The sequence below is a fragment of the Pezoporus wallicus genome, unplaced genomic scaffold, assembly GCF_028554395.1.
Source record: "Pezoporus wallicus isolate ANWC-B61680 ecotype Strahan unplaced genomic scaffold, APGP_CSIRO_Pwel_v1 contig_4131, whole genome shotgun sequence".
NCBI lineage: Eukaryota > Metazoa > Chordata > Aves > Psittaciformes > Psittacidae > Pezoporus > Pezoporus wallicus.
This window is the reverse complement of record NW_026641950.1, coordinates 8,824,200-8,896,288: the sequence shown is the minus strand read 5'-3', so window position 1 is coordinate 8,896,288 and position 72,089 is coordinate 8,824,200. Positions and strand designations below refer to the sequence as shown.

Sequence of the window (72,089 nt, the reverse complement as noted above, 5' to 3'; positions counted from 1 at the left end):
GGCAGGGCTTTGGGTTTGTCAGCTTCTGCATCTCCCATAGACATGACTACTTCTGTCAGTGGGGGCCCTGCCCAGGAGGGTTGGGCAGAGGTGGCTGTAGGGATGCTCAGACTGGTCCAGGAGGCTCTCTGGAGCTGACACATCTCTGGTACCAGGATGCACCAGAAACAATATAACAACAGCAACAGAAAGACACTTTCCATTTCTCTGCAACTGCCCAGTGTGCTCAGTGTAGCTCCAGCTGCAGTCCTTCAAATCAAAGCTTGGACTGCAACTGCCAGTTCTCTGCTGTCCCTTCCTATCACAAGGTTAACTTTCTAAAATAAGAGGGAGCTTCCAACTCTGGCACTGATGGAAATACTGAATACTTTTAATATATATATATATATTTGGAAAGTATTTGAAAAAAGCATTTTGTCTTTTTTTATACAACTTTTAGCCAAATAGAAGTATTCTGATTATTACTTCTGTGGATACCTGTCCACCTGTAAATAAACTCACATATTCAGATACATGAATCTGAAGAAAAAAGATAAAGACTGTTCAGTGGCTATGCGCTTTGCTAGCTGTTGGTTCCTTTGTACATAGGAGATAACTGTTTAAATGTTGGGTGGGGTTGTTTTTTTTTATTTAATTCTTGTTCCTCTAAAGAAAGAAGAAGAAAACCTTTTGACTTTGTTTTCTCTTTTCTGAGTTAATACAAAGATTTTCTAACTTTTTACTGCAGAAATGGATAAATACCTGGTGCTATGTGAATTTGAGTCAAACTGGCCATAGCAGACACACCAGTTAGAATGCACTTTTCCTGTGGCACATGTTGTATTTTCTCAGAAGGGACTTTCAAAGTACCATGAGATGTTTACATTTCTTCTTGTTACCCCAAATAGTTTTGGTTATTGAAATAACTCCCCAAAATAAAGTCATGATCCATTACCAATGCGCTGAATCCTTACATTTAGGTATCTACAACAGGTTTGTACAAATACCATTTTAGAGATGATAGTTGAAATATTGGGCTTTCATACTTTGTAATGCTTTGATGTGACAATAAATATGCTGTTGCTATCTAGTCTAACCTCATTGTAGACCTGTAACTTCCTGTGTATGGTTATGTCATAATTTGCACTGGCTTGAATTCAGCCAAATACTGACTGTTCAGCTGAAATACTCCGACTGTTATGATGTCCACAAAACATTAATTAAATACACTTGTTTCCGACTACCGCAGAGTATGTCAAATTATTCCTGTAATAAAACCCTTGTGTATAGCTTTTTCTACTTGTTTATGTCAACTTTAGTTCTTCTGTAACCACAAATGTCAGTGCATCAACCAAGGACTAGCTCCAGTCAGTGTTAGCCTTTGCATCGACTTCATTACAAACAACACTGAGCTCCTTTCCTAAGGCATATATTTAGACACCGTAGCCTGAGCTGAGACACACAAGACAGGAACATGGCCCTTGTTTTTTAAGTTTTGGCCCTGTGAATGTGAAGTGCAGCCTTTAGCTAGTGACTGTGGTTTCCCACTCCCAGGTTTATGCTATAGAACTGCATCTTCTGATGCATCAAGCTAACAACGCTTTTCCTGTTCTGCTCCTGCCTGGCAGAGGAGGAACAGCCGCCTTCCTGTGCACGACAAGGAACACTCCCGATAAGCAAAGCTTCATTTGAACTCCATATACCTTTCTCATGGTATGAGTAGCTCATGAAGCTACTGCTTTAAACTTGCAAGCTGGAGAGACATTCCTGAAACAGGGAGTAGTTTCTTAAAAAAAGAATAAAAAGTATAAACTACTACCATTTCTGTCCAAGTTCTCAACTCCCTTTCTAGCTTTGTTAAGTCATATTTAGATTTTCCTTTGGTTAATGCATTCCTACCCACTGCTGCAAAGCCAACTCCAATATAAATAGCAAGGCTATTAAATTTAATGAGTGGTTTAATCACTCTTCTGTTTGCATTTTCCTCCCTTCAGGCAACACCTCCTCACCACACACATGCATACTCTGTCATCCTTCTCTGGTAAGAAAGATCTCTAAACTAATCTGTTCTCTAAGCCAGAAGCAAAACAGTTCAGGCAAAGACCCTGCCTTGCTGCCCACAACATGTATTGTCACCAACAGCCAGGCTTGTCCAAACAGCCCCTTCCTGAACATGCATTGGATGAAGCAGATCCCAGGTGCTGCTGGAGTGGGCAACACTCCTTGTAGCTTCTCTTAGAGGAGTCTGTTGTCTTCATAGCCCCACTCCTGCCAGGCAGGTACCCAGAGCTGTCTGGCTTCATAGGTTAAAATGGACCTCAAGAATCATCTGGTGAAACCATTCTAGGCAAAACATGGCCTAGACTAGATGTCCCAGCTCCCTATCCAGTGAGTCTTAAAAGTGTCGAGTGCTGGGGAACCCACCACTTCCCTAGGCAGATTATTCCAATGGCTGATGACCTGCATCATTGGATTAGGTAATCTTATGGCCAGTTCCTCCAGATCTAAAAAGGAAGCAATCCAAACTCATGTAATTAGCAGGGAAGTGTTTTGTGGTATTTCAGATTAAATTCCACTACTGAAATGCCACTTACAGAGATGATAATCTGTTTAGTTGATCTTTCTGAAGACAGGCAGACAGGCCATTAAAGTTCCCTTTATGCAAACATGTTTTCTACTTTTGTACATTACAGAAAAGAGATTTCATTTTACCTCAACATTCAACCCCTACACTCTGCTCTCCAGGCTTTGTCTTCCTGAGCAAGTTCTAAACAGTTTTAAGAGTGACTACCTTAGGCACATTTGGTTTAGAAACATTTGTCACCTTCACGTCCTTCCATTAGAAAATGCTGGGACAGAATTATTCCTTCCCTGCCTGCATCAGTAACTTCCTCTACCTCATTTCTTTCATCTAAAATAATTCACTAAATTCAAATTTGGGTTTCAAATACTCTTAGCTGCAAGAAAACATATTTTGTTGAAATGTCTTGTGCATTTTTTATTTCAGATGCTGCCATTGTCTTGTTTTATGCCACCACCTTTGAAAGCTGTTCTCCAAGTGTGGGGTTAAAAAATCATTTTGTTACAATCTTACTTCTTCTGTGAGGTCCTAGTGGAAACCTGGGACACCAAAAGCAACTTTTTAGCAATGAAAATACCACTTAGAGAACAATAGCAGTATATTAGCGCCTTTAATTGAACGCATTATTTTCTAATTTATTTGCTTAAACTGCCATTTTTTTTCTCACTTTCCCACCCACTCTTTATTGTGCCAAGACAAATATTTAGGTTATAAAAATTGCCACACTGGTTTGAAGACTGTGCTACAGTTCTCTTTTTGGCTAACAAAATACAAAGCAAACATTTTGCTAAGATTTGTGTTCTAAATTTAGCTTTGGAGAAGAGAGAGAAAGAACTTGTACCTTCCTGAATTATATTTTCCTGCTTTATCCACAGATGATACCACCACGAACAGATGCAGGGTTTTTTTCTCTACAATTTCGTGGGAAGGAGCAGAGTTTTCAAACACTGTCGTTTCAATGCAGGTGTCATGGTTTAAGCCCAGCAAGGCAAATGACAAGCAAATTTCTCCTTACTCTTTTTCTCATCTTTGTGGTCTTCGTGGTCACCTTAGCACAGCAGCTTGCTCTGAAACAAGATTTCATTGCCTTGGGGGACATGGTCTAGTGTGAGGTGTCTCTGCCCATGGCACGGGGCTTGAAAGTAGATAATCTCAAGGTCCTTTCCAACCCAAACTGTTCTATGATTCTTACAATTTTTTGCCAACTTGTAAAAACAAAACAAAACGTATGGATGGGGAGAAAGGAGGCACCATTACCAAGGACGGGCTTAAACAAGGAAGCTTGTTTTTACCCAGCCTTGTGGCATAGCTCCAAGTATCTTAACCTGGCTCTACAGATCACTGGTTGTCATGGTTTAAGCCCACCAAACAGTAACTTCAGTATTTTTCAGTAATACGTGAACACTTCATTTTGGCTAGAAGCAGCTGACTCACCCCCCCACCCAGACTGTTAGCTTTGCAGGCTTTTTAGCTTTCCTTCATAATAATACAAGTAGCATTTTTCATTTATATATATATATAAAATATATATAATACAGGTATAATAATGTGTGTGCATGTGTACATGGTTTAGAGACCCTTTTCACAGAGTTAATTTTCAAAATAAGAACATGCAGCAAAAGGGAAAATAACTAGAAAATCATCCTTTTTAGGAGAGACAAAATAAAAAATGGGTGCAAAATAAAACTGTATTACATACAAGTGTTACTGAAAGGAACTCGGTGCTCAACAGTTTCACTGAAACAGGAACTGCACATTCTCGGGATCTGAAAAAAAATTTCAGACCAGTCACTGGGGGCGCAAACTTATCCAGTGCTGACCTCTTGTGGTACGCAATGAATCTGCAGTGGCTAAAAATCGGTGGCAAAAGTCAACACCAGGACGAGGTAGGAGAAATACCGATAAACTGGTATTCCCATCAGACCCAGGCTGGGTACCAGGAGAACACAGACAGCTCACCCCAGAGAGCGCCCACACACGCGCACACACACATACTCCCTTCAAATCTGACCTGAGGGTCAGGATTAACCACTTACAGCACTCTGAAGGCCAGCTGCCTGCAGGAGGCACCCTTTTGTACTGTTGCACTGTCTCACTAGACCTGATCATTACTCTCCAGCCGATATGGGGCATCCCCCTACCCTGAGAGCAGCAAGGCTTTCACTAACATTCATGTACAAGCATTCAATATAAAGGACACTTTGAGCCTTACCTCACAAGAGAGAACAATTTCATTCCTGCAGCCTTGCCCTTTCAGTGTCATCGGAAGAAGCACTATTCACAAAGCATGCCTTCCTTGTGCACCCTCAGAAATGGGAGTGAAGTGAGGATGCCTTCATCTTCCCACACAGCTGGAGCTGCTACTCAAACACAAACACTGGCGTCCTTCTAGCTGAAGCTCCTGGGCTTTGAAATCTCACCCCCTCAGAGTGAGCTGAGAGCAGCCACCCCAGAAATCACTGCCAGACATGCTTTTCAGTCCTTTTTAGGCCATCAACACACCTTCTAGCCATCTTAGAGCAGAAACTGGCTCTATTTTTCCCCTTTTATATTGCTTGCAGGTTTCTTGCTCTCATGTAAATTAGTATCACCACTGTTACTTCCCATCATGCCTGAGGTAAGAAGTTAGTAAAATGGTGACTCACATAAGCAAGTTTAGCCTGAGCTTTTAGCTTCGATTGGCCAGGCTCTCTGAAGTGCTGTGGTGCAGGGGTTTCTGTTAGGGGACTCACATAATGTCCTCTTTAGAAAGGGCTGTTTCCTTCCTTCTGGTCACAGACCTCTTGACCTGTGAAACCAAACAGGATGCAGAGTAAGGGAAGGAAGGAAGGAGGAAGGAAATATTTTTTTTTTACTTCTGCAGCTTTGGTAAAAATAAGGAATTTCCAAAACTATCTGCAAAATTCCACTCCCAGGCTGCTGCTTCCTTGGGTTCTCTTTCCTTTAAATGTTTACATTTCGTCCCAGAAATGCTCAGGAGTTCTGGCATTTCAGGCTGAACTTGCACCATGTGGCTCACTATGGGGATGGTTCTCAGAGCTCCTCCCTCTGCCAGCTCTGCTGCTTCCCAGAGTCAGCAGCAAAATGAGAAGTACCGTTTCTCATTGAAGATGTTTCATATTTAGAATTGGCACTTGATAAAGATGCATCCTGCACTGCTCCAAGACATGTGGAGGGAGGCAGACACAATATAGTGTCAGGACAGGGGAACTAGAAAGCTGTCAGAGGAAAGCAAGATGAAAGTGGAAGGGAAATTAGGTAAGTGGGTGATAAAATAGTTCTGCTATATAGACAGAAACGCAGAAGGATCAAAGGATCTTTGTATTTGCATTTTATCCTCATTTCTATTCCTTGCAGCTTCCTTCCCCTGCTGTATATTATTATCACCTCTATTATAAAACTTTCTGGTTGTTTGCAATTATCCCCCCTTTAATCTCATGCTAGGCTCTTCCCCTTTGATCCAGTGCAGTACACGCCTCCTTGCCATAGTACTGATTGTGTGACTGCTGCATATATACGTAAAAGCATACTTTTGTTTTTTCTCAACCTGATTTCGCCATTGTGTCCCCAGTATAGTCTAGGTAAAGTTCCGTGTTCTTCACAAAAACTTTTCTGCTTACCTCACTTAGGGTAGCTTCAGCTCCCAGTAAAAATGTTGCAAATCAAAAGCTCCTTCTAGCATTTTTGTTTTATTTTTGCACTTAAGTTACAGTTATAATTGTGTACAATAAAAGAACAACTACAGAAAGGGACACCTAATTATGCCCTTCACTGAGAGGCTGAGCTGAGTTCAGCTGGAAGAGACAAACCTATTACTGGCAGACCGTTGATTCTTTCTCTTCTATTTATTGAAAATAAAAACCAAAAACACAAAACAAGCACCGTCTCCTGCTTCTCCCTCCCTCCTACCAGCCTGCCCTGAGACCACAGCTTACCCTGTCCCATGTCCTTGCAAACTGGGCTTGACGCCAGGACTGGCAGGGCTGAAGAAGGCTGGGAACTGAGGTCCCAAAGAAGAGCTCAGAGAAGACAAGGAACAGAGCAGAGTCTGTCATAAAGTCCATAGGGAAGACACTCCTTCTCCAAAGGAAAAGCCAGTGCTTCCTTCACTGTTGGGAAACAGGAGGCAAAGAAGAACTGCCGAGCAGCCTGGCCCTATCCATCCCTCTGCACAGGGCAGCTCCCTGCTCAGAGGCAGCCATTCTCACACAGGGCTGACACCAGGTGAGACCAGGTAAAGTCCTATTCTGTTTCCTCTCCTCGTCACTGGTTTTAGGACTGTCACACATTTTTAGCTGAGCTGCACCCTTTTGAGTGTATGAAACAAGCTGACCTGGGCTAGCCAGAAAGTCTCATCTTCATTCTTCTTCAAAGGGAACACTGAAGGAACAGTGTTTGGATAGTATGAGGTAGTCAAGTGTATTTGAGAATGCTATAAGGAGTGTCAAAAAAATACCAAACCCCACATAATATTTAAGCAGTGTGTAATATGGAAATTGTTAATTAAACCTTCTGCTTTTATAAGGAACACAGAATCATAGAACATAATGGAAGATTTCTTCCTTACATTGCTCACACAGGCTGAATTCCCCCCAAACAGCTACAATAAGCACTCTGATAGCTCAGGAAAAAAGAACCATTGAAAGGAGCCATAGAAAGAAGGAGAGTACCTGAGCTGTAACTTTTATCCTGGCCTACACAAATCTTTCACAAAGCAACACATCTTCCAGAAAAAGCAAGCTTTTATTCTCCTTGGCTATAAAGAATATCTGCTCTTCATGTCCTCTAGAGTATCAGTTCCCCCTCCAGATTAATTTTCTGTCATTCCTTGACTTCCATATCCACAGTTACAACCTCCTATCCATCATCACCACCATGCTGTCTTCCCTGCCACCTTCCTTGTGAAGATGAGAGCTAGCTGAGATTTCTAAAGAGCAACAAGTGCTTTCATTTTGTTTTCCCTCACGTGAGTTTGGTACTAATAAACATCGAACAAAGGATCTGCAGAGATGAGAATGGCAAAATGTATTTAGATGTTTTTGCCTAAAGCTCTTGCACATGCAGCATTATTTCTCTGAATTAAATGGGAGCACGGCTGTTTCTTACGCTGCTCTGCATTCAAATAAATTCACTAGTAATAAAGCAAGATGCAGCACTTCATTTTCTAGTATTCTCAGATCACAACATGACCTTGATCATCTTTCCACTGCCACCTTCACAGACAGGACTGCAGAAACACAAAGGATTTCCGTATGTTATTGAGTTAAAAAAAGTCCTCAAGATCTTGCTACTCACATCCTTCACATGCTGTACTCTACTTAGATGATGCAAGTACTGCCTTCTATTTCTCCTTTTAAAATCTCAGACAATGGTGAGTTTATTCATGCCCCATGCCCTGGTGATTAATTACGTTCCCCTCTCAGAAAAATACTTTGCTTGATAGATCAGGAGCAAGAAACTGGATCTTGCTAGCAGAACTGAAAAGCCCTGTGCCAAAACACCTTTTGCAGCTGTGAGCATCAACACCCACTCATCACTTTGCCTTTTTCAACCTTCTCTTCAGTAAGGTGCATTAGTCAGGCTCCTGAAATAAGCACCTTCAGGGCATATTTTCCATTCTTGTGGTCCTCCTTTGAACTCAAGCCAGGCTGTGCCTTCCCAGAACATGAACAACTATGGTAATAAATATATCTGATAAGAGTTCAAAGAACATTACCATCAACAAGCCAAAAAACAGCTACTAAGTGTTGGAGAATATTACATGCAGGGGATATATAAGACTGTGGAGGCCCTTTAAGGCTTCCAAAGGGCAGCTGCCCCTTAGGGAGTGTGGATGGGCACAGCTGACATGAATTGACTCATAGGGCTGAATACCCAGCTCAGAGACTTCAAAGATTGTTTGCCTTGGTGTTTCAACTTTCTTATGATGGACTTGATGAAAGAAAATAAGCAAATACTGGAGTCCCTTGGATTAGTTTTGCTGAGTTGCAGTGTTCTGATTTCCTAGGCTTTAGGAGACAAATAATGTAAGTATTGCTGCTGATTTATAGTGGTAGCAGCTCTTTTAGTAGGCTGGTAAGAGGTACGATGTGTGATCTACCTGGTAGCTCACAACACATAATTGTGGGACTGGAGTTAGAATATGTAGATCACCGATGAAATATGTTTGTAAATGTACTCTTTGTCTGGTGTGGTGATGTGTCTGACGTTGACAGAGGGGGGCTAGGGGTAACTTTTGATGTTGCTTCCATGAGAGGTGAGCTCTGGGTTCTCCATTCAGCCTTTCCTGTCTTAGCAGTGCAAAGCAGAAGGGTTCTCACAGGCTATTCTGGCAGCTCAGATTCCCTGGGGTGTCAGAACTTTATAGGTAGCCTTCTGGTGTCAGAACTTTATAGGTAGCCTTCTGCTGTCAGAAGCCCAGAGCTGTGGTGTGCAATGAAATCCTTTAGTGGCCTGTCTCCTAGGCTAAGCTGGAGTCCAACTCCCTAAGTGAGGTATCCCCCATTATAAGGGGAGAGAAATTAATCACTAGATACTGAGGTCTGTCTCAGGTTTTGATGTTTTTTCTTCTGATCTTAAGGTGTGATATTGAGTCTGTGTGATGCATGTTTCATCTGGAATCAGGTTTCAGTAGCATATGTAAGGGTTCTTCTTTTTTCATAGCCTAAAGACTTGAGGCTACGCTCAGTCTGTTCAGGTGCTGTTTTCCGTCAGAGGTCCATAGTCTGTTTCATCCAGAATGACTACAGAACATTTCAGGTGCACAAAGGCTGTTCACCATCTTCTTGCTTAACTGTATCTTAACCACCCAGCAAACCACATGGCAAGATCTGGTGGGAAGTGAACTGTGCCCTGTGCCCCATTTAATCTGCAATGGGGATAGACACAAGCAGGATGTAATTATCCCAAGTGGAAGCTGGCCAGAGCATAGGGCCATAACCCCTCCTTGTTACTCCATGTTACTTGCAAGGGAAGGGGAGAGTGTGCTGGCAACTGCAGTTCCTCAGTTCAGACAGGAGACTGTAGTGTGTATTATTCACCTGCTGACTTCAAACAGAAGAGCACGGATACAAAGGCTGCTGGGGAGAAGGGTGCACATGGACTTCAAAGGAAACACTTGGTTGCCATAGCTCTTCATCCAGACAGACTGGAATAGTTTCTGAATTCTCATTGCAGGGGTCATAACTGCAGGTGTTGCCAGGAAATTTGGTGCAGCAGCCTTAAAGCATACACAAAGACAGTAAATTAGAAAAGCAGTACCTCCAACTGAGGTACAGTCCACAGTAAGGCTGTCTGAACAGGAACTAATATTCCTAATGACTTGCGATAGAAGATGAAAATACTGAGTTTATATTGTTAAAGCTGCAGTACTGAGGACTTCTGCTTCAATTCACGCTAATGCTTCCTTGCCATCAAATTAAACTGGCTTCTTGGAATTGCTCAGTGGTGTTCCCCAACCTCGGCCTTTCTTCTGAGGCTTCAGCTTTATTCTGAGCTGAGGCAGAGCTTGTGGCTGTGCTGATTTCCTTCTTTCACAAGAGAACTGATCTTCTGTTGTGCTGCAGACAGCAAGAAGTTGGTTACTGGAGGAGAAGATCAACATCAGGGAGGAATCAAATTGGAAGAGACATTTCTGTCTAGGAAAATAATGTTAGAGATTAATCCAGTTGATAGTAGTCCTGTTCAGTAAACATTTTAACACTTTTTTTCCTGACCAGAACTTTGAACAGTTGAGTCTTGGTGCCCTTAGTCTGTATTGAGGTCTGTAAATAAGAGGATGATTGTCAAATATATTGCTTTATTGCTTTACAGTTGTTTTAAAACTTGATCTAAAACACTTTTTTTAGGAAAATGCAACTATCAACAAGTTAATATTTTTTTTTTTTCCTAAAAAAAGCCCAAAGTATTTGATCAGTGACTTGTACAGGATTTGGGTTAGGTGTCCAAGGTACCTATCTTGTTTGTTGTTATTACTCTGAAAACACTTCCATTCCATTATTTGTGCCATCCATGTGAGTATAATTCACAGCTTTGTGCAATTCTGTTTGCTTTAGGGAGGCAAAACAGGAGGCAAAACAGGAGGCACCCTTCTGTTGATCCTACTTTTTGAAAGGCTGGTGCTTGTTAGCCTGCTGTAAAGATGAACTTCTGAGCCCTTCTAAGTGTACTTCATTATACCTTGATAGCTGGATCCTACTTTTGGTACAAGCTGAGGTAGAAAATTGAAAAATGGGGGAGTAGGGACAGCAGCCACTGGAAAAGAGCAGACAAAAGATAACACAGTCTGTGCTCATCACAGAGCTGTGCTTACACTGAGTGGAGACATTTTTATCTCAAGCTGGCAATGATTTCTGCTTCTTTGATCCACCAATGTACAGTTGAGGGAACTGTAACAAGAGAGGCTTCAAAACTGGAGGAATATTAATGTGGTATTTTCTAAAGTACCTTAAAGTTATCCGACAAATGTGATTAGACAGTTTGTAGCATGGAAGGGAAAAGGGCTAGAAAGTAGTGGACAGCTAATGAGCACTTTGTGTGGAAAAAAGGGAGGGAGAGGAGGAACTTCCCAAGGAGGGAAAGCCAGTGAAATGTTTGGCTTAGTTGGCAACAAATGAGTGGGGTGGAGGCCAAGACTTTTAAAGGTCTGGCTTATCAGTGTGTAAAGCACAGCCACAAAGCACAGCACCATAATACACACACAAGTGTTTTGCCAAAAGTATCTTAAAATTTTCTTAAAAGAAATTTTTAAGCCTTTCTGTAGTCTCTTACCCATTGCCTATTATCTACACTGTTGTGCACTGCAGTTCATCCCTTTACCGTGTTCAAGTCTTCTCTTCTTGCTTCTCCCTTTTAAATGTCATAGAAGCTCACAGAAAGAGTCTGACAAGTTCAGCTCACCAGCCTTTTAAAAGTGGGATAGGGGAGGTTATTAGTGTCTAAAGTGTGGGCTGTTCCAAGGGGCTGGTGGCATGTGCATGTAATGTTAAGGAGTGTTATTTCTGTAAAGGACAGAAGGCATCAACTCAGGCCTGGAAGGCAAGAAGCAAGCAAATAAACAAGATAAATGAAGGACAAGTTCTATCATTTTGCTTCTTTCAGTTCAGTGCCTAGTACACTAATTTCACCACACAAAATATAAGCAGTGGCAAGTACCCCAGGAACTAAGGAAAAAGAGGAACAGGGATGTTTCCTTTTAGAAGTGGTTTTCATGTGAAATTCCAAGGGTGAAGTGCATTTTTAGCTACTTATTGGCTTTACAAATATGTTGTATGAAAATCCACTTGAATTTTCAGTGAGATTCTGCTGAATTTTCTGTAAGATTCTGCTAAACGAGCTCCATCTGCCTGGATTTGAAGTCAGAGTTGTCCTTCTCCTAGGATGGTTGCCCAAGGCTAGTGAGCCCATCCTGCCCATGGACACACTTTGTCTGACCATTCAGTTGAGACCTGTCTGGCATGGGAGACCCTACCAGAGGCATATGCCACCACCAGCATAGCTCCCAACCTCACAAGGGCACACGAGCTCTTTCCCCATGACAAGGGGATATCTGTGAAAGAGATTTATGTTTACATACAGATTTTTATACTGTTCTCCTATTTAATTAGTGGAATTGTTTGGGGAAATGTAACCTTTTTTCTATACTCCACAGTTTTGGGGAAAGACTGAAATAAAAAAAGGAAATACACAGTTGTGTAGCTGTAGACCTGTGTAGGTCAGAGACTTTCAACACTTACAACATCAAGCACAGAAAGCCTTCCACTTAAGAGTGATGAAAAAGCAGTCACAGCTCATTTCAGAAACACTGCAGACTTCTTCGGGTCAAGCCATGATGCCCCTCCTGTAAGAAGTAGGATCAATAGGCATTTCAAAAGAGGCTTGTCCTCCTCCATATTGATCAGGAAAACCTAGAACCTTTTTAAGCCAATTTACAAAAGTGGAATGGCTGGTGTTGTTCAAGGATGACACTCTCACTGAAATGATGCACACCAATAGCTGCTTCATGGGAGCTGGGAGTACACACTGGCATCACTTTGGGTGAAAAAAATGATTACTCAGTCACTTTGCTCTTCTCTGTGTCTTCACAGTAAGTTTGTACTTACGATTACTGCATTTAAGCACCCTGGTACCACTACAGATTGGATGCCTAAATCCCAAAGGCACCTTTGGAAATTTCAAACTCATAAACCAGAGGACTGTATGAATTCAGCATGTTACCTGCAGAAGTCTGGATCAGCACATCCTGATCCCACGCACATCCAACTTTCTGCTGGAAATAGCTCTCCTCCTCTACTGTATGCATGTGTATAACCTTTTCCTTAACATCTTTCTTTCCTAGATTGAAAAGACCTGTCTTAAAATATGTAGCAGGTGAGCTCGTCACCTGATTTTGAAGGCTCATCAACTTCATAACCCACTTGCTCTTCTGCAGACTGCTCTTTCAGGGTATAAGGGTACTGCTCTGATGAACCTCCAAGTCAGCAAGGCACTCCAGTGAAAGTCTGTCTTAAACTCCTCAGGTATATTCATACAGTGTAACAGGAGGAGAGAGGAGAAAAATCTCAGGGATTTTAAAGCAGAGCTGCTTGAGAAGTGAGAACTTACATTTGTTGTTTTGTTTTTAACAAAGGCAGTTCTTAGGTACACTCTGTTTCCAAGCTTAACTGGACTTCCCTTTTTTCAGGTGTGGCAACCTGTGAGTCAGACAAAATAGAAATGCTTAGAATTACCTGCACAGGCAGCCTTCCTGCCTGAACAAACATCAACCAACCCAAAACATTGTCTTAACCCTGTGAAACTGTCACAACTTGCTTTCAGTCTTCACTGACACAAGAACTCGGGATGAAGGACTGCCTGGCCTTTCCCCCATTCCCTACTCAGGCTATTTGGTAAAAGGACAGTACTAGGCAAAGCCTCTACTTTCCTTTGGTCTTTTTTCCATTCCCTCTTTCTTCCCTTATTATCACAAAGCCATATTCTCTAGCACTGAAGGAACACACTCATTCCTACAAAATTACTGTGGTAAGTGGAAATTTTTGTAAGTAACCTAAATAGGTGACCACAGACATTATTTAGGGAGAAACCTGGGAGTTTGGGGAGGGAGGAGAAGGAAAGCTGGAATTTATTTTGTTTTACTGCTGCTGTATCCCTAAGTTTAGTGTTTGAAAAGCTTAAGTAGTGTGCTGAAGGAAAAGGTTCCTTGTGTCTCTCTTCTTCAAACTCATGCTGGTCTCTCACAGACAAATGCTTAGCAGTAATGTCCTAGGCATAAACACACCCAGGTGACACAACACTTACTGCCAGAGGTTACAGACTTCTTGTAGGAGAAAAAAACCACCAATTTCATCCTGCTTCTTCCTCCCTTTACCTTGTAGTTCACATTTCACATCCTACAGGATACATGCATTTTCCTGATGAAAAGAACACTACTCAGATATATCTGGTGCAGCTGAAATCTGCATTTTGCTGCTTAAATTCACTCTGTAAAGAAACCAGGCAAGCACCTCCATGCACCCCACATGTTCCACCAGCCTGAGACCCTCCTAACAGATTGTGCAGAGGACCAGGACCATTATTCAGGAAAAGGTTAGGGCAGCTAAGCACTGAATGAAGCTGAGATTTGTGGCAGTGCTTCATACTAGTTACGTGATTATAGAAACCTGAAACATCAACATTGTGAATTTACGGCCCTGAAACTTTATAAAAAGATGTGTTGCATCTCAAGCTCTTATTGCTTGCCCTAGCTGCTTCACCTCACTGCTCCTCAGCCTTCCACTTGAAAATGGAGAATTGCCTCCTTCATAAATCATTCAGTTATGTCTGTATTAGCAACCTCACCAGGTTCAGTGCCTGTCCTCTGGCTCCAAGGGCCAGTGATGCTGCCCAGCAGCACTCTCCTTCTCTTGTGAAACAAGTCTCCATGCTCCCTACTGGGAATGGTTTCTGCCTTATGCCTGGGCATTGCCTGAAGAGCACCAGCTGCATGGACCAAAGCCATCTGAAGCTGCATGGACCAAAGCCATCTGAAGCAGCATGCTATCTGCATGAACAGTCACTCATCAGTCACCACTTATGTCCTCTTTAGCTCATTATTTTTCTATCATAGTTATTCCAAAAAAAGGGAAGTGTTCTTCATATTTTCTAATTAAAGAGAATAAAGTTATGAAAGTTATTTCTTTGAATACAGGTATTGAAAGCAGAGTATGGAGTACTGAGGGAATGCAATTAACAAGTCCTTCCAAAAACATGCAACTTCTCCATCTGCATTTTAGGAGATTTTAGACCATGATTTTAGGAACAACTAAAAAAAACTCCAAAGTAGCCATGCCTGGAAGCTTAACTCTTACTTACTGGGGACTGCAAAATAAACTCTGGAGGCAATGTTATGTTCTTAAAGAGTCACTGTCAAAACCAATAGAAAACACACTAGCATTTCAAACCTATTTGTCTCCTGGCGTTGTATGTCATACAAACTGCAAAACAGATGCTATTAGAAATATTTTCTTCTTTTGCCTGGTGCGTTGGCAATCTTCAGGGCTATTTTGGTGAATCTTCCACGCAGCAACAGGAAGGAGAAAACATTTTTGAAAGTGTGATTGTAAAACCACAAAATACTGGCTTGGGAACTTGGTCATTTGTCCTTGAAGCTGCCCTTATTTCAAACCAAAAGTAACCCAACAAACATGCACTAAACTCTCTAGATTCCCTACCCCTACCAGTCACTGTTTCCTCAGCTACAGATAAGCTTAAAACTGTCTTCAAAAACTGTCACTGCTGAATGAGCTGTGCTACTGTGGAAATAAAGAGGTCATTCCCTTCTCTATATCCAGAATCCTTAAACCTATTTCCTCATCTCTTTTTCCCGTAAGACAAGCAGAAGAAAGGAAACTTCTGCCCTTCTAACTTCTGGAAGCAGTGCCTGCTCCCCAGTTTGCTTAAGTGAATTGATGTTTGGTGGGGCAGGCCATCCTCTCACATGGCCCAGCTGATCTATTCTCTCTGTCCTCTGGCAAGAGCCTCCTCCAGCAAGCCAGTAACGTACCCCAAAGCCTGTCTTTCCCTGAGGAACACAGGCTGCCTTTCTCCACCCTTACAGCTCTTGGCTCACGTGCTGCTTTCAGAGGGAGGAAATGAATGCAGCAGCCCCTGTCAGGGCAAGGACTACAGTGGTCTGCCCTGGCAGCACACCCCTGTCAGTTCATTGCTGCTCCCTGGGCACCAGGGTACTGCTCACCACCAGCAGCACCCTCACAGGCATCACAGGCAAGTTGAAATGGAGAAACAGCTGTACTGAACAGATCTAAAGGGGAAGAGAGTGGTATTTTTCTTTTGGTAAACAGAGTATTTCAAAACAAATTAGTGGGGTGGGCTTTTTGCTGTAGGATTCTGGCATCATTTGGTGAGCAGAACAACCAGTGAACACTTGGTGAGAGTCTGGTCAATATTTTGACTTCTTCCTTTTTCTGCCTGTGCTTGTGTGTCCGTATATGCAAGATGCTGCCACAACTCTGCTCTGTGCAGAGAATTACTCGCTGATGTTGCTCAGGGGCTCAGATGGCAAAGTTACTCCCCAGCATTAATGCTGTTATAATGTTGTTATAAGCCATTTGAAGGTGAGGGGCAAGTTTCCACGCCATCATTACTACTCCAGCGATGAGGGACTTGGAGTGTAGTTGTAGGAAAGTTTCCTCCCATGGCAAAGACCGTTGAAGACAATCCAGTGGCGCCATCTTCAGCTGCCCAGTCCCACTCTGGCGGCAAAGCTCACTGCCTCCACAGCAGCGCAGATGCAATCACTTATGAGATTGGCCTGTATATCATCTGCACTGCAGGCCCACAGACAGTTTCATTAGTGCCTCTGGGGAGCCAGTAGCTGCCGCACAGAGGCAGGGAGCAGCATATGAGCAGATGTGACATGAGGAAACAGTGTCTAGCTTTGATATCACAGAAAATGTTAATCTAAATAAACCTTAAGTCTGATAAAGAACATGAACAAGAGACAAGGTACTTTGGATTCTCAGTCCCAGGCACCTCTAACTTTCATTTCACTTACTCTTACAGAGTATTTAGCCTTTTGCTGCACTCACTTTATTGGGACTAGAAGTCTGGTGATCTCAGCTGTAGCTGTGACAGTGCAGATTGGATATATGAGCAATGGAGCACACACCTGCAGTGGCAATCCTGCTGAAGTTTAAGTTGTGGCCCAGCATTCTGTAGTAGCTCTGTTGTGAAGGCAGACTCTGCTAAGTGGTGTTTAAATACCTTGCTCCCAAGGCCATCCCTTGGACCTCCCTCATATTCCTCGCTGTATGTGTTCCAGTTTCTGCAAAACTGAAGCAGGAGCCAGCTGGGTAACATCCCCCTCCAAGTGCCTAGCTACAGTTCATCCCTAGAGCATCATCCACCTCATGTACTTTGGAAGAAAGGCATCCTGGGGAAAAAAAAAAAAATACGATCATGCCATTTAAACCTACAGTGTGATGAATCTGATGAGAAACTTAACACGAGTGGGCAGCATGCTCTTGCAGCCCAGAAAGCCAACTGTATCCTGGGCTGCATCAAAAGGAGCATGACCAGCAGGTCGAAGGAGGTGATCCTGCCCCTCTACTCTGCTCCCATGAGACCTCTTCTGGAGTGAGGTCTATGCAGTTCTGGTGTCCTCAACATAAAAAGGACATGGGACTGTTGGAATAAGACCAGAGAAGGGCCACAAGGATGATCAGGGGACTGGAGCACCTCCTGTATGAAGACAGGCTGAGAAAGTTGGGGCTGTTCAGCCTGGAGAAGAGAAGGCTGCGTGGAGACCTCATAGCAGCCTTCCAGTATCTGAAGGGGGCTTATAAGGATGCTGGGGAGGGACTCTTCATTAGGGACTGTAGTGACAGGACAAGGGGTAACAGGTTAAAACTTAAACAGGGGAAGTTTAGATTGGATATAAGGAAGAAGTTCTTTACTGCAAGGGTGGTGAGGCACTGGAATGGGATTCCCAAGGAAGTTGTGAATGCTCTAACCCTGGCAGTGTTCAAGGCTGGGTTGGACAGAGCCTCGGGTGACCTGGTTTAGTGTGAGGTGTCCGTGCCCATGGCAGGGGGGCTGGAACTAGATGATCTTAAGGTCCTTTCCAACCCTAACTATTCTGTGAGTCTATGAATACATGCAGGAAGAGGTTAATTCAAGCATCATAATTTTTGCAGGTTGTATTAAAAGCAAAGAGAGGACACTAATCCCATCACGTGAATTCATGTATGTTACTTCATGATCATTAGCAGACTTGGTGAACACTGTAACTCCACAACATGTCCTGCCATTTGAGCTGGAGGATTAACCTCTGCCGCTGGCAAACTGCCATCTTGTGTACAGATAAGACTTGATGGTTTCCTGCTGTTATTTGTTGACAGCACAGGAACAGCAAATCGTGGCTGCAGCTCCGCATTTCCAGCCCAGCTGGTTTATCAGCAGAGGACATCCCATTCGCACCAACTCTGCCATAGTGACCAGCCCGTCCACCATTCTGCTTCCTTGCCCTGATTTTTGGGCAGGATGAGCAGAGGGCAGCACAAGGAAGGAATGAGTCAATGGATCGAGGTGGAGGTGGAAGGCTGCTACATCTGTGGCAACCGGCACCCTGAGGGGCAACGGAACCTCCTCCACATTTGCGAGGGGAATGGCAGCTGATGAAGAGTAGGAGCCTTGCTGCTTTTGCCCTTCCCAGCAAACCTCACATTCCTCAGCTTCAGCCCAATGTGTTTCTTTCTCTTTGCCTTTGCTTGTTTCACGCTCTGGCTTTTTTTATCTGCCTCCCCATCCACACCAGATCCCGCCCGACCTCTCCTTTTCTGTTCCACCAACCCCTCCATCCGCGTCAGCTCCCGCCCCGCCAGCCTCCCCTCAGCGCCTTTTCTACCCCCTCAAGTACAATCCCTCCTCTTCCAGCCAGGAAAAACGCCCCACCAGCTCGGCCCGCTGCCGCTTTCCTAGGCTGTTAAAGATAAATAAATACAAGAAGTGGTGCTCTGACTAAATTTGGACAAATTTCCGTCCACATACACACACAGGCAGCGCAGGGCGGCGCGAAAGAGACCCCATGACGGTGCAGTTTGGGCTGCCTTCTCTCCGGCCCTCAGCGGGACGGGACGAAGGGGGTGGTGGGCGCGGCTGCGGCTTTCGGCCGCTTTCCGCCCCCGCCGCCGACCGCCCCGCGCCCACCGCCCCCCGGTTCCGCTGGGGAGAATGGCGTTCCTATGGCGGCAATGGCCGCCCTCCTGCCCTCTGCCGGGGGAGAAGTGGAGGGGGAACGCCGCCGACCCGGCCTTTTCATCCCGCCAGGAGATCTTTCGGAGAAGCCAGGAGAGAAAACGTGAGGCAAACGAAGGGCTGATAAGGGCTAATCTTTTGTTTTTCACCCCAGAGGATCCTCTGTTATCCCACACACAAGATCTGGGGATGGGCTTTGAGAGGGGGCAGCCTCAAGGGATACCTCGGTGCTTCTATTTCCAAGCCAGCAGTTTTCCCCATTCCTCCCAGTAATAGCTTGGTTTTCCCCAGATTTCCATGTCCCTGGGGAAAACATCATGATGGCTTCCCAAGACTGGCTGCAAAGCAAGGTGCTGGAACTGGAAAGTAGTAGCCAACTACTGCTGTGTCAGGGACAGGGTTTGTGCCCTGCGTCTTAGCCACTTTTGGGATTTAAGGTTTCTGGGACAGCTCTTTCATGAGCACAGGCCAATACTCCACTCCCAACCATCCAGGTTTTTACTAAAATACCTGTATTTCATGGAAAACTCAGTGATTATTATCATCTCTTCAAAGGTCCCACCGCTGATCAGCAGGGGGATAATGTAGTTAAATAGGTCTGAAGCAAAAATCACTATTCAAGGATATCTATTTTTTATACATAAGCAGCATTTCAGCCACGAGACCAGAAATTCCAGCAGCACTGTTGATTTTGCACATTGTGCTCACAACTTTGATACTAAAATCTTCCAAGAAAATGGAGAACAAAATGTCCTCACAAACACCAGCATTGTTGAAATGATACATGACATCATTTAACGTAAAAAAGTCAAGACCATTTAAAATAGGCATCAACAGTGTATTGCTAGTGTGTGCAACTGCATACATTATGTCATTTATTATTCCAGGAAATGTAAAAGAGCCCACTTCTTCCAAAATGATTCATTCATCCAACCTGGCACCCAGTTTCAAGTGAGTAGTGCAGACGAGTAACACATCCTACATGTTCCCTGCAAACTTTGTTTAAAAATCAGCTTCAGGAATCTGGGGATGGGCAATGTTCTGCCACAGCTGAACTATATACACATACTGCCTTGTGCTGGAGCCCACTTGGCTGTGTAATTGTGCAAACTTGTTTGATATTTTGCTTATTATGTTGCTGCTAAGAACTCTCACCCAAATGAAATCGTTTTGGAAAGTTGTTTTCCAAGCACGTGTGAAGATTAGAAACCCCTTAAGGTTCCATTTATGGGCTATTTATTGTTATTGTTATTATTAATGTAATACCCTTCTGTGCTAAGTACTTGTGACTGTGTGCTTAAGGAGCTTACTGGATGGGTTCCAAAGTAAGGATTTTGCAAAGCAGGAGTGGAAAGAAAAAGCCTGCTGCTTCTTAAAGGAAGGCAGCTTGTTATGTAGGGCTCATGGAAGAAGCTGCTGTCTTTAAGCATGGAGAAGGTGGAAAGCATAAGAAGAGGGGACAGGAGGTAGGTTTTGGGTGTGTGCAAAGTCAGTGGGAACAAAAAGTTAAATTCACACTGGTGATTTAAAAGGTGCCAGCAGTTCCTCTGAAGCACCTTACCTTTTAACTGCCCTGATACCTAAGCATCCACGGGTTTGAAATGAGAGACCAGCTCCCTCCTGAGAGGCCTAGTGTCAGCAAACTGAACAGGGTTCTCTCTGAAATAGCTGTAGGAAATGCTAAGGAGGGAGCCACAAGTTAACCCCAAGGGACTTAGGCTCAGATTCTTAAAGGTAATTAGGTACCTTTAAATACAAGTTAGACATCTAAATCTTTGAGGCTCAGAGTCTTACTTAACTAACTCTGGACTGGAGGAAGTCTCCTTAACTGATTCATAGCCATGAACCCTTTCCTGGATTTGAATCCTGTTTTGTCTTTCAGAAACTGAGCAGGGCATAGTTTTATTATAATGGCAATTAGGCTGGTGTGGTGGGGACTCTGATAGTCTCCAAGAAAAAAGAGGTAGAAATGTAGGGTGGATAGGAAATGTTATAATCATTTGTCTCTTGGGGAAAAAAAAAAAAACACAAAAACAACCCACAACAATTTGCTTTTGGTCAGCAATGAGGTTTTCCTAATATAAGAAAGTCAGTAAATATGAGGAGAGAAAGGCCTGATTTATCATGTAGTGGAGCAGAATCTCAGAATTCTCACATGACCTTTATTTTGATGGACATCACTCATTTCACAGCTCTATTCCTGTATTCTGAGAATAGAAGAAACTTGCTTTTATTTATCTCAAGCATAAAGAACCTTGAACTTGCAATCAGAGTAATTTACACCACATGCAGGGATCCTATAGTATTTTAAATTAATTCCTTGAAAAATTTGTATGTTCTTTGTTTTGGGCCCCCGGCACATATTGCATTCCACACACAAGTCTTGAGGGGTTCAAAAGGATTCATAGCATACGTTTTCTGAGAGTTACATTACTAGAAATACAGTCATATATCTGCTTCTGTTCAGCTTTTAATAAATGAGCTTCTCTCTTTGTCTCTCTCCCTCTCTCTCTTCTGTCCCTGCTGCCTACTGTCATAAAGCTACAGTTTTTAGGAATCTTGACAGTCATTGTTTTGACATTGTTTGGAGTATAATACTCAGTATTTATGAATCCTTTCATGCTGTAATGTTAAGAGGTAAATAAGAAGAGCTAAATTTCAAAACATCAAAGCTCATTTTTGTACAAGTGGGAGAAATTCCTAGTAATAGAAATGTTTCTGTGTTTTAAGATCCAGTGGGGACAGTTTTCTTTCAAGTTCCCAGAAGCATTTCCAGCCCACACATTGCAGTTTTGCAACATTAAATGACATACCTGCTAGAAATAAAATGTTACAATGTTTGTTTAAGTCACTGATGGAGTGAAATTCTGGAAAATTTATTTCATTTTTTGTGTTTTTAATAACTTGGAATGGAGCAAACAGAACAAGCCATCTCTTGAATAATGATGCATTGAACTAATTCACTCCCTTTTCCGCAGGAAAAAAAGTCGGAGAGAGTCTGAAGCAGACTTCTCTTCCTTGCTGAGCTTCCCGTGGAACATTTGCCAAAACAGCATAGCTCTTCACACCTCCTGTTCTTGATCTTCACACAGCTATACAGCTCTCACCTTCCTGCCCCTTCCCCCAACTTCCTTCTCTCTTAAAAGCCTTTGCACACTTCCACACCTAGCTAGACTACAGCTGGATATTTATACTCACAGGAATGGCATAAGGACCCTAACAGTTACTGGGGATCACATCGAGGCCAGGTTATTACAGCTGAAGAGTTCATGAATGATCACAACTGACAGCAGAACTGTCATATCTGGAGAGCTGTATGGGACAGTCATAAATACTCCCACACAGTAGTTGCTGCTTAGGGAGTGTTCACTGTGGTGACTGTGCTATATGGCCTGCTGGAATGGATTCAAGGAATTCAAGGGCTGCTAAAATAGCTTTAGTTCTTAAAGTGTGCTGATCCCCTAGAATCTAAGCAGAAAAAAGAGCTGCCAAGTGACGTTAAGTCACTTCTGCATCCCTTCCTCCATCTGTGCCTTTGAGAGGTGATACAGCTCAGCACTCGGTGCCTCTTTATCCACATTAGCAGATGTGGTATAACTCTGAAGGGTTTTCATAGCAGGAAGCGGTAGGTGGAGACATCCTAAGGGCTGGAGCAAGGCTAAGACACAGCTGCCAGGGAAACTTGGGTGGGTGGAAGGAGGAGGCAAGAACATGCCTGGCAAGCCTTCCCAGGGATGAGGCTGCTGAGTAACAGCAAAGAAGGTAACTGAGCAGCAGTGCCTGGCGTGGGGTTTGTCCAGCGCTCAAGGCCACACGTAGAATGCCGACTCCCTCCATTGTGTCGCAGAGAAGTGAAATAGAAGATGGGTGCATCTCCCCTCTTACTCCTCTCCATCTTTCCCCTCTTTCCAAATAGAAAAGGAAACTTTATGGAATGAGGGCATTTTTTCCTTGAAGCCAAACCAATCTTTTCACTCCTCGTAGTATTCTTTTCACAGTGTTTATTGAGTGTACTGTTGTTACCAGCAAAAAAGTCTGAGGAACTCCAGTTTCTGTTGGAGCAGAAAAACGTTGTGAACTCAGCCTTCAGCGTAGAGATGGAAAGTGAGTGTCAGATGACATGCATGGAAATTCCAGCAGTGTTGCCTTCTTTATAGGGTCTAACGCTGCTGTAATTTGTTCTTGAAGCCAGTTCTGGGGGAGCATCACTAGAAGGCCTGCTGGCACCTTCTAAGGACTGAGTTGGCTGGAGCAGCCAGCAGCCCACAAGGTATGAGGGAGATATTTAGGGTTTAGGCTGGTCAGAGGCCATGCCCTCACTAAATTTGATTTCTTACCAATGTCTCAGAGGGAAAAAAAAATCACTAATAGTTATGTACTGATTTTATTGGGAGATCTTGCAACAGTAATTGAGAGGTCTGCCTGTGGGCTAAAACAGCTCTCAGAAAGTTGCAAGTAAGAACTTGATACAAAGCACTAGTGTAGGAGAAAGATCTGAAATCCAGACAGGAACTGTAGATCTGCGTGTAACTGACATTGTCAGATCTGTCCAAGAGCTCACAAGTAACAGGGAGGTAGAAGTGGCTTTGCTGGATCTGGAAGGCAAAAGCACATCAGCTACAGCCTCAGTGGTGGTGTTTTAAATCCATGCAAGCGTGGCAATCTTTGACCTTGATTCCAAGAGGTTCCTACAGCCTGACACTCCGCAAAAGGCTGGTGGAGGAGAAGCAGATGAGACAATTGTTGAGACTTCTTTTATTTCCCCCTTTCCTAAATGAGTTACACACATCTGGGTTTGGTCCCTTTGTTCTGGGAGCAGTAACAAGTATTTGTCATATGAACATATTCTCTACAGACTTCAGAAAGATAGTTTGTGTTTAAAATAAATGCTTTTCATTTTGTCTCTACAGACAGGCAGGCTCTCCAAGTGCAATTGGAGCAGAGAATATAAAAAAGCTAGGGAAATAAGTCTGCCTTCTGGAACTTGAGACATCATTCCTCTGTCGTTTTGCAAAAACAAAACTGAAAGCATAGGAACTTCCAAATGCTGAAGTGAATGTGTTCATCTAGGAAAGTATACTTCAGTCTCTTCTAGGGGAAAATGATTCATTTCACTTACAGTAGGAAAAGAGGATGATTTCCTTTGTTTAAGGCTCCATGGAGAATTCCTTATTTGGAAACTGTGCACAGTTCCCCCTGTTTGGGAGAATCTGTTTGCTGTTTCCTAAGGGTGTGTTCCTAACTGTGAGAACAGCCCAGATTTTAAAGGCAGAGGACTTTCCTCCCACTAGGAATGCAGTCTACCAAGCTGCTCCAGCTGCTTCTTTGTCCAACTGAACATTTGTCTTTCATTTGAATATTGAGTTTAGTTATCAGTTTGGAGAATACAGATTGAATGACCATCTTGTTATTACATCCTCTTTGAATTATAAACTCAAACCAGGCAGATAGTAGGTTTAGCTGTTTAGTTGAAACAACAGGTGGTTTGATTAGGAAAATACAGGATGTGGCAACAGAGGAGAAATTAATGCAGCTGGAATAAATTAAGTATCTCCATGTGAAAGTCTGTATTTACTATGGCTCCAAGAGTGCTAGCATTCATTCACTTAAGCGAGAGCATAGGGTTTGGTAGAATGGGGGTTTTATGCATGGCAACAAACTAGAACATGTCAAAGTGACTGGGAAAATTCCTTAGGATTTATGTTTTGAGTTAATGCTTAATCAGACTTTGCAAAAGCTGACCACTCTGATAGAGTGCTGAGATAGGAGTCAGGTCAGACACAAAATCCCTATTATAACATAGGTAATAACATTATAGCACCATAACTAGTAGCTTTATTTTCAAAGTAGGCTATAAAATGTGCTCTGGGTTGAAATACAGTGTATGTAATTAGATTTCCCTGCAAAACTTGTTTCTGGAGGGCTAATATTCCCAGCTGTCCTGTGTCAAAGAACTCAAAAAAGATTCAGAGAAAAGCCATAGAAAACACATCAGAATTCTATGTGGGAGGAAAGATCCCTACGTTTGCATTTTTCATGGTCTCATTAACCTGTAGGCACTTCAGATCTCTCCATTTCTGCAGTATCAGAGTACAGCTGCAGCTCACTGCTCACCAAAAAGTTGTTGTCAAATACAAAACAACTGTTTGACTTTTCCTGAATTGCATTAAATATTTGTGTGGTATTCTTTTGAGCAGTGTATTTTCTCCTTGTGTGTCATTCCTTGGAGGGGACCTACACACCCAAAGAGCCAGGTGGTGGAAGCTGGGCAGATGCTATTGCTTGCAAGAGCAGAAGGAAGCTAAACAGGTAAGTGGAGTAGTCTGCTTGCTAGTCCAACAGTTGCAGTCAGATGTCCTTGCCAGACCTAAAGAGTTTATGGGACAGAAGAAGAGAAATTACAAAGTCTTCATCCTGTTTTGGTACTGTGTTACCTGCAAAAAAGAAGCTGTAGGCCTAACTTCCACATTGCACATGTGGTCAGTAGCTGCATCTAAGAAAGACACAGTAGGGACACTGCATGGGCTGCGCATTCTGCATCCAGGCAGATTTCTCCTGCCAAAAGGAAGAGCCATTTCTGAAGTAGCTGGGGGCTGTGCTGTACTGCCCGTCCCCCCTGAGGCCTGGAGGGGAAATTAGTCAGCTGCAGGGGAGCTGTAGGAAGGAAAAGACAATAAAAGAAAAAGTCACATGCTTTTTTTTTTTTTTTGTCTTTACTTTTGAACATTCTTCTAATGGAAGGAATGCAGCAGGCAAGGATTTCGAAGGGAGAAGAGACATTAAATCATTATTGTAGGTGATCTTAGCTCTTGCTTCCCTCCTTTTCAGTGGAGTATTGTAGCTTCTTTTTTTTCCCTGTCTGCACATCCAATGAAGTAGATCAGAGTGTCTGCACTGCTGCAGAGGAACCTGAGAAATAAGCTGCAGCCTCATGTTACCTCGAGGCCTGTGCTATAGCCCACCCCAGCAGTTGGCAGCCAGGCAGAGCAGTGCTGCACCCACCCATGCCAGGGGCACAGTTTTGCCATTATAACTCTGTAGTTAAAATATAAATATGTTTCCTAGATTCCTCCTTATGCTAGCACAGAAACCTCTGAAACTTTGCAGTATCTAACTGATACTGGAGTTGCCTGCTGCTCTCACTGGGCAAGTCTCTTCATTACCAGTTCTTCCGATAGTTCACGTTTTCTCCTAGGTTTGGCTCTTTAAATCCCTTTAGTATTTTTGTTGGGTTTGAACGACAGCTATTACTTTCCTTCCACAGAATTTGCATACATGACTTCAGTGCAGAAATCTCACAGTGTAAATCACTTTTTATGAGTTTGCAGTTTTGACAGTGTTAGTGATTTTCAAATAGATCAGAGACTCTCAAGTCTTTTAATATACAGCTATTAATTAAAATCTGCTGCAATTAAATCTAAATAAAGATTTGCCATCTAAGCTATTTAACTCTGTTAAGACTGTTCAGGCATCAAATAAACCTGTTTTTGTTGTTATACCCAAACAGCCCATATCACAAAGATTCAATAAAGCCTCTAGGGCCATTGTTGCAGCTTTACACATTAAAAAGAAACTGAGTTCTGATAAAACCAATGTGAGCCTGAGTAGGAAGCAGGGGAGCTACAGGATGGCTTCTGTGAGCAGCTGCCAGAAGCTTCCCCCATGTCCAATAGAGCCATTGCCAGCTGGTTCCAGGATGGACCTGCTGCTGGCCAAGGCTGAGCCCATCAGTGATGGTGTTAGAACTTCAGGGACAACTTACTTAAGAAGAAAAAACAAACTGTGCAATTACAGCTAGAGAGGAGAGTGAGAATATCTGAGAGAAGACATATTCTGTAGACACCACAGCCAGTGAAGGAGGAGGGCAGGAGGCGCTCCAGGTGCAAGGGCAGCAGCTCCCCTACAGCCCATGGTGCAGCCCATGGTAAGGCAGGCTGTGCCCCTGCAGCCCATGGAGCAGGTTTGCTGGCAGGACTTGTGACCCTGTGGGGAACCCACACTGGAGCAGTTCATTAAGAACTGTAGCCTGTGGAAAGGTTTCATATTAGAGAAGTTCATGGAGAACTGTCTCCTGTGGGAGGGACTCCACACTTGGAGCAGGGGAAGAGTGTGAGGAGTCCTACCCATGAGGAGGAAGGAGCAGCAGAGACCACGTGTGAGGAACTGACCACAATCCCCATTCCCTGTCCCTCTGTGCCTATTGAGGGGAAGGAGATAGAGAATTTGAAAGTGAAGTTGAGCCCAGGAAGATGGGAGGGGTGGGGGAGAAGGTGGTTTAAGATTTGGGTTTATTTCTCCTTACCCTGGTCTGATTTGATTAGTAATAAATGTAACTGATTTCCCCCAATCAAGTCTGTTTTTTCCCATGATGGTAATTGGTGAGTGATCTCTTCTTGTCCTTATCTCAACCCACAAGCCTTTCATTACATTTTGCTTCCCCTGTCCACCTGAGGAGGGGAGGGATAGAGCAGCTTTGGTGGACACCTGGTGTTTAACCAGAGTCAACCCATCACGTTGTTTTCCAAATCTAAGAGCATTTCAGACAGAAGTAACTTTTCAGACAGTTGTAATCTGAAGTGAGGAACATGAGATGATGATTAAGGCTGGATGAACTGCAAGAGCAAACATACTGCCATAATGCTGCTCCAGAAACAGTTGCCATTCAGTTAATTTCAGAGTATGCATTTGTGTGTGTCCTGTATTAGGTTTGCTCATTTGGGCAAAGTGAGGAGTGTTAATTATTTGTCCATTCAGGTCAGTAATTCTGACATGTACTTACCAGTTTCCTCAGTGTTTGTCTGATCCTTAGCTTAACATTCCATCCCGAGACTGAAATGTCACAAACCAGGGCTAACCCAAGGAACAAATAGAAAGCAATAATATGGCATTTCCTGACAAGTTTTGGCAAAGTTGGCTTTAACAGTTGCTGTGAGTATGAAAGCCTTTAGAAGATGAGCACGTTTACTTGTCACCAGCTGTTACTGTTTTATCCTTGGTCTTGCACCATGGGGTTGTTTATTTTCCCATAAAATCATAAACTCCATTGTTGGAGTTAAGATTATGTGGAATTTCACCTTTTATTTTCTTCGCTGCTGATAATTCTAATGGTAGCAAAGAAAAAGAAGAAATTGTATTCCACAAAATATTGGAATTTAGAAAGGAAAAGCCATGCTTAAAGATTTCATGACTTATGATTTAAAGAGGCCTGACTTAGTGTGACTGCTGGGTGCTGCACATGGTCACACAGGCATTATGATGGCAGAGAAGCCACGGAGGAAAGTTTACTTGTATGTTTTACAACAGTTTGCAGTGTGTATGTTTCTCTACAGGCATTCTTCATAGCAGCTGTCACTAATTCTGAGATTAAAATGAAGTGGTTGGATAAACACTTTCTCAGGGTTTTGGTGGAAGGTTGGTTTGGCATTTCAAGTCTCTCCTCTGAGAAGCACTCACCTGTGACAGATTACTATGGCTACTCATTTATGTCTCAGCCTGTTTCACATTAGCTTGTCCTTTCCTGACTTCAATAACAATCTGTTTATTTAGTTTGTGGCAAATGTGCCAAGCCTGAAGATTAACAAACACAAAGAACTTCTCCCCCACACCCCCCAGTCAGGTGCCCCCACTCTGTGGTTGATTTCTTTTGGGCAACATTGTTAGCTCCTTTTATATGCTTTTGGGTTTCTGAGCTTGAGGATGGGCCTGACTCACATTTTCCAACTGCTATGCAAGCTCTGGGGCTTATTTTATTTTCTCATTGGAAAAGTTCTGTTCTATTGCAATCACTCTATTCCTACAACTCAAATCTTGAGGAGGAAAATCTAGTATAAAATAAGCTGCAACACAGCTGACAGAAGCTGGCACTGCCCCATTGCTCATTACTGGAACAAGGCAGGAGGTTCAGGAGTGGTGTGGTGGTCTGTTTGCTGCAAGGTGAAAAGAGTAGGTATCTGTATTAATTGTTGTGCCAAAATACTATGTTCTAGCCTGAAGTAAGAAAATTGCAGCTATTACGTGATTCCAGTTATCATGTGACCTTTGGAAAAATAAAGCCTACACTGCTCTGTGTCCAAGCCAACAACTCCTGTACGGTAATTTATGAGGTCAGGCCAACAAGGCTACCAGCACCCAACCAAACCCCACCATTTATGCAGATCAGCTCTTGCAGAAGGTGAAGGGAGTTCTCTAATTCTCAGTACTTGGAGCTCCTCGTTGCATGACACCTCCGAAGCTGACCCCACAGCTCCCTGATACATGAGGGCCTTTTTTCCCCTGGAGCTGTGGATTCCCTTGTGGCTGCTCTTTTCTGCGCTGCACCCTTCTACCCCAGCCAGTTTGACAAGGCAGTACAATCCCTCCAGTCCCTCCAGCCTGACTGGCCTCATTTATTCAGGAACTATTACAGTTACTGCTCTTACACTTCTGGCTACAAAGCTATTATTCTGTCAAGAATTTGAGAGTAAGAGCTTTCCTCCAGCACACACAGTGAATTTCCACTCCCTTGGATGAAACAACCTAGAATTCATTCCTTTCCTTTTCTTGAGGTGCAGATGGGAAAAATACATTGCAATCTACCACATTCAGGAAAATTGCTAGAGAAAACAGATTTTCCCTCAGCCTCATCCCAGTTACATTTATTTTCTATTTCAAATATGCCCTAGTGTGCTCATAGCAGTTTCAGTGCTTACAGTGCTCTGCCATGGTCCCAAATAGCACTTTGTATCTCCCAACTCCATTTTGTGATACTGACAGTTTCATGTATGGGCCATATATTTTAATTTGGTGTCAGATACTGAGATTCTAAGGAAGGCAGAGCTCAAAACCAGGTGAAGGCAGTGATGCCTCTATTTGCCACCTGCACAGGTGAGGCAAAAAAAGGTTACAGAAAGCTCTGTGCCGCACAGCTTACAGACTACAGCTCCACTAAAGAATCTGATACAGATGAAACATTTGCAGGTGCAGAACCCCAAGCATTAAACCACTACAAACCCATTAGAAGTGAAAGTTCAGAGTTGTACCTGTCATTGCTAAATCAGTTACTGTTTCCAATGTCCTACACTGATCTAATTCCACAGAATTGCAGGTATCATTTGTCCTCCTCCTGTATAAAGCCACCTTAAAAAAAAAAAACCCAAATTGTATGGAATGGTCTGCACTTAATATGCTGATGTTGTAGAGCCATGTCATTAGGCATACGAGCCCCTATGCTTCTTGGCATTTAGAGCAGGACTGTCATTCCCTGTGCTTGAAGAAAGTAAATTGTGTCTATATGCAGGAACATAAAAACCAGAAGTAAAACACCGAGCATTGACTACAAAACTACTTAATTTTAGCCTGGATTTGGCCAACCTTCTTGAGCCTTTCAGCCACAATACAAAAATCTTCATCCAAATCAATACCCAACAAGCAACAAACCATACCTAACCTCGCAATCAGGTCAGAGAACGTGCTAGAAATGACTCACAGGGAGGAAGTGAGTTCTGTAAATTCACTGCAGGAGTCAGGCTGGTGGTGCAGTCGGGGCTCAGTGCAATTCTGCTGCATTGGCTAAAAAGCAGGGTAGCTGATTTATAGAATCACAGAATGGGTTGGGTTGGAATGGACTTTAAAGCTCATCTCATTCCAACCCCCTCCCACAGGCAGGGACACCTTCCACTAGATCAGGTTGCTCCAAGCCCCATCCAACCTGGCCTTAAACACTGCCAGGGATAGGGCAGTCACAGCTTCTCTGATTCACTCCTTCCTGCAGGGTATCGATAGCCTTGATGCTGCATAGGCCTGAACTGCAGCACACGCATGAGACTGTGCATGGTTAAGCTTCTTTACTGAGCATTTTATGAGCAGGTATGACAGACTTGACAAGAAATTAATGGCTAAATACAATTTTACAGCTACATGTATTTTTAGTTTCCTGAAAGTTAAAGTTTGTCCAGACTTGCTTTAATTACCTAATTATAAAACAATTCATAAAGCCAACCAGCTATCAGTTGACATTATCTGTGTATGTCAGCACCAGTTTGTTTTGCTGAGCTTTTGCTTTACTCCTGATTCCCTTTAATTATTATACTCCATGAATTTATCAAAAGTGGATAATACAGCTTCTCCTGCAACAGATAGTCTGATATTTTCCACATATTACAATGTTTCAAACTTAAGTAGGGGAGGCTTAGGTCAGATATAAGGAGGAAATTCTTTAATGTGGGAGTGGTGAGACACTGGCACATGTTGCCCAAGGAATTCGTGGCTGCTCCATCCCTGGCAATGTTCAAGGCCAGGCTGGATGGGGCTTTGAGCAAGTTGGTCTAGTGGAAGGTATCCCTGCCCATAGGAGGGGGTTGGAACTAGATGGTCTTTAAAGTCCCTTGCAACCCAAACCAGTCTATGATTCTACGAATATAATCATAAGCAGCAGCCACTTCTAAAGAAATTCTGATCTAAAGAATTGGATTCCAATCTGAGGATTTCCCTGGCAGACGTAGCTTTCCCTGACTTTGTGGTGCTGTTTGCCACGGCTGACTCATACCCATGTGAAAGTTGCTGTAATACATTGTTTTGTGAAATGAAGAATAAAGAATAGATAAGTCTTGCTCTTTGGCCCAAGGAGCTAACAAAAATCTGGAGTCCTGTGCAGCTCTGTGTACTTAACAAAGCCCATTTCCTTCAGCAGAGAACAGCATTTAGCTGGCAACAAGCTTTTTCCAGATCTTTCTCAAGGTCACATACCCAGTATTGCTCTGGCTTTTCATCAGAGTTCTCTTTCAGCTTTCATCTCCTCTTTTTTTGCCTCATGAAGTTTCAGAAAGGAATAGATGCATCAACTGAAGTTCTTATCTGACCAAATACAAGGCGAGGTTTAGCTCCAGATCAAGGCACCTAAATTCAGGTGCCTGCCTGTCTAAGTAGGCTCAGTGGACTCCATATAAAGTGACTTTGTTTACCCCTAGAGAGACTCTTGATAGCTTGTCCACTAAATGGCTTTTAACCTGCACCTGAGCTGAGCTTCCAGTGCAGTCAAGTGCAGTGACTAGCTCCCCACTGTCTCTACTGGACCTCAGATGCAGACACCTGCATTGATGTCTTGGCATCAAACCAAACTCCGTCCTACAGAATCCATTCAGTACTTCAGTTCGTCAAAACATCCACATGGGACTGGCAGCATCTATAAAGTCACCCCCATGCTTTCTGATCATCAGCTGGAGAACAAGTGAGATACCCTGAAGCATCTGAAATTGGGCAGCTCAATCCAGCCCTATCTCTGTTCATGGGAAAGGGGCTTCTTTTATTATCATTAAAAAAAGCTGCTGAATTCAGACTGCTTTAGCTCTGTGCCTACAATTTATTTTGCAACATTCCCCAACCCGGTCACAACAAACAGCTGCTCTGTTGTGTGTGTGTGTGGCACCGGGCTTCTGTTTGCCCTGCTGGCAGAAGGTAAAACCAAAGCTGCACTCTTTACCAGTTAAGAAGTAGAATGACATGGTCCCACGTTCAGTCAATGCAATTTCAAGGACTGCACATACAGCAATGGAAAAGAAGTGTTTCCATCATGGTGACAGCCATTGCCTAGACAGCTTTCTAGCAAGATGCTCAGCAAACAGAGCATTCATAAGCAGCTTTATCCCTAATGTTTTTAAGAGGAATACTAAATTGCCTTTGCCTCATCAGCCCTTTGGGTTTGGGTGTTATTAACAGGCAGATAGGGCCCAAAATATTAAAGAATAGTGGCAAAAATGCTCAATCTGGGGCAGTAGTGGTAGAGTTTTGTTTGGCTGGTTTGGTTTTTTTGAACTGAGCAATGAATTGCATTTCCCTTTTGCAAGGTAAAAAAAATTGCATCCAATTGTGGGGAGTTTTTTATGTTTGGAAGTTTGAAGTTTAATGAGAGTGATTCATGCCATATTTCAGAACAATACATTATAATTAAGTTTATATATATAAATTTATATATATAGCAAGGAAGCAAAAAACCCTAGAAAGCAGCTCAAAGAACTAAGAACCTTCCAACAATGAAAAATGTCCATGCAACAAAATGGCAAAAAGATGGTGGACACCTAACAACAGAAATTGGGCTTTTGCAGTCTCACATACCACAAGGCAGAAGGCAACTCAAATGTGTCCTTTATTAAAGCAAGTTCATTCAGCCTAAATGGGGGGAAGAAAAGATGGGAGGACTAGAAAAAGTGGTTTATTTTATAGTTTGCTGGAAAAAAGCCACCACTACCAACAAAGTTGCAAGTATGAGAGAAACTTGGTGTGGATAAACTTTCAGAAAGTAATTTTTATTACTCTGAATAGGGATGCTCAAGTCCAGTAAATTCTAACCAAGCTAGACTCAAGTAACAGCAGAGTTGTCCTTTTTGTCCTTTTTATAGCATCTCTTCCAATTCCCTCATTATTTCTTTTAAATTGTAATGATGTGCTAAGGCTGATTTGTACCATACTCAGATTTAACAACAGTAGTAGAAAACTGATGCTTACAAGTAAAGTAGCTTATTGGCACTGGCAGCTCAACCAGCAAACATCATAAAAAGGGTTTAAATCACAAACTGAACCCCTGCCCCTTGCTTTTCAGCTGGTTAACAGCAGAAAATAGAGAATACCAAAGAATCTATTGCATCAGTCACCAACGCTGTTAAAACTGTCAGGAAGCAAGAGTAGTACAGACTTGACATAAAATTTGTCAGTATTGAGCCTGTCATCCTCATCACCTGCATAACATGTGATCTCTCTTAAAAGGTGAGAGCTCAGCATCAAACTTGAAGAACTGAAGATACACCACCTCTCATGGCAGTTCACCAAGCATCAGCAACTGTCATGCTCTTCTAACACTATTTAAAAGAAGGTGTAAACTAAGTTACAGCGAGCTCAAAAGAATAACCCTCTCCCTGGAGAGGAAGTGGGCACCTGATGTACTTGCATTTGCTCCTCAGAGAGGATTCCGAGGAGAAAAAACGCATGCTACAGAGGACAACCACCACTTCATGGTGGAAAGCAAGCAAGGAGGACATGACCTTTCAGAAGTGACACAAAGTTGCTGGCAATGTTTGTGCCCTAGTACCTCAAGCTTCAGCAATACCTTGATTTCTTCCACTTAACTTGCCCAAAAGATCTACTGCATTTCTTTAATACAGCTGCATTCTGTACCATGTTTTATTCGCAAGTAGTTGTGCCTGAAGGCACACACTTCAGCATGGAACCACCAGAGACTGCTCTGAGGCAAAGTTGTTATTACATTAATATTAAATGCATTAATAAGATATTGCTTGGGCCATCCTGAACACAGGCCAAATGTTAGGAACAACCTTTATTTTAGCACCTGAAAAAATAACTTTGCAGGGTTTTTTCTTAGAACTCACGTAGAGTGTGAAAAAATAGCAAGTTTCAAACGATGTGCTTACCAAATAAGCTAAACACAGTATGAGGACTTTGATGTTTCATTTGGTACAGGAAAAGCAGCTGAGAGGTGGGGAGCAGCTGCATTTCAAAGCTAAATTCAGAGCTAGCCTCCCTATAGAAACAAAGGAAGGCAGCCTGAGCTCAGGCTTGCTTATCTGAAGCAGCAACTGCAAGATGAAACACAAAGCATGCAACCTTGTTGCATGCGAGAAGGTACCCTATGTTCTTTCTTTTATGTATCAGTTGCATTAAATACTGACTACACACAGTATCAAATAGCGGATTCTCAAATGTTCACACAGAAGCAGCTTTTAAAAAAAATTAAGTTGCAAATCAGTTTAAAAACAGAATCTGACCTTCACATGGCAACAACAGGTTGCAGGCTTCATGCTACATTATACTAAGAAAACTCATATACTGGTAAAAGGGTTGCAGTGTAAGCTCAGACTTGAAATATCCGAGCACCCTAGCACAAAAGTTCACATTCCAACAGGGCTGACTCAGTCCTTCTGCCTTCCAAAGTACATAAATCTAATTCCATGCAGTTTTACTGTGAAAGGGATTCTTAAAAGCAGGAGTCCTCTTCCCTGCTGTGCTGAAGCGGAAGATTCCCTGTCCCGAGATGTTTTCAAGTTGTTCCCTGCCATTCTTCATGAGAACTGACCTGCAGGCTCTGTGTCTACTCCAGCAATCAAGTTGTTACTTGTTGATATCAAACATGTTACTTTGAAAGCCTGGAATCAAGTTACAGAAATACAAATGACTTGCAGTAATGTAAGTAGTGTGATGTAGTTCAAAATACTGTTACATGAACACCCCCCCCCCCCGGCCACTACATTTCAAGATACTTCACCTAAAATGTTTTAAGAGTGGCATCAAATCCACAATTAAAAGCTACTGCTTGCTTCCTTACCAGGCATGCTAGCAGTCTTCAGGATACACCAGATTTGCAGGGAATTGTTTTGCCAGTGTCCATCATGCACTCACATTATTTGTAACTATTTTACCTTCAACAGGTGTGGGGGAAGCCAGTCACCTTCTTGAGGTAAAAACAAAGCAGCATCATGAAAACACCCACCTAGCCCAGCAGAAGATCCTTGTGCAAAATAATTGTTATTCTTTTTTCATTGTTTACTTCTTATAATCCCATTGAGGAGTAGCAAGTGTGCAACTATCAGCTCATGTCAGGCAGACCCAGTTCTCCCTGACTCCCCTGGCTTTCTTCCTACACTGCTCCTTTCCAGAGTTTTTGTATCTCCAGCAAGGAAGGAAGTCCATAGATCTAGAGGAACAATCACTTCAGAGCCAGCTAACAGGAGTAGAGAAAAGATAACTATAAGCAAAATTGAAGCATTCCAGCCTGTGAGGAGAAAATAAATAAGACAAGTATGTGGTGCAAGACAAACAGGTAGAAGTGTTTCTTGGAGAACAGCTGTTTGAGATTCTAGCCTGTGGCAATAAAGAAATGAGTCATCATCCATCACAATGAATATACTCTAAAGTTAAATCATTTGATGTGGTAACTTAAAACCACATTCACTTTAGATTCTTTTCTAAGCCTACATCAAAGAGGAGGAACTTCCAATAATTCCAGTTAACCACCAAAGACTTACACAGGTACTCCAGTACTTAGGCCCTTGAATGGTGCTTTTCTAAGTACTCCAACAAAGCCTCATGAAGCATCTCAGCAGAAGGAAAAAAAAAAAAAGAGACAATGATACAACTGGGGAAAGCCACATATGGGACAGAACACCCTCCTGTCCCCGTTCTGTCGTTCCCCCCCCCCCCCGCCAAGATCACGAGAGGCCACAGCACAAATGGATGACAAAAGGGCTGTCAAACACTGCCATCGGACCACACCACTTTGATAGCCACTATTATTAAAGCAGTGCAAAAAGTTAACAGCTGCATTTAAGACCTGTGCAGCACTACAAGAAGATTACATTTTTAACATAAATGGTGTGTAAGCACCAGAATTACCATAGCAGTTCAGACTGACTACTAGTCTCTTTATACTAGTCAGGCTTCAAAATTAAAATGCTTCAAGAGAAAAATGCAAGAAATTCCAAGGAAAAATTCTACTTCCCTACAAATATATGCCCTTTTTGTAGATTAATATTCTGTACCCCCCGAGCATACAGTGGGCACCGTGCCCCTTTACACATCTTCCAAACAGTAAAAACCATCATTCAAAGAGGAACCCAGAGCAGAATAATACTTTTCAACAGAAAGAGCCGCTGACAACTTCATTGTGAACATTGTATTTTCGTATCTTGCTGTCTCTAGAGAGTGAGCAGATCCTCTAAAGCTGTAAATTATATTACAGGTATAACAATAAAAGTAAATTTGAGATTACAACTCCAATAGTTTCAAAAAAACACCCAGTAATTAAACATGGCAATGGTAGTTTTTGCCAACTTAGCCACAGGAATGTTATCCATCCCATGCAGTTTATGAACACCTTGGCGTATCAAGTCTCAGCAAGGTTTAAAAGCAAACCTTTTTCTAAGCTGCAGTTACTTAGAAGTTAAAGAGAAACCTTCCCACTCCCCCCTCTTTTCCAGTTACCTCGATCTCTGAGAAAGATGACAAAAATGCATAGAGAATATTATATCCTATGACCACAGTAACCTGATTTTCCAAGTGGATGTAGAGAATAACTTGCAGAAAGATGGTATGACAACACTTGGAAGAGCACATGCAAGTCACTCACCAAACCAGTGTTCCTTAAGAAAAAGAGGTAGTTGAAGTCAATGGATCTTTCAGTTAAAGAACCCTTCAGAAAGGTACTTCCTACATTTTAGCAGTTTAGCATTCTTCACAGAGAAGATTTCACAATCTATATCCAGAAGGAGGAACTTGAGGCTTGTTTGAACAAGATGTAACCAAGGCAGGTTACAAACTTGGAGAATGTGGCGCACATCTACTGATAAAAGCAGCCCTTCCAAGTCAGAGGCATTTTAGGAGTTAATCACAGCAGGATTCAGTTACCATTTGCTATCAAGTTGACAGTTTTGGCATTCAGTATCAATAAAATCTTTGAATGAACTGAACCAGTGATGTGTCTTCACTGGACAAATTTGGGAAATAAATGCACTGTGGTATAATTACATATATATATATACACTGAAAAAAACCCTCCTCATTTGTTTTTAAAATAATTTGGGCCGTTTCTCAGTGTAAGTTTGTCATCTCTTAGCAGTTAACCCTACAGCTGTTTTCGAGTTAAAGGGCTAGAAAGAGGCTGACTGCTTAAAAGCGATGTTGGGTCTATCCTTTAAAGGCCAGCATTTCAGGATTTAAGGGTTTACAGCAACATCAACTCCAGTCTGCTGCAGAGATAAGCATCTTTTCCTGTCCTAGATGTAGGCAGCTAGACTTCAGGTCCACTAAGCAAGCTGCTAAAGACCATTTCAGTTCTGCACTGGCTTTTTTCATGACCCTCCGACAAACTTTGTAGCTCATCTTCTACATGTGCTTACTGTCCCACTGTCAATTCTTATTCAACTCTTCCTAATTAAACTCATTTTGCTGAATTTTAACAAACAAACATGTCAACAAACATGTTTCTTTTTCTGCTGCTCTTTCTAGCTACAAAGTTAACCCTATTGTATGGAATCTAGAACTTGTTTCTTAACATACTCAGATGCAACAGAATAGCTTACATAAATTTAACACAAACATCATATTACTATATAGCACTTCAACAGGCTGAAAACATATTCAAGTCTGAGAAACACCATTCAGATTATTTTAGAAGAAATGCAGAAGTCTGTTCAATCGACTACAAGTTATCCTGCAGGCTCTCCCAAAACCAGAGCTATTGTCCCCCACAAGACAACATTCTTACGCACTTTACCTATATAGGAGAGAAAAAGCTGTGCAGAGCCAACTAACAGGGAAAGCTGACAAGACAGAGACCTTACTGTTCAGAAACCGCTAGTATCAAGTCAAGACAAGCAGAACTGCCTGTTCAGGTCACAGAACTGAAAATTTTCTCTTCAGGGCAAACAGAAGAGTTTTGGATATGAAAGAATTAAGCCAAAGAGTTGATACTTTTCTAACTGAAGGAACCCAGTTGCGTGTAAGCTACCAAAACCCCCACTTGTTTAGGAAGATAACAGGAGCCAAAGGATCAGTTCACACACACATGCAGCCTTATTCAGTCAAGCAGCTTTGAGAAACGCACGTGAAAGTGGTTTTCCCCGACACCTCAGGTTGGTGGGATTAGGAGAACTAAACACCAAAGCAAAGGTTTTGGGCACACATGGTACAACTGCATTTCTGAGGGGATGCAATCCTTCTGGTATGCACCAGACTGTGTCTGAAGTATCCCTCCAGTTGATCTGCCTTATGAGAGAAGTTTAAAATACAACCTTAAAATAGATTCTATTTCCTATAAATTCTGTTTTATGTCAGAAGCAGAAATTAGTCATTTGCAGAAAATGATTGTACATCAACACTCATCCGTCCACAGAAATCTCTCTGCACCTACTTGTGGAGGATGAGGAGGCAGGGCACAGATAAAAATTGCTAGAATGAAATAGTGTTAAAATTTATTTGCAGCATGATAAGTTAAAGACTGGTGCACAGAATATTAGAACTCTTCAAATTGTGTTTACATATAAATATGTTAATGAGAAATTACTGATGTCTGTATTATGAAGTGGCTAATCCAAATAAATTCAGGCAAAGAAAACATATATGCAGCTTGTTTTAAACATTCGCCCCAAATTGCAATAATATTAAATACAATGTACTTGTTAAAGCCAATTTTATATTCCAGCCTAAGCCATAGGATCCTTCTGAGACAATTTTTACCTTTTTTTCCACACAAAAGTATTTTAAAACCCCATGGCAAATTAACTGTATGTGGAATTTTCAATACCTCAAAGGGTTCAGCTCAGCAATGCCCCTGCCCCTGAATTTCAAACATATTTTATTACAGATTTGTTGAAGGATATTAAACCCAACTTCTTTTTCTCAATTATGTCAATATTTAACCTTTACCATACTGGTTAGTGAAACACAGTAATGTGGTATTAAAACATATAAAAGACAAATCTCAGTTCTAAGGAGCAAACACTCAAATAAAAAATGGGTAACACATTACATGGTGAAGAGGGATATGGTAAAATAACTATAGAGAACTACTCAGTGGTACTACCTCTGCAGAACGTGAAACACATTTTGGGAACACCGAATAAACTCAGGTGGGCTTCTTGCATAGCTTCTTCATCACAAGTTTGTCACAAAATTATGCTAGAGAGAAATACAGTGAATTGTCCAAAACATCAAAGTAACAAACCAAAGGAACTGTAACAACTCTAATTCAAAGCCTTTTTCTTATCACATTGCATTCAACATTTGTCTCCTTTGTCACTTCCTTTTGGCACAACAAGTTTTGGGGATTTTTCCCAGGCTGGTTGTGGTGTCAATTATCTTGCATTAATTCCTCTTATTACTTTGCAAAGCCATTTAAATACAATAAAGTACAAAGGAACAGACAATATGGTACAGTTCTTGCAAAGTGAATTCTGTATCTGTGTGGAGTCAGCAGAGCACAGAAATATTCTAGTATAGGTGAAGACTTGTGTGGCGAGAACAGGAAAAGTCAAGTGAAACAAAATTTAAAGCAAGCAAACCACAGAGATTGGCCTCATTAAAGAAAATCCTATTAAAAGCCTTATCAACTTAAAGCTAGGCAAAGAAAGCATCTTCTGCTAACAGCATTACTGCTGTGACCCACTACTAGAAGCCTACCACATGCCAGTGTCCTGGCTCCAAACTTTTCTTCACCTGATAATGCTTACTCTTTTCAGAGGGAAGAGGGGCACGTATTAATGCCTGAATACTGCAACTGCAGAAGTACATGCAGCTCAAAAAGTTGACAGAGTATACTATGGGGACCAGTAATTTCAAGTCTTACTTCTGTGGGTGCATTACTGTGTTGACAACCAAGTACCATTTCTGGTTTTCAAAATTGGTCTCACTTCAGAAAATACAAAGATACATTTGACATGCCAATTGAAAAGTGCTTGCTATTGATTGTAGTAACACTAGCAAACACATTTTACATTGTCTGTCTTTCTTACATGACATGTACCTTGACATGGACTAATTCATCCACTTCTACTCAAAGTGAACTTACGGATTTGATTTCATCCTGTATCAGTTTTGTCCTGCCAGAAAGTGCTAAGTTTATTTGGAAAAGGTAACCACCACTGCCTGAAGAGACCAAAAAGCAAACCAACCCACAGAAAGGGGGAACCCAGCATCAGAACTGTATATATTTTTATAACTTCCGTGATTCTCTTCATAAAACTACTCTCATGTGGCATTGCCCCATATATGCAAACCTCAGACATTTGGTGTGAGCAGTAGTCCATCAGAAGACAAATGAAAGCCTGGGTATCTTAATTTGATAAGGAAGTCAGTTTAAAGGCATTAGTCCCTCTTTTAGAAAGGGAAAAAACGAAAAAAAAAAAAACCAAAGTAGCCAAACTAAAATTCATTGCCACAGCATAGCTCCAGCGTATCTTAAGGGGAAGACAATTTCTAGTGCAATCAGAAATGTCTTCCTACTTTTTTACAACAGCAAAGAAACTCAAGCTGTCCCTTTTAAGGTAGATCTTCAGAAATTCGTTTTTATTCATTTAGAGCTCCCCAATCAAAGTAACTTACTTTAAATAACTTCTGAATAAGCAGCTCAGAAAATCCAGACTGCAGGTAGCATCCAAACAAATTCTTTTGGTTCTGCAGCACAAGAGCAATGGATGCCTGTTAAACTGTTTCACACCATTTGCTAAAAGCTAGTATCACATTTCCACAGCCATCCCTTGCCCTCCAATCCCAAGGGCAATTAAATGTGACTTCTAAAAGCAAGGAGTTAAGTATTACCACGGAAACAATGATTGTCACAGTGCAAATGCTAAAGACTATTAAGGCCAGTGAATAATAACTGATTATTTATAAATAACACTAATTTCTATTAAATCTTGCTTTTCCAAATATAACCGGAACAAAAGCACAACAATTCTGTAGTGTACCAAGTGTATATTTCAATTTACTGTATGCAGTCTAACAACAAATTTGGTCATAATTTCCCAGATATACATAAATGATTTAAGTAGTAAAAGAAGATTCAGTTCCAAGAGAATAAGATCATACCTTGAGGGGAGGGGAAAAAAACCAAACAAACAAATAAAAAACAAAACAAAAAAAAAGGGGGGGGGGAAAAAAGGGGGAGGGGGGAGAAAAGGAAAAATACATGAAGAATGTAGAGCCAGGTCCAGTTCCTAAGCACTAAGTGAGCAGTATTTTTAATAAAGCAGATTTAGGTGAATTTCAGATATATATATTTTTATATATAGACAGATTACCAATTGTAAACTATGGTTTTAAAGGGGATAAATGGGATGGAAAAAATCTTTATGCTATACTTACATATTCACAAAGCAGAACATTAACGTTTAAAATACTTTTTTCATTCATATCATCTTTGCCCAACTAATTTCTACTTTGGACCCCACCAGAATTACACGTTACTCATTTCAGTCTAGAACAGAGAGAATAAAATGTATTTTTCAGTGTAAAAAAAGGCACCCCACCCTCCCACCCTCCCCAAGAAACTAATAATCTCTCAGGTTTACAGTGATGTGGAAACTACCAATGAAACAAGTGGATGATAAAAAAAAGCATTTTAATTCCCATTTAACTGTAGTTCAAACTCATCTCAGCTTCAATCGGCAAAACCAATGTCTTAACATTATGTTACTGTTCTAATGATGTAAAGGACAACAGTAAAGCTTGTCTCTTTAAATACATACTAACCGTGTTCAGATGGAACACCATTAAGATTCCGTCTGTCAAAGCACAGTTCAAAGTCATCCACACAACTAACATAATTTAGTTACTTGATATAAAATAGGAAAAAATATACTCATTTTAAAATTAAACAAAGCTGAAAATATGGTGACCCTCAATTGGTTTTTATACAGTACTGTCACACTGGCCTAGCTATGCGTCATGATAAATGCTCTGCATATTTACTGTTGTGACATAGTAAATCAGATGCATTGTTCCAGTGATAGCCTGATTTCATTTGCCTTAGACTAGACAACACAAGAGGAGTTGAAGATGAAGGTGTAACGCTCTCCCCTCCCTTTGAAAGAGGCCAAAATCATCAGTACAATATTAGAAGCTTGGGGGGGGGAATAAATAAAAATCCATGTGGCGACAGAAATGCAAATTTCAATGCCTCCGAGAAAATCTGAAATAAAGAATGTAGGGAAAGGTCACCTGGAAAGGTAGAAACTCAAAGAGCATTATTTTGCTTTGGACTTTCCATTTTTTCTTAACAAAAAAATAATTGCAGCAAATTAAGTGGACAAGTGTAACTGGTTTACATTAAACACTAGCAACAACCCCATTAAGTACAAAAGAATAAAAAAGTCTGTGTTCATTTTCATGACGAACAATGGGCACAATAGCCTAGTGTCCAATTCACATCACAAACTAGCCAAAAACTGGACAAGTAAGAAATTATCAACTGAAAAGTTGTTTAATATGACACTTTCTCCATTTCTTGTATTTTTATTCTACGGGACTGAGGTATACACCAGGGAAGTCAAAAAGTCTGAGAGAAGGGGGCCTTAGAGGAGGAAGAAAACCTCATTACATCAGATACCTTTTAGCATGACTATCTCTTTTGACTAACTGGCAGAAGAGCTACCCATGCTGTGATCAGTTTATTATTTCCATTATTGGTCATTTCTTCTGCAAAACCATTTTGGAACTGACACATCAGTAACAACCTTCTTGAAAACTCAAAACTGTGAAGAAACAGATGCTAAACTAATGCCATTATTAACTTTTCCAGTGCTTATCACCTATACCATCTGCCAACACAGAGCCACAAGTTTCAAAACCCAATTTCAATATGGTGTTGGCATTATCTGTGCTGCATATTTAAATGATTGGCTTTCATCTACCAGCATATGGGAGAGGTAACATTTGTATGGCAAAGACATGCTTGTGGAAACAAGAGCCACTAGCCCAAATTAGATTCTCTGGCTCACTGACAAAGTAGGAGTAGATTTGGGAAATCTGTATTTCCATACCAAGTTGCAATTTTCTTCATTCATGTTAACAGATACATGAATGTGTAACATACGTACAGTTACTACTATGTCTGAATAGGACCCAAGTAGCTATATCCTATAAATAATAAAAAATACATTTTTCTTTTGATAACTGACTGTAGATGTGAGGACTCTGTATAATTCAACCAAATGGTTGTATGCTGTACAGTCCTGTGCAAATATCATAAAAAAATTAATAATCCTTTTTTTGCTATAAGGCTTTGACCCTACATTTTTCACAGCAACATAACTACCATCCAGCCTGTACCATATTTCGCAAGCCTTCAGTCCAAAAAATTCAAATAGTCAATTCATATAGTGTCCATCTGTGGCACCTTGAAGTCATATGCTCTGTCAGTCATCTAAAGGCATACAAGCTTCTGCAGATTCATCCCATCGAGACTGGTCATTCTGTTCTTCTACATCATCACCAAGCTCCTCATCACCTTCTCCCACTTCATTTTCTTCATATTCTTCATCCCTAGGGAAATCTGTGTCCTGTACCTGGTCTGCTCCCTCCTGCCCTCCAGGTTGAGATTTATCTGCACAGTCTACACAAACGCCGTAACGTCGTGATCCATGTCTTATTCCAACACTGGCTGCCAGCATGAAAATCTTCTTACACACCATACATTTATACTTTTTATCCTTTTTATGCACCTACGGAAGAGAGATATTAACAGCTGAAAATATGCCTATCAGGTTGCACTGGTATTCAGGACTAGAAACCAATAATTGCTAATTAAAAAAAAATTCACTTTTTTAACTCTTCCAAAAGATACCCAGCACTGTTCAGAGAAAGAAGTACTGCTAGAGGTCCTTTTTGACTCCATGATCTATTGCCTACAACCAAGCTAACTGCTCACTGTTCAGCAAGAAGCTGAATAACTGCCTGGTTCATAAGCAACTGAATGCTCATTTAATGACTATTCAGTGTACAGAACAAAACTCAAAGCCAGCACTTGTGCTGTGCATAGGGTCATCTCTCATCTAGAAAACTGCCTTTACAATTTTAAGTCCTAGAAACTTCAAGAACAAGCAGGAGTTAAATTGTGTGTGAATTCAAAGAGCTGAAGAAGCCTCCCCTCCCAACATAAGCAGATCCAACGTCACCTTTCCAGGTTCCTCTGGGGAATTTTATGTCCTGTATTTAGAGTGAGGTTGTGTGTAAAATCAGAAGGCTGCTGTTGGCTGACTTGACTAAACTTGAATTTTAATTGAACTCGGGTATATATGTTACTTATACAATTCACAGACGATAGTTATCCTGGAAAAAAAACTGAGTTGAAAACTTCTTTCTTCTATCTGGTGTCCTCATAACAGACTACAACTATTTATTCAACCATCTTACCTGAGGTCACACTGAAACAGTTGCCATTTTAGATAAAACAAATTCCCACCTGGATGAGGGGAAAAAAAAAAACCAAAACAAACCCAAAGCCCAAGGTCAAGATACAAATAGTCACTTTAGTCCCGCTGTGTAATCTTTACAGATGATACAACATGTTTTTTCCCCCCTCAGCCTCTAGGCTTGTTATGATAATGTTTCACATAAAGCAGAATGTTTAATGTGTTTCTTGGAGGGGTGTGAGGAGGAAGGTGTTCCAGCTCCATCAGGGAGAGTACACTTCAGTGAAAGCACAGGGCCGTATAGAACTTACTCTATAGCTACTTTCACCCTGTATGACTCCAACTCCTTTCCTGGAGAGACAAGTCTTCAGTCATAAAGTGCAGGACAGAAACCTGACGTCCCACTCTACACCTCCTAGTAGACTGACTACTATCCACTGTTGCCATTATCTGTGGTGAGCCACAAAGGAAGAAGTAAAGTAGCTGCTGCACCACCAATAAGGTGGTATTTATCTACCCTCCCCATACCATTGCTACCTCCATCACTGCAGTCATCTATGCATGCTACACAACAGAATGCCTTTCGGACATCACAGGTATTCTTGTTCCTTCAGGCATCTAAGCCTTCCTCCTCCTACACCACCTGGTGAAGAAAGGCAGCAGTAACAGGGTGGAAAGATATATAGCTGGTTCTAAAATTTACATAGGAGCTATTAATATATGCCTTTCCTACCTGTACAGCAGTTTAAGCAGTACTTAAAATTACTACAGTGGTCTTAGAAATACCTGCTAGAATTATATCCTGATATGACTCAGATTATTGCTTACTTTTAATAATATTACTGGCTAACAGAACGTCCATTTCATGATAGCAAAAGCTAAAAAATAAAGTTAGGAAGACATGCACAAGAAGTATTTCTGCATCTGCATTAAAATTTGGAAGCTCACCACCACTCCTCCCGCTTGCTGAGAAACAAAAAGCCAGTTATGAGGATATTACGGAAACTTATGGAACACCTTCATGAGAGAGCAAGGTGATCCATTGATTCTCAAAGGACTGAGGAAAGCTACTAAAATGGAGTAGTGCAATTTACCCCATTCCATGTACTGAGTATCTGAAAAATGAGGGCTTTTTTTAAAATCACAGTTTAGAGAAATGTAATTTCCCTCTCATCACCAACATGATCTTGCTTTTATTACTCCCCTAAAATATACCTTGGATTTTCTATGTTAATATCATAATGAAGTCATTTCCTACAAAGTACCTGCACAACACCCAAGGCAGATAATACTGTCTCTGGATCCTCAGATAAACAATGCTCAAGTCAAATCCTGAGTTATGCAACATGCACAGGACAGTGTAAGCTCAACTGCTGATTATGGTAGTGGCAGAATGCAAGTCAGAAGGACATTTACTTTCTGCATTTTTCATTCTTTCCTAAATCTTAGAGCAGACACTATACTATAGCTTTGTCCAGCTGTGAAGTATTTCAGAACTTCACCAAGATATGTTGCAACTGATTAAGTGACCTCACAGAAAACGGTGATGCAGCATTATAAAACAAGATGTGCTATTCTACCGCAGTAACACTAAGCCAAGACTCCCTTTCATTACCCATAGAATACTTGAGATATAATGCATCTCTTTATCACATCTTTATCAGACTTCCAACTGTCTTAATTGATGCTGCATTTTCCATCGAGATAGAATACTAGAGGTGTAGTTAACATAAAGAGATGTTTATCTTCACCCATTTTAGATTAAAACAATTTACATTATGGCAGATCAGAGAACAGTGTTTCTTCCAACTTCCAAAACATTTGTAACAAATGCAAAACCCACTTGTACATGTGCACACATACACACACTTGAAGTTACCTACCAAGGAATGTCTCTTTACATGCTCTCTTCGAGTAAACAGCTTCCCACAGATGTCACAACTGAAAGATCTCACGCCTGTGTGAATGAGCAAGTGTCTCTTTAGTGTTCTTCTGTATTTGGCTACATAATTACAGTGTGGACACTTCAACTTGTTCATGATTAAAGCAGAGGAATCACCTACAAGATAAGCCATCAGGAGAAAAGTTGAAGAAACACACAAAAAAATAAATTCAGTATGTACTGTCTGGTGCACAAAATTAAACAGGTGCCAAAACAATAAAGCACCCACATGACTTTGCATCAGCCAAATCACAGCAACGTCCACATCCAGAAACCACAAATACTGGTAGGTCCTGCATGTATGATCTTGCTAGAAAAATAACTACTTGTAACCAGGGATTTTTTACTACACAACTACAGATCAATTCTTCGAAAAGAAATTTTATGTAAGTTAGCTACAAGTTAACAGTATTCTGTTTTCTGGAAGTCACTTATACCAGAAAACACTGTATTCTGGATTAGAATGCCTATATCCAAGATGCTGCCTCCCAGTTTCAAAACCCATCATAACATGGAGGTTAAGTTTGCTAATATTAAAAAGTTTGCTTTGGTGTATCAGAGCACTCATGCAATCTGCATGACAACATAATGTTACGTGCTTCCATGAAGAAATGTAAGTTTATCAAGGTACACTGCACTCTTACACACATCAACAGGGATATGACAGACAGGCTGACATCAGGGCCGTAAAATACATGGAAATTTAATGGTTTAAGACCAAGAAGACCTCCTAAAACCCAAAGTCTAATCCCTTGCCTGCTACTGAATTTCACCTTCTAACCCAATTTCTTCCTCTATAAAAATCAAAATATTTACAGTAAACCATAAACCACATCCCAGTAACAGCTCAAAGTTACAGAGAAGATGTAGGCATTACTATTATCCAGTCCCAAAGATCCTCTTTTCACTGAAGATTATATAATTTAAGGATCTAGCAATAATTATTTTAGATCTGATGGTGCTTTTTTTTTCAGACGGAAAAATAATTTCCAATAATTGCTTGTTTGAACTATTAATAAAAGCACACAAATGGCAAAAGAGTAGAAGATGCAACTAGGTTTTGCTGAAGAGGGCTTTAGTTATGGCTGTACTGAATTCAGAACCTTTACTGCAATGAAGTATTCTTAATAGCAGGAAGTATGTTCAGAGATCTACCTTTAAAATTATATTTAACTTTGTATCTTCAAAGTGTTGAGTTTCAAAGCCCATTTATCTATAGCTACCTTACTAAGGGGAAGGGAGGAGGGAAGCCATCAGATCATTAAAGACTTCAAATATCTTCCTATTCGGGCACAAAAGCTGATCTAAGTCATGCTCTGTTTTTACTTCTCCATACATCTGAATTCTTCTCCCTCCAAGGAAGTATTCCTATTTACGTTACCCAGAAAGGCAAATGAAGTGGAAGATAATGATGTAAGTACTTGATCTTATAAATCTCTAACCAAATTAATCAAATATTAGCAGCAGTGACAGAAGATAACCCCTATGAGAGGCAAAAAACCAACCTCCTCTCCATCACATATACTTGCCATTTTCCCAAGCTTCTTTTGGCCAAGATTCTGGCAGCAGTCCATACTTGAAGTCATTTGAAGTACCCGGCAACAGTCCATACTTGAAGTCACTTGAAGTACCCGGCAGCAGTCCGTACTTGAAGTCACTTGAAGTACCCGGCATCAGTCCATATTTGAAGTCACTTGAAGTACCTATTACAGACACAGTCTTACTTTAGCTTCCCAGGTTCTAATCAGTCATGATGTTTAGTGAAATACATACACTTTTTAAACGGTGACAAAAAAGTTTCAAAGCTAAAAATAGTAATTATCTTTTTTTGCACACAATCTTCAATACTGAAATGAATAACTGCATTCCTAATTTCAATTAAATGAGACTTTTGAACTACTCTGAACAGCATCATTTTTTCTCCCTGTCCTGCAAAAAATTCAACGCCTTTTTCATGCTACAGGAACTTCAATGGTAAGGATATTTATTCCTTCACTATCATCATGACAGGGCTAAAAAGTTTTCCACTGAATGCTCTTTACCACTACTTTGTGCAGTGACTTCATCTGGTCTACCACAGGCAGTCAGCTGAACAAAAGTAAACGTTTTCAAATGGAGGTGTAATTTTCTTTATTGCCTTAAAATATCTCAGTGGTATATTAAGTGCTTAAAAGTACCTTTATTTGTATGAAGTATCCTACAGCTATGTCAACCCTTTTCTGAATAATCATCTCCATTACTCTGTAACCACATCAAATCAAGAGACCACAATTACTCATAATATACCATCTTAAAAGACTAGTTTGCATATTTACATTTGGTCTTTAGACAAGCTCTTCATGCAGTTTGCATGGTCTTCATAGCTTTTTCCCCACTTTAAAAGAACAAAATAATTCAGAAGTGAACAACGCCTTAAAGAGATCCTTGCTTGTTTAATCCGATACTTTTGTAACAAGGAGGAATTGTATGCGTGAACATGGAATCATTACTACACATCACAGAGAACTATAAATAGTACATAAGAAAGCTACACTAGGCATTTGACAAAATTGTATTTAAGGGGCAAAGACTCTTCCGGCAAGAGTGCAAATCATTCTTCCTCTCTCCCCCAGACAGAAGTTTGTTGGAAAACATGAACTTATAAATCCATTACTTTCCTCACAGGCACACAGTTGTTAAATAAACAGACTGCAGTGGAAACTGGCAGATTTCCTTTCATTTGTCTGCATGGTGCTCAGGTCCTCACACCCGGTTCCCAATGTCACCCATGTGAGAAGCAAATAGATACATTTTACTTTAAAGTCTGAGACTGTACATTTTAATATTCCAAAGACTCTATCCTTTGTCCCTATACTGCTCAAGGATTTTCCTGGGAAAGGAAATTCTCTTAATGTAAACTACATGCAGCTCATGGTAAACTGCATACTGAAACACTCCCTCCCAGCTTAGTTTTACTGGAAAAAAGTACAGATTACAAATCCTTACAGCATTAGACATATACAGTAGTTTCATTTACTGCTCAGGCAGCATTAGATTTGGCAGCAGTGGGTTCATTTGCAATATAAGATGGCAGTTCAAAAGGATACCAATTAACAAATAGGAAGTTTATAATTCCATCCTATCCATTAGACAATGACAAACTATAATCAAAGCTGTATCATGACTTCCAAAATAAGTATTCCACTGGAGCTTTTAAAAAGCAGAGCTTGAGTGGACGAAGGAAGAGAAATCCCACTGTTCTAGCTCACGCACCTAGCTATTTTGGTATAGAAAGGAAGAAGGGCAAAGAGAAGGGAATAAATCTCCCCCTCCTTTAAGAGACACAGTAGTGAGGAAATTTTTTTTTTCTTTTATTATTGACTCTAATAGCTGTTATGTCCAAAAGAGGCAAGAACTCCTTACACTAACTTGGAGCTATGGACTCCAGCAAAGGCATCACAGAGCAGCTCAAGGAATAGAACACAGATACCCTACAGACATGCCAACTACACATTCCTTTGAGGTGAGCAGTCAAACTTCCTTCTGCAACACACAAGAAAGGATTAGTGAGAAAGAGTGATACAGTCTGGGCAAGAGCAAAGATGACTTCAAGGCTAAAAGCCTCCAAATTAAAGCAGGCTTCAGGAATTAGCAGGAAAAAACAAAACCAAGCAAAAATATTCTATAATCTGTTTTAAATATTAGACATTTTCTTTATAGGGTCTTCCCCTCTAATAGAGCTGTTCCATCTTTAGTTGACCAGAAGATGAATGATCAAAATATTTTAATCACACACACCTCTCTTATGGAAGGAATTATCTATACGATAAACAGATGTCATGTATATGCTCTGCATAACAAATATCATGTAGATTTCTTCAAAATAAGCATACATCAAAGACTGACCATAAATAACAGTTGTACCAAGCTAAGCACATTTGTAACACTGTCACTTTGACAGCTCTTCTGGATCCAAGAGAACACAAATTGAATTTCGTTAGGAACATTCATACTCACAGCTGGTACTGAAGTCTGAAGGAAGTTAGGAGCTCAAATCCCTGCACAGGTCTAGATCTTAACGTAAGACTCGGCATAGAGCCAAACAATTAAGAGCTGTAGTGTAGATAATAGCTTCTAAATCTTTCTACCTCCAATTTTAAAAGAAAACCTGCTATAACATGAAAGAACACTGGCACTGATACCACAAAAGATAAGAGGTTGCTACAGACACTTCAGTCTCTGCACAATACAGGACTAAGCAGATAACTAAACCTAATGCTTACTCTTAGAATAATTCGTTGACCTAGAAAACCTGTTTTCTAGATTAAGTGCACATACAATGTGTCCAAAACAACAAGAAAAAGGTAATTTTTTAATGCCTAATGGCTCATCCATATAGGAAAGACATGATTTTCCTATAGACTGGGAACTGGAAGTGCAATACCCAGCCCCTGCTAGGTTTTTCCCAAGTAGACACAGAACCTACAGTGAGACAAGCTTCTGGCCGTAGCTGAGCCAACTGTAAGATGTTATGGACCCCTCTGGCTTGTAACATCTGCTCCCATTCCTCCTCCCACCCAAGCTACTGCCCCCTGAAATCTACTTGCAAAACTGTTCCTGTCAGATGACTTTGACAGGGGACTGAAAACAACTACATATGCAATTGTACTGGTAGACTGAGGGTGGGGGGCAAAGGGGGAAATACAGACAGCAATGGGAAAGAGCTTAAAAAAAAAAAAATAAAAATCAACCAAACCAAACCAAACCCAAAAAATAACAGAGTACTTAGGAGCACTGATGTTCTGTATCTCCAGACCAGGTCAACTGAATACAATTTTTCTCTGATCAAAGAATAACTTTTTACAGTTTTTACAGTAGCCTGATCTTAAAAAGAAAAAAAAAAAACAACAAACTAAGCACCTTCCCCCACCCCCAACCAACCAAACAAAAGCCCCATAACAAACCAACCCAAATTAATAAAACCAAACCAGGATACAAATAAGCTGATTAACTATCAGCACTAAAATTCTCAAGATGTCCATTTGAGAAGAGATAAAGACAGTCTGACATACAATGAAGTGGTTGTGTAGGCTTTTACATAACTAACAAAACTTTTATGGAAAGATTTTATGTTCTACCGTGCTTGTTCTCAGGAAAAAGGACAACCAGAAGTGGGACACATGGATTTTCAGTTTCGAAGGCAAGAAGGAGGGGAGTACCACCAGAAAGAACTCATCTAAGCAGAAACATCTTCAGCTTGACAGGTTTTCTCGTCTTTCTGTAACCAGAAATAAATATACAGCTATTTGGGGACGGAGACATTACTGAATAGGGAATGATCCAGGAGATTGACGAGAAGACCAATGACAGAAGCCATTGAACAGGTCATTACAGAAAGGGACATGGAGGTAGGGTGCACCGAGAGAAGATACAAAAATTCACACTGGTTACAGTTGCCTGAAGAACTTAACCTTTGCTTTCTTTATACACCTTAACACTAAAACCAGCAACAACAGAAAATGAGAGGATACTACTATTTCCCACCAGGTTTTATGGCACTGACTGCTCATCCACATCAATTAAAAACAGACAGAAAACAGACAGGACAAGCAATTAGGCCATAGCTTCCAAGGATTGTGAAGAGAGAAGTGGTAATCTACTGATGCAATCTGGATTGCTATTAGAGAGCTGGATTTGTTGCTTGTGTTAAGTAACATGACATAAAAAACAGCACTGCACAGACAGACATACTGGGGAGGTGGGGGAAAGAAAATACATTGTATTCTGTTTGTTTCCAGAGTACTACTCACAGCTTTAACCTTGCTTCTGAAAAGGGGTCAAAGCATATTACTTCTCAACTGCCTCTTGCAACAGAAGGCTCAGACAAATTTAAGACATTCTGCCAAAGCAATCTTACGTACTGATCCAAACTGCTCTTTATTTTCACTATTTCTCATTCATGAAAACAAACAAAATAGTTTTATTGCCTTGACTATGGAGGCAGATCTATCACTATGGAACCCTGACACCATCAAACTGATGCCAAATATACCACCCACTTAGTTATCATTTATTCCCTGAAAAACTCCTTCCTGAGAAAGGAGTGCCATTCACATTAGAAAACTATTTTGTTGCTCTCTTCCCCACAAAGGCTAAATCAGTGAAACACATGATAGTAAGAGTTTTCCTCATCCAGGCCATTTATTTGTGGGGGAGTTACTGTTCTCCAGGGACTATCACAGACTCAAACAAAAACTTAAGTCCGAAGGGACCTCTGAAGGTCACCGAGTTTCAACCTCCTGCTCACAACAGGGCTAACTTCAAAGCTGGACTGTATGTTGCTTTGGACCTTGCCAAGCTCTAAAAATCTACAAGGACGGGAGATTCCATAAACCCTCTAAACTATCTGCTCCAACCCAACTGTTCTCATGGCCAACAGTTTTCTTAATATACAACTGAAATTTCCTTAGCTTCAACTTCTGATAATTGACTCTTGCCCTTTCCCTGTGCACTCCTGAAAGGCAGCTAGGTTCATTTTCTCTTTAATCACCTTACAGTGATTCTCCATACTAAACAAATCTAGTTCCTCATGTTCTCCACCCCCCTAACCATATTAGTGCCTCTTCACTGGAATCCCTCCAGCTTGCCAGCATGCTCTGGGTTGCCCTAACCTGGGCATAGAATTTCTAATGTGGTTTTGCCAGTCCCGAGTAGAGGAGTACTCCCTCAGCCTGTGGGCTATGTTCTTGCTAATACCACCACCATGAGGCTGGCCTTCATTGCTCCTAGGATGCAGTACTGACTCACGTTCAGCTTGCTGTCCACAAATACCTGTCATTCTTTTTGACAGTTATTACATAGCATTCAGCTTGTACTGATGCACTAGGCTGTTACTTCCAGATGCAGGACTGCACATTCATCTTTGCACAGCATCTTTGGGGCTCCTGTTCACCAATTCCTGCAGATTGTTGAGGTCCATCTGAACAGCCACCCAGCCCTGCCTTCCAGCACAGCAATGTTTCCCACCAGTTTGATGTCATCTGCAAACCTTGCAGACAGCATCTTCTGTACTACTATCCCCATCACTGATGATGATATTAAACAATATGAGACTCTGCTAGTTATTTTCAGGAAAAGAGCCCTCCTTGACTTCACTGTCAAGAAAATAAATTCATCAATAAACTTCAGGACTAAGTTGTGAGCTCAGGGGCTAGATCACAAACACTGCCAACAAGTCAATTTAAGGATGTACCTCAAGTTAAGTGTTAATATAAGTAGGACTTTCAAGGAGATAACACCTGAAAGGCTGCAGGAAACTCCTAGAAACTGACTGGCATTTAGAATTAAGATTCTTCAATACAGTAAAAGCCACCAACCACTCTAGATACTCTGATAACCAAATTAAATGTTTTGGCATCATGTTCTGTTCCTGTTTCCTTGCTAATTCTTTGGAAGAGTGACTGCAGAACAAATCCAAGGAAATAAGTTTGATTTGTCCTCAAAGCTGTCAGCTTCTTCCTAATTAGGGGGGTAAAAAAGCATCAATTAAGAAAATAGGAAAATTAAGTTTATTTTCATCTTAGCCCTAATATAAGGGGTTTCTACACAGTAAAGCCATTACTTCCTTTGTGCATCAGCATTAGATAACTGCTACTGCTACCATTCTATAAGCTACCTGTTGTAGCTTACAAACACATTTTCTTGAAGAATTAAATGTCAGCTTGAATGACAAGAAATGGAAGAGCGTCACAACTGAAGATCACTGATGTCACTGTAGTTGACACAAGTACACCGAGAACAGATACAGGTTTTCATTTGTACTTATATAAGCAGATAAGCACAGATACCATTGCTGTATAGAGACTGCTTCAATCCAAACAACTTTTTATGCTAAAACAGTGAAAGGAAATGTTAAGGAGATCTTCATCTTGGTGTCTCTAATCACAGACAGTCTTAGAAGCAGTATCATAACTGACCAAACCCCTTGTGTTGAACTGGTATCTCAGCAGCATTTATTCCAGACTTGTTTTGCCAAAGCCTAACTGTGTCCAGGCATACCAAGGAATTTTGTCTTTACACCGGGCTTTTAAGCCAGGTACAAGACAGTGGCACAAGTCTGTAAAAAGACCAAAATATAGGGAAAAAAAACCCAAACCTGCCAAACACAAATGAACCAAAAAAAAAATTAAAAAAAAACAAACAAAAACACCCCAACCAAACTAACTAAAACCAATCACAAATACTTCCTCAAGAACTCTGCATAATAAAATCTGGGAGTACCTGGGAAAATAAGTTATTCAGTCTGGTACCATGCTCTCCTCACAAAGTAACATGCAACATTACATCCTGAAGAAAGGGGATCAACTCAAGTCATAAGTAAGCAAACGTGTATGAGATTGACTTTATTTATGTAGCTCATACTTTGCATGTACATGACTTGACCACAAAAGACAGCTGCTGCTTAGCAATAGGCTGGGTTTTTTTCCAGCTTTAAAGATCACATCCCCTCAATACCACCCTATCCTCACCCCACCCCACCCCCCCCAGCAGTGGTACTACCGGAAGTGACTAAAGTTCAGCAATTGTGGCTACGTTTTTACACTAAAAATGGCAACTCTGATCTTGCTACATCCCCTCTCCACTGTTCAGTATAACAGAATAAAGCTTGCAACTTAAAAAGCTGCAGCAATGAAGACTAGTATGGTTCAGGTGAAATTGACTGCTAAAGCTGTACTACCAGAACACATGTACCACAAGCACTACAGTGAGCTTTAGGGTAAATACACAAGTGTAAGCTTGCTATGCTATAGTATTCCAACATTTCACATAAACTTTCTACTTTGAGTACATTTCTGGTTGGATACATTTACTGATACCTGTCAGAAACTGGCACAAGTAAGAAATGCTGCCTACCTCTCTCCTCCACCCAAAAAATAACTACAAGATATGCACACAGTAATTCCAGAATGTGCACAGAGAATAAATGGTTGGGCAGTGAGCAAAACAACTCATCAGGGAGAGATCCTGAAAAAGAGAAGCTGAAGAGAAGTCTTCTAGCCAAGTTACTTGCCACTTAAAACCTGTTCTACTCAGCTACCAACACTGAGGATGACCTACTCCTTCTCTCAAATTTAGAGCAGGCAAAAAACCAACCAACCCAAAACTTCAAAACACGCTAAGCCTTACAAGCCCAGAGTAACTGAACTGATGAATTTATACTTTTATTATGTTCACGACAACATGACTCTAGCTTAGGACTGCTCTCTGAAGAGTTATGGTAGCGTAACTGAATTGGTTTCCAACGCAGAAAACCTAAAGGATACCTACCATTGGTTTTCTGTACTGTATCAGTGAAGCATAAAGCGTATTTTAAAAATACACTTTAGTGGACATTTAGCTTCATAAATATCATATGGGAATGGACAGATATGTGAAGACAAGCATGTAGTAGGAGATAAAGAGGCTGTGGATAAATACACTATTTTCTAGGGTAATTACTATCTGGAAAAAAGCTTTTAAAGGAAGTTGCATTTTAATTTTCATGATAGTTTTTTAAGCAAAGCTCCACACTACTCTGAAAATCAGCTACAATCCAAAAGGACTTGAAACATCCCACTGCTCAACATACAATAAAATTAATTAAAATTAATTAGATTTGACTTACTGGGCTACATCTCTAAGATGCAGAAGGGAAGCTAGCTGAAGAAATAGTACAGCTAACTTCTGTGACTGGAGTTATGCCCTCAAATTAACCAAGAAGACACAAAGGCTTTTCTTTTTTTTTCTTTAATGGAGTTGCTGTCATCATCATCATCTGATAAACGAGTTAGCAGAAAAATCAAATCAGCACTTCAGATTGACAAAGAGAACGTATTCCCTGCACTTCATGAGCACAGAGACAAGAAGGGGTTTGTCAGGTAGGAAAGGCATGTGGACACCACATAACCTTCCCCAACCCATCCACCTTGCCCATATGTGTTATGCTGCCCCCTCATGTAGTTCTGGTCACAGTTTTGGTCATGACATTATTTGTAAGCAGGTTTACCTGATGTTTGTATCCTTCTGAAAAGTAGTTGCTTCTATAACAAGTCGAATTAAAATCTTTAAGAACGCTCACAAACTCATTCAGAAATCTTGTTGTTCCACAAAAGGGCTGTTTTCATCCTGCCCTTGGTATCCTTTCCCTAACCACCAGCACCCCCCCCACACTCTCCACCCATCTCCCCCAGTATGATACAGCATTATCTAGCCTAAAAATCATGGTAAAAATTAATCTAGTGGTAGCTTTGTAAAGATGTTGGGATATTACATACAAGTCTCCTTTGTCAGCTCCAAAAAGCATAAGCATACACTTCTCAACTGTGTTCTGAAGCCTGGGGATAAGACACTTGCACTCAAAAAAAAACCAGACCCAAATGAAAAACAAATTCAAGAAGTGACAGACATTTATAAAAAGCCAACTTTGAATGGACATTAAGAATGTAATGAATTAGAATCACTGAGGTTTTGTGAACTGGAAGCCAAGAGATGCCAATTGTTATTTTCACCATGGTAAATGGTCAATTGCAGGATGTACCACAGCTCTAAACAATAAAGACATTTTTAGCAGCTTATCAACTGCTAGGGATGGGGAAAATAGCAAGATAGCTATAACTTTCAGCATAAAGAAACATGGCTATTGTAATCAGTACAGCTAAAACTGAAGAAAGGCTTGAAAGCTCCAGCAAGAGTAGGTAACTGAAGACACTACATGTAATTTAAAATCCATCTCAACTTCATGGAGTTTTCTCAAACTCACCAAAGTGCTACTTTTACAGAGCAGGTGTTAAATATAAACTCACTGGGCAGCACAAGGTAAGGGGAAGGAGCAGGTGGCATTTCCTTATGGATACCTGGAGGAAAATACACATTTGCCAAGAAGCAGTAAAATACGTTTGTTTTACTGGGACAAGAGCAGTAGCAGATAGTTCAGAACACTGTTATTGTTGATTATCTAATACTTACCTAGCAGTACCCAACTGGAAAGTCCATTTACTACAGAATACACGGTAGGGACTTCTGGGGTAAAATTTCACAGTGAGAAGAGTGTTCTTAGATAGACCATAGGTATGGTAGTAGGGAAGTCTTTCTCACAAAACCACCAAACAACCCAAAACTGCAATCAAGGACACAGCAACTCACTTTGCATGTAGCAGGACACATAACCACAGCTGGTGTTGGTTTCCCCCATCAGTCCATGACAAAGCATAACAGAATCAGCTCATTCTTTCCCTTTTAGCTACCAAAAAGTGCACTCCTTAACTTTCATCATAAGAATTTGCTATGCTTTTTTTTTTTCTTCTCACACCATTGTCTTTTATTTCTTCCAGAAGAGATTTTCTTACGCATTTTTAACTCCCAGTTTCTATTATTTCTGGTAGCTTTTCATCTCCACCAGAAATTTAATCCACAACTAAAAAGTTACCATATAACCTGCAGGTTACTCTACAGCTCATTCTTGTCATTCTTCCAGTTCTTTACTCCTCCCTCTTCCACCTTTTCTTGGGCATAGAGGAAGCAATTGAAAGCAGAGCGTTTAACGGTAGAATCTATCCACAGAGCAAAGAAAAATTTGCCAGAACATAGGAGAAAGAAAACTGAATGCTAAAGCACAAACTATGGGTGAAAGTCAAGCTATACCAAGACCTGCTTCCAATATCTCTTCTTGTCTTAAAGAATGTGCATGTACACAAGAACTTCATAAAAGTAAAGGTCTTACAGAAATGCTACATATGGCTTCCAAAAATAGCTCTAACACTAACAGGACATATAATTTTTAACTTGGGACCAATTATGTTGCGCTCTAAGAGTACCAAAGAGATCATGAGTTGACACAATAAAATGAACTTCCCTTGTAATCATGGAACTTTCAGTGGTTTTGGACAAACAGCACAGCACAAATTCAGTGTGTTCCTGGCCTCTAATACAGCTCTTTCCATTAAGATGTTGCATGGATGTATTTTGTAATTTAATTTCTTTAGCACAGTGACTTAATGGAAACCTTGGCGCTTCTGTCCAAAAGAACTGAACAAGGACTAAACTTGTTTAACTGCATTCTCCATTATTTCTTCAAGGAAGCTCCACAGCACATATTCGAATTATGCAGTATGCAAACATGTATTTATTTCTGTTGCTGACATCATTTAGTAGATATAATCTCTGTGGTGTTTCCAACAGAGAAAGAGGCTGAATATCTACCCCACAAGTACACATGCTAAACTGTGTCAGAAACTGATGTTTGTGTAGTTAATATACAGGTCCTCAGTTCCTACTCCAGTCCTTCTGCTGCCCTTTTTCATGTCACAGCAACTAAGTTTGTATTAGCAAGTAGTACAGAGCAGCATGGGCAGATGTCTTTTGCGTGGGTGCTGTGGACTCAACATCTAAAGGTGCTTTAGTTAAGGCTAGATCTAACCTGGCAGTGGACCTGTGTGCAGTCAGCACACAACAAGCATGTTTCTGAAAGGCAGCTCCCATTTTCACTTCGGCCAGAAGAAACCTTAGAAAAAGCTTAGATGGTATGAGAAAAATCAGGAAACTCGCTCTAGAAGTGCACTCTCTCCAGCTGAACTGCAAAGCTAAAGTAGATCTACCCACTGCATTCAGAGATGAAGACCAGAGATAAGCAAACCCCTGAAGCAATTACAGAATGAATGGTAGCTCCTCAGCACAGCTGCTTCTCCAGAGCTGCTCCCTGGTGTGCCACACTGCTTGCCAGCTATACAGATGCATCTTGTACTGGCTTTCCCTGCTCACATGCTAGATGTATACATCCATAGCTCCACTCTTCATTAATCTATGCTGTCACAAGTCACTGGTGCTCATGCACATACACAGTAGGGTACAGCACAGAGTGGAACAATCGCATGCCCTCTGCTGAGCTGCTCTTTGGCTATTGCGGGCTTGCACCTGGGTACTGCTAGCCACGTGGATGGGCATTTGCACCACCATGGGCAGAGGCACTGCAAGGCCCCAGGAGAAACGGCCTGCCCCTGCCATTACTGAAAGCATTTATTTCAGCCTTGTTTTTGAACAATTCTGGGGGTACAGGAGGAAACAATGGTCACCCTTCCTTCCACCAAAATAGAGGTTCCTGAACCCTCCCAGAACTCAGGCTGCTTTCAAATCTGTTTTGTCACTGAAACACAAAAACATCCAGAAATACTCGTACCCACAGGTGAGAGTGCTTTTTTGCTTTTTTTTTTATTTCCTCTCTCAATTCTACCCCTTGAGCCTGAGAAGCAGAGGATATCTACAGTGCCTTGATGTCTGAAGGGGGCATATGTTTTAAAAAGCTTTTCCAACAGAAAGAACTTGGTTCCAACCAAAGAACTTGGTTCCACCTATGTCTCAAACCTACCTTTGACTCCTGAACTGCAGTACATTTTCAAAACTGATAATTCATCTAAAAGCAATACAGGTAAATGGCAGCACTTCAAACAGATACTTCAACTATTCATACAGTATAATAATAATTAAAAAAATTTAAAATCTGAACTTAATTATATTGCCCCAAATCCCAATTATACTGTGAACAGTCTTGCTTATAAATCTTTGTGTAACTGTATCTGTGTAGAAAACATATTTAATCTTATTCTAGCATTTAGATTAACCACAGATCTTTAAGGGAAAAAATATCCTGTGAATTTACTCTCTGGATTTGACTAAACAATAGTTCAATAAGAATATATTCCCTCTACTATATGTCATTGTGGCATCTCTTTCCAATCAGTTTCACATGTTTGCTTTAAGAGTTTCTATTACACTAACCAGGATTGCTCTATTTTGTAGCTTCCCACATACCCTACCATAAACAGCAATAAAAACTTGACTTCTATTTGTGTGTAACACTCAGATGAGGAAAACCACCAGAAGGATCACAGAACCACAAAATACCAGGTCAGAATGGACCTCAAGGATCATCTGGTCCAACCTGTACACACTTCTAGCAGTGTAACATTTTTTAAAAGCTATAAAAGTTACACAATCCTGTCCAATGTAGCTATTTTCCAGCACAAATTGATGGAGGTAGAAGCCCCTTTTGCTAGTGCAGGAAAGGAATTTATAACAGCCCTTTCTCCCTGTGCAACCAGTTAACATCATCAGCCACCAGTTCTCACTCCTCAATTTTGTGCCTACTAGTGGCTACAGATTAAATGTAAATGTAAGAACTTGCACAGAATCAGGTTTAAAGCAGATTACTACTTTAGTAACTTGGCTGGTGTGCTACCTTTACTGAAAGATCCTATCCAACACACCCTTATAAAGGTTACATTGCCATATACTTTATTCAACCAACACAACTGACATTAAGCAAAATTTACCTGCTTCTTCTTTAATAAATGACAAATCTTCTTCTGGATATGGGACTGACGGTTGCAACACTGAGCAATCTTCTGAGTTCTCTTCAGTATTAGGTGGTATATTATAAATAAATCTCTTTGCAGTTTGGTTTTTCCTTCTTGCTTTTCCAGGCTCTTGAACCGATTGTCCCTGTGCACCCATGTCATTCCATACAAAAACTTTTCCTTCACCTTGTGATTCATTCTCAGCCATTTCAGGTGAGCTGTCCTGGACCCAACTGCAGTCATTCATTTGGTAACTTTCCATTTGGCCCTCATCAATCGAGTAACCATCGTTCTCAGTTTTTATGCTACTTGCCAGGTTGGTAAGGTTTCGTGTTGCCCAGAAGCTGGCAACTTTCTGATCCCTTGGAGACAAACCATCCCTACTAACAGATCTTCTGTTGTAATCCACTACAACGGTCTCCGGAGCTTCCGATTTTATGCTTATGTTTAAGGCATCTTTAATGAAGTTGCGGCAGGACTGGACGACCTCCGTCATCTGAAGGTAGCTGGCCACTGACATCACTTCAATGGCGTTTTGGCTCGTAAGCACGAGGTTACCAGAATATAAGAAGTCCAAGATGACAGAAAAACCTTGAACAGCAACAACGTCTAAATAGGTAACAGTGGTTTGGTTACGGCTTTCTTTGTTTGTAAAGCAATACAGAGTCTTAAAGAAGCGGCTGCCTGCAACCAGGATGTTCTTGTGAGCTCTGAAGACCCTCCCACTCACAACAATATTAACATCACAAAGAATGCCTTTCTTCCTCTGCTCGTTGAGCTCTTGCAGGAGCTGATAGCAGTAAGAGTTCTCATTTGGCCTGCTGTTAAAATCACAGTATCCTTCATTATTCAGTTCTGTCGGTAACTCTGACTCCTGCAATTAAAAAAACCACAACCATAATTACCTCTTAATGAACGCTCTCCTTAGTCCTCCAACACTATAATACGGATATGAAACTAAACTCACAATAATTTTACTTAAACGATATTTTTTTATTTATGCTCTTGGTCACAAAGGCAGGCAGGGACATATAATTAAAAAAAATACACTTCTGAAAACTAAGTATCACGATCTCATTCTGCACCCTCTGCCCCCAAATCTGACACAAAACCGGAACCAGCAGAATTCCTTGAGGGCAAAGGAAATGACATTTTAGACAAAAGTAAGAAGATTTAGTTGAGTGTAAAGTACTTGTTTTTCTTAACCCACATACATATATTAAAGATCCAGGAGTCTCTAAAGTTTTTAAATAGATGGTTCTCACATATCTAACCCCCAGCTCTTCCCTAGAAATCTCCACTTAAATAGGCAAGTAGAACCCTGATAAATGATTCAACATTTTCTCATGATGAAAGATGAATACATAAAGGTTAGGTCTGTATCTCCCAATCTGGCTTGTATGTTTTGTATGTCACTGAAGCAGTTATAATAGCAGATGTATTTCTTATACAGTTCTACACATCAAGTATTTATTCTTTATTTTCTAACTGTGGCATAGTTAGGATTAAACAGCTGTATTACATGACAAGTGACAGAATATTGCAGTGACCAAACAAAACTTAAGCTTCCTTGCATTATTTATCTGTGATTTTCCTGAATCAAGCTCCACTGAAATTTTCTTGTAGCAACACCTTTAACTAGTACATGCTTATTACACAGACAATAGGTACTTATTTGTCTCTCTACAACCTTTTTCAGATGTGATCTCAAATGTGGTTTGAAGATTTTGCTCAAAGCACTATCAGACAAACCAACACCAGGAAATTACTTGTTATGAAAGATTAGTTCAGACAGTGAGAGGCTGGTAAGTAAGAAGAGATCTGAACTGGATTTTAGAGCACTTAGAAAACTTTAAACTGAAGTTTAGACAATGATAACTCAGAGCTGCTACAAAGGAACAGCTAGGAGGAAGCAGAAGACAACACAGACTAGCAGGTTTGACACCATGCTTACATTCACTGACACATGCTGCCATCAAGAGCTGCAATGATGAGTATTTTATTTTATGCTGGATCTCCAAGATTCTCTCTTCTTCCCTAGCAAATAACAACAGAACTGGCTGGCTCAAATACAGTTTCGGATGACAGATGAGCTTTTGCCGACTCCATCATTATTTTTACCTCTCATTTCCTAAAACACAGGAAATCACAGATCTGGGGGCTAGAGGTATCCTTAAAATTCAACTGCCTCAACATTTCAGGTTGAAATCAGCATTAATAACGTAATGCTAATGCTGTCATGAGCCATCATCTATAGTGGAGCTAAAACATACGTTGCAGATAAGCACTACCCTTAATCTGGGACTACGGCAGAAACCAGGTATGTTAAAAAATAAAAAGTCACTTTCCATCACACAGGAATTAGTGCATTAAATTAATACTCACCTCAATATATAATTTCAATGTGGATCCCTGGAATGACAACAGAAGCTGCAACTACATCATCTAAACTGATACTTACATCTATAGGCAGCAAATAATGCCCAGTATAACCACAACAGACACTGTACCATTTCAGCATCTCCTGCAGAGATATTTCAGATTGCTGTCACACTGAACTTGTGTCTAAATCTCTACCCTACTCAGAAAAACACTTCAGTGACATGGTAGAAATAAAAGCAACTAGTTTCTGAAAAAAAAAAATAAAAAAGGCAACAGATCTTTGTCCAACCTTGGCCTAATTTTTTCCTGTGTACTTCCTGACATACCCAAGTACTCCAACAGATCAGAGCTCTGAAACAGAGTGTATCCCAAATGTGTGACAGCTATGTCTATCACTCCAAGTTCTCAACAGATTTCAGATCTGGACTAGCTTCCTGTCACTCCAGCAACAGAGTACTGCGTAGTTTCAAAACATCAATTACACTGACTTTGGATCCGATTAAAATAAAATTACCGTATGCTAAAGTGTTGTCACTCTAGTCAAAGTCAATCATCAGTGACTTGCACCTCATATAATAAATGTTAGGTAGATGCTATTATAGCTGACAATTTGATTCTCTGAGAACATGTTAAACACCACATAAAATTTAAAAATAATCTGCAGCCATTTTCTTTTTACACATGTTGGATTCAAAAATTGAGAGAGGTATGTAACATTTTAACTGAGCATGTGTATGTATCCAGTCAAGCTGACAGAAAGAGAAACAGAGCTTTACAATGGGGGTGTTTTGTTGTTTTCCTAAGAAGGAAACAAGCCATCATGAAAAAAGGAGCTGTGGATCACAGAAGTGCCACAGAAATTCAAGACTGAAGTTTTCATTATGAGAAGACCACAAGACCAAGTGAAAAATAAGAGACATTATTCAACTAATGTCCAATCTATAGGTATGTGTGGTGGTGAAAAGAGATTGACATTACAGCTTTGCAGAAATGGATACAATAAGATTTTTAAAACTAACTGTAATACTGGAAACAACTGTTTGCCCGCTGGTATGGAAGTAGCTAACCCTAATGCCACACCTCAAATGAAATGAAACTGTTACCAAGCCTCTGCACAGCAAGCCTGACAAGTAAAACTGACATTTACCATGAGAAAAACGAAATAAACAATGTCCCTTTGAGAGTTTTAAGCACCTCCCCTCTGCGCAAAGCAAGTACAATACAGTTCAATAAGAGGTAAGGTTCAAAAAACAATTACAGAAAATCAAAAATGTATTTTTAAGCTTCTGTTACTTTTGCTGTGCTCATGGCACATCATAAGAGTACAAACTAATGACATTCGCTTAGACTGTATTTTTCAGAATACAAACTGAATACTAGCATCACTCAATATTCAATTAAGTTAGACTCATCTGAATACACCTAAATTACTTTCATATGTATAATTCACTAATTAAACTTGCCTAAAAGCTAACAGGAGCAGAAAGAGATGACAAATCTCTGCTATTAGAAACTTGCCTTTCCTTCTCTGCCTGTGACATCTGCATATACTCCGTCCCTGGGAGCAAGAACAGTGAGGGGTGAAAGAAGAGAGAAAAAGAGCAGCAAAACCAATCTAACCGTAAGTTCCATCTCAGACAGAATGAAAAGTAGTTATGCCACATTTTTTGCAATCCCTTCCTCACTACCACACCTTACTCTACAGCAGCTCTCTATGCCCCCAAATTAATTCTCATCCTGAAAAATGGATCCTCTAACAAAAGAGTATCGGGAGCACGTGCTGCTACAGAGGAAAATTATCTCAAAATATGGTCCTATCAGCTGCACACATAATGCTCTTCTACCGTTTTGCATGCCTTTGCATTTCTGTGGGCAATGCTAAGGCATGTAAGCGATTTCAAACTATCCCATTAAGTGCTTAAGATCTAAACGAGTAGTTCGAGGAGGTCGAGTAAAAAAACATGTAAAAAACCAAACAAACAGTAAATGACAGTCCTTACTCTGATGGCCCGACTCCTCAACTTCTTTGCTCTGCTAAGAGTAATTCAAGATTTTAACTTAGACTACTACAGCATAACTCCTACATCTGAAGCATGACTTCTATTCATCACAGCTCACAAAACCCAAACAATTACAGTTCACATGATAAAAATAACACATCAAAGGCCTTCCTCCTTTTGGAGAGCTTCTGCTTTAAACCAACATGCCTGCTAGGCTGGAGAAAGCTTTTCTGGCAGTATTTCCAAAGCTCAGTTTCAAATTATGTCCAGAGAGAAAACGTTTTAAGAAGCTTCTTCGAGAGAAGCAACCCACATCAGCCAATAAATCTGCATCTGGGGATCTAAATTCATCACAGAATTAAATTTTTTTTTTACAGTGATTTCCCAGTAAATGTTTATTTAAGATTTTTGCAACACAATAGTCTATTTATTAAAAAAAAAAAAGGTAGTTTCAAGCAGATTGTATCATTTGCTAAGCTTTAAAATGGAGACATTTTAAAAATTAGAATAGAAAAAATAAGTCAAGATTTTTGTCTTAGAAAGAAGCACCAACTGACAGCTCAATACCCTCAAATTACAACAGCTGCAACCACTTGTGATGTATTTTGGCATTCCAAATTAAATGTATCCCAAAAATAAACCAAAATCATCACTCATTTCTTCATGAGTGTAATATCCAACAGACCTATAGAAATTCCCACTGTTTTACTGTCTTAACACCTACAATTTCCTTTTCACACTCAAACAGTGGCATTATGCCATATGTTTATTAGCAGCTGCTAAACATGCCCTGCAGTTGAAGCTTGTCAAGTCAAGAATACATGTGTGTTGTCTCTAAACACAAAGGCTGAAAGATCTCTCCTAAGTTTCATTAAATCTAAATGGCTTTTCTGCCTCATTATGTACATTGGAAATATGGTCAGGGTACAAATTACCTACTTTTGTTCCAAATATCTGGTATCATGGCATTAAGGAAAAAAAATGGGTCTATTGTTTTGGTATTTATTTAAAATATGTATCAAGAAATTCAAGTGCTATTAAAAGTGTGAAAGCATATGGAAATTAAACAGAAAAGCCAAAAGAAACAGAGATTCTTGATCACATTTTTGATTAACCAAGTGTAACCTCAAGACAGAAAACTACACTGACTCTCGAAAAACTGCAATTCTTTCCCTTGAGAGAAATTTTTAACTGAAATATAATTGCACAGGGATGCATCCAGCAGTTTACCCACTTGAAAACACCGATCTCTGTACAGCTACCTCACAGAAGCTTATCTTTAATACAGCACAAAAGAACTACTGATGCATCTCACCTGCCCTACTGCTTCATTTATTACAGTTACTACAAATACTTTTTCTTAAATTCTCAGTGGTATAAAGGCTGAGGCTCATTGTTTATAAAGATACTCATGATAATGAAAGGCTAATCTTCAAATAAATACTTGCATGAACTTTCAAGCTACTGTGGCACACGAGCCAATAGTACTTCATCCCCCTTCCGACCTCCCAGTATTTAGCAGTCTTACAACAGACTAGGCATAGGAACACAACGAAAAAGCTACTAAGTTCAATAGGAAAAACTGTTTGGAATAGATTTCGAATTTTTTTTGTTTATTTGTAGCTTACTGTGAGTGAAACTTCTGAAGTGTGGTATGAACTAGCCACATCCAGTAACAGGTAAGACTACGCTATGATGGGACATATCTTCAAGACTAAAAGTTAGAAACTAGGCAACAAAGTGGTAAGGAATACACTGCAAAAACATTTTTAAAAATCTTATTTTCAAAGATACAAAGAGGCTAAAGAAACTAATTATGAAAGTTTCAAAATCAGAAACAAGTTATCTAAAGCAAGTTTGGCTAAAAAACAAATCCCAGATTGGAGGAAACTGATAAAAAGACCTACTGCCACGAAATGTCTGTAACAATAGCTGCCTTAAGAGATACACTTACTAAAAAGGTAATTACTCATCTTGAACATGAATGTTTCATTTGTAAATCCAAAAATATTTGATAACTGGTATTTATGCTCTGTAAGGTTTTCCTTGCGGTCCTGCAGCAGTTTCACATAAAACTTGCGTATCTTTTTCAACTAGCTCTAAGAAAACGTATGTCCCACTTAACATTTTATCTGCCATCCCGATATCCTAACTAAACATCAGAATAGCAGCTCTTGTCCAAGGTACCCCGAGCTCCTTAAAGCACTCAAGCAATAAGATCCATTTAACTACTGCACTACAATTTGGACTCCAGATACAGCAGTACAACCAAGGTGGTGAGTGTTTTAATTACAACTTAGCTCTAAACAGCGAAAAACGGAGCGATCAAGGGTTAATTACAGCTAACAAATCGAGATCAGCTCAACAGCTCTCGTATTAGCCTAACCTGAAGCACGTCGGTTTGCGGCAGCTGAAAAGTTTAACGCCAGGTAGGCGACCCGAGGGAACTTTCGCGGTGCAGCCTTTCCCTTCCTTAGGAGGAAAGGCTGCAGAACGCTGACGATTCAGCTCAAGTAGGCTATAGGAGCTTTCCATCCACGTATGTTGTGGAGTTAACGCTGCCTTATTCGTAAGAGCAACCAGGAAACGTAGTAATTTTAAGTTTAGCAGGGAACATGAAGAGCTTCACTAGTCCTAAAGCATTTAGGAGAGCTGGCATATTAACATGGCTTTCAGGAAACCACATGTTTATCTCTAACACACACCAAGCAATTGCAGACTTCTTGCTCAGTAACTCAATCTAAAGCAATACAGTCGAGAATAAAAAAAAAAAATAAATAGAAGATTGACTACCCAGAGTTATCCGATCAGTGCGCGGGGACCACACCATTAAGAACAGCAAAGTAATTCTACCTTCACGCTGGCAAGTACCCATTTCACACGCAGTCGGTAGCCGGACAGTACCCCCTCCTCCCCGTTACCGCAGGAGGAAGTTGTAACGAGTGTTAAATCAGTGCTGCGACACTATTTGCACGCAACTTTTTTTCCCACGTTACTGATTTATCTTCACAACATAAACTAATGAAAACAGCACTCGCTCCCTTCGAACGGGTAACGTTAGCCAGGCACAGCCATAAACAATAGTTCGCGTTCAGGGGCCGCAAAACGACAACGCTGACAGCGCTGTGACCGCCCAAACCCCATGGAAGCGTCACCCCAAACCGAGAGCCGCCTCGACCCCCGCGCCGGGGATAGCAGAGCACCGCGCCGAGCCCCTCAGGCAACACCACACGCAGGAAGCCATTTAACTAAGTTAACACAAGTGGGCATAAAAAAACCAGCCACCTAAGCGAAAGGGGAGCCCGGCGTCCCACCCGTGCTTAACCCGCCCCAACTCTACCTGCTCGGGGTTGACGGGCTCGTTGAGGCGATGCTCAGCGGAGAGGTGGTGCCGCAGGAGCAGAGCACGCTTGTAGTTGCGGGTGCCCTTACAGAGCTCGTCGTGTCCCCCAGGCAGGGGCCCCCCGGCTATGATGAGCTCGGGAGGCGCGGCGGCGGCCAAGGCGGCCGTGCACCAGGCGCAGGACATAAGGCCGGTCTCCTGGCAGTAGTAGAGCCATGGGAACTCCTTGAGCCAGGAGCCCTGGAAGGAGATGTGTAGCTTCTGCAGAAGGGACTTGGGCCTGGCCAGCGGGAAGTGCTTGATGCTCTCCCCCTCGCCCGCGCCCACGCTGCTGCCCTCCGCCTCGTCCCCTCCATCGCCGCCCGACCGCCTGCTGCTGCTGCAGCTGCCGCCCTCGGCCCCGCTGCCGTCGCCCAGGCTGCCCCCTTCACCGTCCTCCTCGTCGTCGCTGCTGTCGCTCAGGGAGCCCCCGTCTTGAACCAGCTCCTTCCCCTCCAGCAGGCCCTCCGGCTCCAAGCCCTCCGCGCCCTCCAGCTCCATCTCCTCGTCCGCCCCCCGCCCATTGAAGTGCTTCCGCGGCCAGGCCGAGGCCTCGCAGCCATTGTTAGCGCCAGACGAGGCGGCGAGGAGCCCCCCACCGCCCCGAAAGGCCAGTGTCCGGCGATTTCTCTCGGCGAACGTGGGGCCGGCGGCGGGGGGCAACACGGCGTCCTGAGGCAGCAGCAGCTCCTTCTCGTCGGCGGCGCCCTCCAGCTCCTCGGCCTCCAGCCCCTCCAGCTCCACTTCCTCGTCCGCCCCGCGTCCGTTCAGCGGCTCGGGGTCCTGCCGGTCCCAGGCCTCGGCCGCGCCGCCAGCAGCCGCCGCCGCGGTGACGAGGCCTCCGCCGCGGAACGCCAGCGTCCGCCGGTTCATCTCCGCGAACATGGCGCGCGCGCGCCCCCCGCCCGCCGCCGCCTCGCGCCCCTGCCCCGCCGCTTCCCCGCCCGGCCGAGGGCTCTGCCAGCGGGAACGGGGGAAGGAGGCGCCGGCTGCCGTGCGGGAAGGGCGGGGGTGGCGGCCGCGAGAAAGACAAGAGTCCGGCCGCGTCTACCCCCCCCCCGGCCCCGGCTCCGGCCTAGATCACTGCCGCAGGCTGCCCACAATGGATCCCGCTCGGCGGCGCTTCCGTCCCTACAGGCCCCGGATCGGGTCGAATGGCAAATGAACAACGGGCTGTTCCCACAATGCACCGGGAGAGCCGCCGCAGGGGAGGGGGAGCGCGAGCGGGGGGCGGGCAGGCGGGGGGCCGGCGGGGCGGGAGCCACACATGGGGTGCGTCACGCGCCCCTGCACCGCCCGCGCACCGCCCACCGCACGGCGGAGGGGGGAACGGGGGGTGAGCGTCGACCCTCGCCCTCCCGCAGCGGGCCCGCAGCCCCCGCTTCTGTCCCCCGCGCAAGCGCAGCGTGAGACCGGCCGCCGGTTCCCGGGGCGGCCCGGCGGGGGCGCGGCTCAGCGGTACCGTTAGGCGCGGCGCTCGCAGCCCGCACGTGCCGGCGGGGCGGGGCCCTCCGCTGGGCGAAGGCTCGAAGGCGCGGCCGGTAACGGCGCGGCTGAGAGTGGTGGTGATCGTGCGCCGCTCCCCCGCGGCTGGCAGCCTCACTCGGGGAGGGCGAGAGGAGTCGCAGGGAAACCCCTGTATCGTCGTTTAATGAGTGAGGAACGGGGAGGAGAACGAAGGGAAACGGGACGAGCGGTGCTGGTGCAGTCACTCCGCGCCTTATACGGGCAGATCGATGCCCAGCCGGTTCCTGAGGAAAAGATGATTGACTTCCCTAAATCTCCTTCTCCCAGTGCTGCTGCAGATGTTGCACACCTGTGAGGAAAACTGACTCCATCCCAGCCAGAGTCAGGACAACAGGCAACAAATGATGCCAGAAAGAGAGGGTCATGGTGTCCTCCAGATAAAGTGAGGTGGTGTCACAGTCCTGTAATGCAGGTACATACTGCATTTGTCAGTAAAAAAAAAAGGTACACCTCTCTGTCTTGGCCTGGAAATACACGCAGGGGTCTGGGAGAGCTGACTTTGGCTTAAATTTTGGAGAGGAATTTGCAAAAATGCTATAAATGCTGCAAATCTGCTGTAAAGGAGAATGCTTTCCTCCTTCCAAAAATTCCTTGGGAATAGGAGAACTTTGATAGAAAATAGATATTCTGGAAAGATTAAGGAAATCTTTTCTAAAATTCTGGGGGATAGAGGAGGGAAGAATCTGTCATGGAGAAATACAAACTCTAAAGGCAGTTTCAGATCTCCAGGAGAAGAGTGAAGATGGTTTAAATTTAGGCAAGGGATCAGAGGAGCAATGGGTGATGAAGAGTTTTGAAATTTGCTGTGCCTCACTGGGGCACAGGATGGAGATGGCAATTCACATCTGGGTCCATCAAAGCAAAGGGTTCCCACAGTGCAGCCTCCCTAAAATACAAAACAGACCCATATTTCATAAACCTTTGAGCTTTGTGAGGTATTGATGTTATTACATTCCTGAGGCACTTGCTCCTTGTTTGACAGTTGACTCAGCACTTACCTACATCAGAATTTCTTACCCGTTTTATATTACATTTAAGAAACGTTTGTAGGTTGTTTCTCACCATATGTTTAAACTAGCACAGATTGCAGCAAGTGTATACAGGAAGGTTACATTAAGAATCCCTACTGGGATTCACATTTACAGGACGGATTACTTGTGATCTCAAGGAACATACCCTGCACCCAGGACTGGTGTGTTTCACCCCTACCCAGTGGACATCCAGGAATGAGGTGGGATAAGATACTTAAGAGGAATGGTAGGCTAACGAGCTATAGGTCCCTATCTTGGAGTGCAGAGAAATGTTACTTCATTGCAGCAGGTAACCCAGAGTGCTAACAGTTCAATGCAGAATCATAAAGTAATTTAGATTGGAGGAAACCTCCAGAGTTCACTCAGGGCCAACTTCAAAGTGACAGTAGGTTGCTCAGGGGCAACATCTCAGACTCTCCTGGGCTGTTGGCTGAGACCTTTGGTAATACCTCTTCCCAGATCATCTCCTCAGAGTTTTGCTTTGTCAGTTTGCTAGCAGGGTTTCCACTGCTCTGCAGTGCACTCAAGAAAGGGAACTGAACCGAGTCACTGTGCCTCATTTAACTGATCTACAATCAGCGTAGCTCTGTCACATCAGAACTGAGGTTGTATTGGTCTGTTTAATACTTCCATTTTACTGAGTGTCTTAACTTTTGTGTAACAAAACTTTTCAAACCACTTGATCTTCACTGCAGAAATTCTTGTTTTCAGACTGATTTGTTGCAGGTGAGGTTTTATATTATATTCATGATGCGACTA

The 72,089-nt window shown here is 41.6% G+C and overlaps 1 protein-coding gene and 1 long non-coding RNA gene across 3 annotated transcripts; both read right to left on the bottom strand.

The window, feature by feature from the left end:
* Positions 1-5,119: 5,119 nt before the first annotated feature.
* On the bottom strand, positions 5,120-13,204 carry LOC130608349 (uncharacterized). The gene is made up of 3 exons (XR_008974515.1): positions 13,163-13,204; positions 12,295-12,398; positions 5,120-5,348 (listed from the first exon to the last, which is right to left on the bottom strand). It is a non-coding gene; the product is annotated as an uncharacterized LOC130608349 (long non-coding RNA).
* A 29,547-nt stretch (positions 13,205-42,751) lies between these two features.
* ZBTB10 (zinc finger and BTB domain containing 10) lies at positions 42,752-69,806 on the bottom strand. 2 transcript variants are annotated; one of them, XM_057426167.1, is made up of 5 exons: positions 68,731-69,806; positions 60,985-61,882; positions 48,238-48,345; positions 46,584-46,759; positions 42,752-44,010 (listed from the first exon to the last, which is right to left on the bottom strand). In XM_057426167.1, the coding sequence occupies exons 1-5, from the start codon at positions 69,655-69,657 to the stop codon at positions 43,705-43,707; spliced, it is 2,415 nt and encodes an 804-aa protein (XP_057282150.1). In that variant the 5' UTR covers positions 69,658-69,806; the 3' UTR covers positions 42,752-43,704. The 2 variants fall into 2 exon arrangements, with proteins under 2 accessions (XP_057282150.1, XP_057282149.1); XM_057426166.1 differs by having other exon boundaries at positions 48,172-48,345; positions 68,731-69,803.
* Positions 69,807-72,089: the final 2,283 nt, after the last annotated feature.

What these genes read in the sequence shown, in the direction of transcription:
- ZBTB10 (XM_057426166.1), bottom strand. Translation starts at nt 69,657, where the DNA reads ATGTTCGCGGAGATGAACCGGCGGACGCTGGCGTTCCGCGGCGGAGGC. An exon ending in AAAAGAAGCTTGGGAAAATG is followed by an intron (nt 46,760 to 48,171) that starts GCAAGTATATGT and finishes CTTATCTTGTAG; the next exon opens with GTGATTCCTCTGCTTTAATC. An exon ending in ATGTAAAGAGACATTCCTTG is followed by an intron (nt 44,011 to 46,583) that starts GTAGGTAACTTC and finishes TCTCTTCCGTAG; the next exon opens with GTGCATAAAAAGGATAAAAA.